At 33.7% G+C, this 71042-nt stretch overlaps 9 protein-coding genes across 12 annotated transcripts; 4 read left to right on the forward strand and 5 right to left on the reverse strand.

The window, feature by feature from the left end:
* Window positions 1-3565: 3565 nt before the first annotated feature.
* On the reverse strand, window positions 3566-5020 carry LOC110689524. Its single transcript, XM_021866305.1, has 2 exons — window positions 4979-5020; window positions 3566-4642 (listed from the first exon to the last, which is right to left on the reverse strand). Exons 1-2 carry the CDS (start codon window positions 5018-5020, stop codon window positions 3566-3568), a joined length of 1119 nt encoding a protein of 372 aa, XP_021721997.1.
* Window positions 5021-5863: 843 nt separating this feature from the next.
* On the forward strand, window positions 5864-6934 carry LOC110689396. The gene has a single exon (XM_021866181.1). It carries the CDS (start codon window positions 6125-6127, stop codon window positions 6596-6598), a length of 474 nt encoding a protein of 157 aa, XP_021721873.1. The 5' UTR covers window positions 5864-6124; the 3' UTR covers window positions 6599-6934.
* Window positions 6935-8374: 1440 nt separating this feature from the next.
* On the reverse strand, window positions 8375-9135 carry LOC110689526 (ATP-dependent DNA helicase PIF1-like). The gene is made up of 2 exons (XM_021866306.1): window positions 8470-9135; window positions 8375-8386 (listed from the first exon to the last, which is right to left on the reverse strand). The coding sequence occupies exons 1-2, from the start codon at window positions 9133-9135 to the stop codon at window positions 8375-8377; spliced, it is 678 nt and encodes a 225-aa protein (XP_021721998.1).
* An 87-nt stretch (window positions 9136-9222) lies between these two features.
* LOC110689527 (ATP-dependent DNA helicase PIF2-like) lies at window positions 9223-10091 on the reverse strand. Its single transcript, XM_021866307.1, has 2 exons — window positions 9770-10091; window positions 9223-9716 (listed from the first exon to the last, which is right to left on the reverse strand). The coding sequence occupies exons 1-2, from the start codon at window positions 10089-10091 to the stop codon at window positions 9223-9225; spliced, it is 816 nt and encodes a 271-aa protein (XP_021721999.1).
* Window positions 10092-13855: 3764 nt separating this feature from the next.
* Window positions 13856-17454, reverse strand: LOC110689397 (peroxisomal membrane protein PMP22-like). The gene is made up of 7 exons (XM_021866182.1): window positions 16967-17454; window positions 16783-16881; window positions 16581-16682; window positions 16404-16479; window positions 15239-15309; window positions 15019-15104; window positions 13856-14288 (listed from the first exon to the last, which is right to left on the reverse strand). The coding sequence occupies exons 1-7, from the start codon at window positions 17036-17038 to the stop codon at window positions 14237-14239; spliced, it is 558 nt and encodes a 185-aa protein (XP_021721874.1). The 5' UTR covers window positions 17039-17454; the 3' UTR covers window positions 13856-14236.
* Window positions 17455-18669: 1215 nt separating this feature from the next.
* Window positions 18670-26575, forward strand: LOC110689398. 4 transcript variants are annotated; one of them, XM_021866183.1, is made up of 4 exons: window positions 18670-18866; window positions 24415-24442; window positions 25677-25773; window positions 25883-26127. In XM_021866183.1, the coding sequence occupies exons 1-4, from the start codon at window positions 18790-18792 to the stop codon at window positions 26044-26046; spliced, it is 366 nt and encodes a 121-aa protein (XP_021721875.1). In that variant the 5' UTR covers window positions 18670-18789; the 3' UTR covers window positions 26047-26127. The 4 variants fall into 4 exon arrangements, 2 of the variants coding, with proteins under 2 accessions (XP_021721875.1, XP_021721876.1); XR_002504904.1 differs by lacking the exon at window positions 25883-26127 and adding an exon at window positions 26134-26575 and having other exon boundaries at window positions 18778-18866; window positions 24415-24534; XM_021866184.1 differs by lacking the exon at window positions 25883-26127 and adding an exon at window positions 26134-26575 and having other exon boundaries at window positions 18786-18866.
* Window positions 26576-30153: 3578 nt separating this feature from the next.
* LOC110689400 lies at window positions 30154-31794 on the forward strand. The gene is made up of 2 exons (XM_021866185.1): window positions 30154-31471; window positions 31662-31794. The coding sequence occupies exons 1-2, from the start codon at window positions 30676-30678 to the stop codon at window positions 31694-31696; spliced, it is 831 nt and encodes a 276-aa protein (XP_021721877.1). The 5' UTR covers window positions 30154-30675; the 3' UTR covers window positions 31697-31794.
* A 7373-nt stretch (window positions 31795-39167) lies between these two features.
* Window positions 39168-50677, forward strand: LOC110689401 (phosphate transporter PHO1-like). The gene is made up of 15 exons (XM_021866187.1): window positions 39168-39647; window positions 41437-41538; window positions 41687-41930; window positions 44931-45273; window positions 45391-45439; window positions 46093-46164; window positions 46547-46676; window positions 47405-47531; window positions 48538-48787; window positions 48928-49032; window positions 49157-49201; window positions 49296-49448; window positions 49640-49924; window positions 50009-50148; window positions 50257-50677. Exons 1-15 carry the CDS (start codon window positions 39393-39395, stop codon window positions 50345-50347), a joined length of 2391 nt encoding a protein of 796 aa, XP_021721879.1. The 5' UTR covers window positions 39168-39392; the 3' UTR covers window positions 50348-50677.
* Window positions 50678-50781: 104 nt separating this feature from the next.
* LOC110689402 (long-chain-alcohol oxidase FAO1-like) lies at window positions 50782-55861 on the reverse strand. Its single transcript, XM_021866188.1, has 3 exons — window positions 54850-55861; window positions 54467-54739; window positions 50782-52798 (listed from the first exon to the last, which is right to left on the reverse strand). Exons 1-3 carry the CDS (start codon window positions 55072-55074, stop codon window positions 51044-51046), a joined length of 2253 nt encoding a protein of 750 aa, XP_021721880.1. The 5' UTR covers window positions 55075-55861; the 3' UTR covers window positions 50782-51043.
* Window positions 55862-71042: the final 15181 nt, after the last annotated feature.

The raw sequence follows: 71042 nt of genomic DNA on the forward strand, positions 1-71042 counted from the left end.
AAATTGAGTCAAACAAGTCTCAAATTACTCCCAAGGAAATATACAAACATAAACAAGCAATTTCATGGCATAAAAGTTGATAAACAAAGAAAATTGAGCATTATAAGTTTCGAATTTTCATGAAATTCGTGAATGAACATGCCAAAAATTCATAAAAACCGGTGTGAGTTGGAGGAAAACTTACATAGATCGGGCATATGGATGAAAAGAGCGGTTGAGAAACGAATGAGCAACGACCAATTGAAGTTTCGACTTCTTTCGAGCAGCGTTCGCAACAAACCAGAGCACGAAATGAACTGAAAACGGGAATTTAAAGTGATTCCCGTGCTGGCGCCAGTCCCTAGGCATTGGCGTCACATTTTGTGCTTGACGCCAGACGCCAATTTCAGCGCATGGCGTTAATGCCATAAGTCTGGCGCTGATTAATTTTCAGCGACGCCAAAGCAGCCAGCCACCTTTTGGGGTTGTGCTAACCTTCTGCAATATATTTTGGGTTCCTTGGTACGCCAGTTAGCCCCTCTAAGCAATTAAACATGATTAGGTAATCGGCTTGATTACATGAAGTGATCGACCTGATGAAAAGATCGTCTCACTAAGCTTAAAGCGCCTAGGCATTGGCTCATTAGCAAAAAGCACCGACATACAGGTTCATTAGCAAAAGGCACCGACATATAGGTTCAAGAGCAAAGAGCGCCGACGTACAGGAATAGCAAAAGGCAAGTTCAGGCGAACTTTTAAAGATCGACGGGCGTGGATCTTTGGTATTTTCCTTTGGGAGATTATCGCATCAAATGAGGATGACTTCAAGAGAAGATGTCTTCGACATCATTCCCTAGCTTGCGGAAAGTTGTCACAAACCATTGAAGGTAATTTCGGGCAAAATTGTCTTCGATCATAGTTCCTGAGGCATAGAAGATGATCATAATGCGGATGAGAATTATTTCAAGAGAAATAATTTTCGATGATATTCCCTTGGACGTGGTATATTATCATTGCGGAGAAGATAGTTTCAGGCGAAGCAATCTTCTAATTTGGAAGCAGTTACAAGGCGTAGCGGTTTTCACATATTCTCTAGCTTGCAGGAGGTCGTCAAAACAACAGCAAAAACAACAGCAACAACAACAATCAGTTACTTTCAGAGACGTGTGCCCGACGGTGCAAAATACGCGTTTCTTAACTCTTTTATTTGTTTAACTAATGCTAGTTTTGCAGGTATTGGCGTTACAAGAGTGATTTAGGATCGCAGAACGTTCTGAATCATTCTCCGTCCCTATCGATACTTTGGCTTTTGTTTTCGAAACATGCGTTTCTCCAAACTCAGTCAAAGTGGGGGCTTCTGTAGACACCCATTTGTGTCTCCCCAAAACCAAACCCGGTGATGAGTACCTTTCACGTCGAATCATAATCGAATGAAACGAAAGTGTGGAAAGGTCTAGTGTTGTGGAAAGTTTTATTTCTTTTCTTTTCTTTTCTCTTCTCTCTGTTTTTGAAAACTTTATTTCTAAGAAAATAGCCAATCCAGTTTGGTTGGTCCATGATATGGGTCCAATAGTGGTGTATTTGGATGGGGCTTGCAAAGACCTTTCCAACGATATATTATAAGCCCAATTCCGATGAATATTGAGGAAGTTATGACCAATTTACTAAACTGGGCCCGGTTTGAGCTTTAAGTACGGCCCAATGATCTAGGGGAGGGCCTAATATGATTTAACATTTCTAATGTAATTAGGAATGGTTTTGGTCTTCTAGAACATTCTAGAAGGTTTTATCATTCTTAATTCAATTAGGATTCTTCAGAGTTTTAATCAAGATCAAATAGCATTTTCGACTGAAATTATATTATTTTATCTTCCAGTACAGTAAAATTATCAGATTTTTGAAAACGCGTTAAAATCCGGTTTAGCGTCCAACCCCAGGCCTTGGCGCCTGGAATCAGGATTGGCGCCAGACGCCAGCCATTGGCGCCTGGCACTAGCCACTGGTCCTGGCGCCAATGAGCCAGGGCTGGCGCCAAGTTAGTTTTTCGATCTTCAGACTCTGTTTTGATAAATTATCTTTTTTGGATGTTTTTCTCTATAAATATCGTATCAAAAACTCCGTTTTCAATCATCAAGAGTCACCAATTCTCTTTATTCTTAAGTTTTCATCAACAATCACTTTATCAATTACCATTCATTAATTCTCTTCAATCATCATCTACATCTATCATTCACCAATTCTTTTTATTCTTAAGTTTTAATAAACTCCGTTTTCATTCATCATCTACAATCATCAATCGTCAACAATTACTTTATGAATCATTAATCTAGCATTCTTTCTAAACTTTGCTCTTTAATACAAAATTCCGCATTCACAAGATCTTGAAACACCTAGCCATATTCGAAGTTGCCTTCGCCCTAGACGTGAAAGGTTTTAATTTCTGAGGGTTTGGTCCCAAATCTCTATTTCAATTATTTAATTTAATTTTTTTGATTATTATTTTTCCTTGAAGTTACTAACGTGTGTATTTTGTAATTAGAAAGAGGTATGAAGCATCCAAGTAAGTACTTTAATGGTTTAATTGATTTATGATGTAGATATCATGCTTAGATTGTTATTTATGATTCCTAGTATCATGTCTAGGGTATCTTTAATATTAAGTATGATAAAGTATGATGCTTCCTATGTTCTTCCTAATATCTATGATTATGATTATCACGATTATTTATAATTATTGATTATTTATTATGTTGCTTGATATGCATATTATTTTATATTGTTATTGCTTGATCACCTTTATTACAGGTTAAAGGGAATTGGTATTTGCAATCACGCTTAATAAGATAATTAATAATCTTGTTAGGTTAATTGTGATTATAATTCAAGTGATCGCCAATAATAGTTTATTTGTGCATTAAATTCAACCAACATAGATAAACAGGTTTAGGGTTAATCCTATTGATTGCATGTTAATTAAAAAGCGCACATGAATACGAGCAGAATAAAGTAGAGCCTTATTATTAGGGCAGGTTCAATCTCTTTTAGGTTGGATTTGTACCTTCATCCTCGGACCCTTATTTGGTTCATGACCTTATGGAGTTGACGATCTCTTGGATCGTTAAGGGGTGTAACCTTCACCTCGTGAACGGTTTACAAGTTCCTTAAAAACTTGTTGGCGACTCTTTTGCTCTATCTTCTTCCCTTTTGGACGCCACCGTACTTTAGTGTATGATCACAGTGGGGTTCAAGCTAGTGGGATTTTTAAAGGCTTGAAATTATTCCCTACAGATGTCTTAGACGATGATGCTCTTGTTTTTTTTTTTGAAGGGACGATGATGCATATTGACATGTTGTATAAAAGAAGTTTGTTGTATTGTGGTCAGAATCAATATAATGCATGACTCATGTACTATGGATTACCTTTCAACTGTGTAGGTAATTAAGACCTACCATTTACTATTTATGACTTTGACTAGGAAACAATAAATCTACACAATCCATTTTAAATTAGAAAAACATTTATTTAAATGAGATTTTTTTTATTTATTTTTTTTGACATCGGACAAAAGACAGAAGAAAAAAAAAACTACAACATAGTACTATTAAAGCGAATAAAAAGGACAGCAGCTTCTCCTGCAATTTGGTGGGCCCGGTGAACACGATTCCTGTCAGCCTTGTAAATCTCGCAATGTTGGAAGGTGGAGCCCAAACACTGTATTTGTTGTACTAGCCAAAGAATCCCAATATCCCCCCGGCCATCGCCTCGTAGGAGGGTCACTAGATTATAAGAATCCGAAAAAAGTCGAGCCGAATGAATGTGACAGTCTGAAGCCCATTGGAGGGCATACAAAAAAGCCAAGGCTTCCGAATGAAGAGCGGAAGTACAAAGTCCAAAATTACTCCCACCAATAATCCTATCATCCAGCGGATTTGCATTATCAACACACCACCCTATTCCTGCATGCCGAGTGTCCTTGTACCAAGCTCCATCAATCTGAAGCTGAACGAAGAGGGTACCTGTACGAGAGATCCCTAAATGGGCCACATGAAACCCAGGCGGGGGCAAACCCTCCTGAATAGTAGAAGACGGGGAAATTGTCGTAGTAGTATCCGTATCCATAAAGACAATATGGGTTTGCAAAATGCTAAAAATGTACAACCCAACTGGCTGTATAACTGGCGTATCAGGATTGAAAACCCTGTTATTCCTGAATAACCACAGAGCCCATAAAGTACCAACGAAGGTACTAATATTGGAACTTGAAATTCCGTCCTGACTAATGAGAAGTCGGATATAATATTGGATCCAATCTGAAATAGAATGGTATCCATGAAGTTGTGAGTGGATGTTCAAACATCCACCCCTCCAAGCTGCTCTTGCAATTCTGCACTCCCGAAACAGATGGTTGAAGTCCTCAGTCTGAGCACCGCAAAGATCACATGACACATCTTGTATCGGAACCCCCTGACGATGAAGTTCAGACTTGATCGCTAAACCATTATGAAGTAACTTCCATAAGAATAGTTTCCATTTCGGCTGTAGAGGAAGGGACCAAAGAGTTTTCCAAAAGGGGTCGGCTGTTTGAGCTGGGAGCTGTTGTATTAGCACTGCATAACCCGTCTTGACCGAATACACGCCGGAGACAGTGGCCGCATCTAAAAACTAGTCAAAACTAAAAAGCATCTAAAAACGAATTGCAAAGCAGGTTTTAAATAAATAAAAAGACCCAAAAAAAAATCAGCTTATTGGTTTGGTTCGGATATTTGGTTCGGGTACCCGTATTTTCGGGTATCCGAATTTACGGGTACCCGAACCTTATCGGAACGGTTTTGGGAATCGGTTTTAGCCTTAACGGTTATCGGGTACCCGAACCAATAACGTTATCGGAACGGGTACCCGTCCCATGCTCTCCCCTAGAGACTAGGATATAAAGGTGTATTTTATTGTTTGGTATGGATTTGGATTAAATTTGAATAACTAATAAAAATACAAAATTACCCTTACTATCCCTTCTTCACTCTTTTCTTCTTTCTTTTTCATTAAGGGTAGAAATGTCTTTTACCCATTAAATTTAATCCCCATCCCTAATACTACCCCCGTTAGTTTTTACTCCGTAATTTGGAGGGATAACTCCATATTTTATCCCCTCCTAATCCTTATCCCTCTAAACAAACAAAAGACTTCTTTAATTCCTCCTCTTCTACCCTATCCTCCCTCTTCTATCCCTCTAACCAAACACTCTCTTACATAATTGAAGATTTTACTCAGCTCCGTCCAAGTACATAACAACTATAAATCAATTTACATATTTAGAGTTAACCTTAACGATTTTTAACTTGCAATTTTACATGTAATATACTAATACTATAGCAAATCACACCTTAAAATTCACTTATTGTAATCCAACAACCCTAATTTGAAAAGCAAACAAATCATATAAGATCCACCCCCCAAAAAAAAAAAAATCAAAGAAAAAGGTGAGTGATTTTAATTGGATATATCTATGATATCCCAAATACAAGACTCGTTTCAAAATCATGTCGTTACCAAATTATCACATTCATATTGGATTGGACCACATCTAATTTGGCCATTTGGGCCTAACTCAAACAACATAACAAGGTCAATTTCGTCCTTTTGTCATCATACAATGGCATTCTCGATATTTCTTGAAACAACAAGGTCATTTAATTACCCCATCTTGTATAAAATACCCCAACCTCTTCCGTGCTCACATTCTTTCTATTCCCCTTCTCCCAATCTTTTCTCCCTTCTCTCTCTTCTTTCTCTCTCCTCCTCCCTCACTCTCTCCCTCCTCCCTCACTCTCTCTTCTTTCTCTCTCCTCCTCCCTCACTCTCTCTCTCCCCCTATTTTCCGGCAACATTTTGTTTTTCTTTTTTAAAAAAAAAATATTTAGTTTTCTTTTTTAAAAAAAAAAAAAAATTAAAATTTATCCTTCTGTTTTTTAAAATCATTGTGAAATTACGGTTTTATCCAAAAAAAACGCCATTTCCCTGATGTAACAAATACACCCCCTATTTTCTTATTTAAAACCACTACCCTCCAAAAAAAATTAAAATAAAAAGGGAAAAATCTTTAGAGGTGAAATTACTCTTATACCCTTGAAATAACGGACGGCGAGGATGAATCACACGAGTCGTAGCGTGGTAACAGCCACACGAAAGCGCAAAGATAGAGGAGAATTAGATAATTCATCCTTTTACAATCACAAGGGTAGTTTCGGAAGTTCACACAAACCGCTTTTAGTGGGTAATAATAATAATAATATTAACCACAACAGTACGACGTCGTCTTCACCAAGAATGGCCGAACCGGGTTCGGGTCCGGGTTCATCGAACCGGCTTTTGGCGGGTTACATGGCCCATGAGTTTCTAACCAAAGGGACCTTATTCGGGCAGAAGTTTGACCCGGCCCGAGCCGAAGCTGTCCCTGTTTCAGCCGCTGAGCCCAAGAGAAAACCGGGTCAAACCGGGTTCGGGTCTGGAGTCAAGCCGAACCGAAGCTATGCTGACGTGGCGCAACTGTTGAAGAGTGATGGGACCCATATTCCTGGAATTGTCAACCCTACGCAACTCGCTCGGTGGATCCAGATGTGACCCGATTGATTGACCCGGACACGTGGAGGGTTTGCATTGGTCTGTCACGCTTTCTAATGACACAGGCAGGTGAGGGAAATTCAAATTAACCCCCTTCTCCATTTTGATAAACTTCAACAACACTAGTTCAGTCAGATCCCGGTCGCCGGAAGATGATGACGTCATTTTCCGGCACTTTTTTTTTTTACCTCTTTCTCCTCTGTTGTTGTTAATATTTATAAGAAACAGAGGCGTAGTTTTTTTTTATTGTTTAATTAAATTATAAGCTTGTTGTTGAATCAATGTTACATTCATCCATTATCTATCTATATAATGTACTAGTTAGTTTTTTTTTTTTTTTTTTGTTATTATTATTATTAATTTTATGTATTACATTTATGGTTTCTCTGTTTTATTTCAGTATTTACCGAATAATTTTGGGTATTTTAATTTATTGATTTGTTTATATAATTAATAAATGATTGGTTAATGCATGTGGAATTTGCATATTTTAATTGTAGAGATGATCGATGGTGAAACAATGCATGGTACATGCATGTGTTATATTATTATGTGGGTGACTACGTTTTTGATAGTGGGAGTAAATCAGCTTATTTTGGTTGTAATTCAATATCGAATGTCATGTACCTACTTGGGTCCGACCCGACTAGATTTAAATTACACTATCAACGTGATCACGATAATATTGGGGCTGTTTGCGATTTTGATTTCATTCACGTCTTCGATTTTACTTGTTATAATGTTGCATGTCAGGAATTAAAGCTAGTGTATAACTGTATAAGTTTGTAGAACGGTGATGATTAGGTTGGAAATTTGGAATATGGAAATGCAATTTGATGACTAACTATAAAAAGAATGGTAATTGGCTATATTTTAGTGATTAAATTGCTAAAGTATAAGTTCATGTTTTATTGGTGTATAATGTGATGATTAGTGATTAACCATGGTGGTTATCGATAGGACTTGGGAAGTTGGGTTTTTGCGATTTCAAGGCATTGTCAATGGTCTCATATATTAGATTTTTTAACGATGATGGTATGATTATGAAGTAAGACTAGAATCAATTGATTGGTATCTTACTATCTTAGCTTAATTTCTACTCTTTCTTAGATAATTTTTAGCTTGATGCATGTCTCAAGTTATGGTTTCTATTACTTTCTAAGGCAAATATAATTATGGAACCTTTGTTTTTATTTTTATTTATTTTTTATATACTTCCTAATTATATGGTTAGGATTTAGGATACTTTGATAGGAGAACAATATTGGATATTTCGATGAGAAGCGTTATATAATTAGAGCATAAATGAGTGGCATAATATTTGTAATTTCTTTGTGGCTCATATATAGGACCATTATAGTGTACCTAGGTTAACCATGCATCCAGATACAAGTGTGCACATCACAAAGAAGTCGTTGGTATGTACGTGATGACATTGTGCACAATACACCACAAGCAATTTAACGTTCATGCCTCATGAGTGCATCACACAAATGTTGCGAAAGTGTGTGAAGGTGTGATGTATCCTTATTCATAACGGTTTAGCTAGTTTGGTTTAGTCATACAAGCTAAAATATGCACGCCATGCGTGCACAATATACCACATACATACATGATATTTTATGAAAATTAAGAGTTGAAATTATTTTCGCATACATATTGTAGATATACTTGGAGATAATGCTGTAATAAAATTACAATATAAAATACATAAAAAAATATCCTTAGCATGAGTTGTTTTTGCTTCCATACACTTTTGATTGACTTTTATCACGCTTAGCTTGCTCCCTGATAAGAAGATAAAGAAGTCATTTCATAGATGTATATTACTTAAATAGTTATGTATGCATGTTTAATATTTACGATTATACCTGATAATTAGGGTTGTGGCATATGAGGCAGGAGGACTTCTTTGTAAACCACGTTTTTTGTAAATACACCACATCTACCTCGAACATCTCCTTTACTAACCAAAACTCTGGTTGTTTCTTGTGAGGTCCCTCTCGATAGTGCAACATATAACTGTCCATGGCTGAAAACATGTTGGGGGAGATATATACCAACATGAGGAATGGTTTGCCCTGCGATTTGTTTATGGTCAAAGCAAAACATAATTTCACAGGAAATTGTTTCCGGATCATTTCAAATGGCAACTTCACATCTTCTGCCGTTTTTACAGGAATACGTGGAATGAACACTCGTGTCCCTTTATGACTTCCGGTCAAAATTTCTGCCTCAATCACATGATCCCTTAACTGACTACATATTAACCTTGTCCCATTACACAACCCACTGCTTGTATCAATATTTCTCAAAAGCATGATTGGAGAGCCAACTTTTAGCTTAAGAATATGTGGTGGCAAACCACCAAAGGATAATGAATTCAAGAACTCCTGTTGATAGAGATTTTGACGATCTTCTGGAACAGTGTCACATGAGTAGTAGGTTTTTTCTTCTCCGACAAACTCTGTAAGTATCTTCTCATTAAGCATGTCAACTTCGTCGTTTGTTGGTGTTATTATAGCTCTTTGTACCATGTATGACACATCACCTACGTGCTCAGTGAGGTTTGGGAATATTTGATGGATAAGATTATCAACTGAAATATTATCACCATTTCCTGCTCATATTGAAGATGGTAACTTTATCATGTCTTCATCAACTGTAGGCTCACATCCATCTCCAACTCTTAAAAGAAAGGCTGCAAATTCAGGATCCTGTATCGATCTCATATTTTGAGTGAGATGGAGTAGCTGAACATGTCTCCATAGTGTTGACCTGACCAAACACGCATCTATAGTTTGAGCCTTTGTTCCTTTTGGTACAACGGGTAAAACTTGTCTAAAATCTCCACCAAACACTACGACTTTGCCGCCAAAGGGAACATCAACCCCTGTTAGATCTCTTAAACTACGATCAATTGCTTCATACGCATGTCGATGAGTCATTGTTGCTTCGTCCCATATAATGACAGCTGCATACTTGACCAATTGCACCTCTACATCTTGTTTACTAAACTTCCAAGTTGACGAAGCATGCAGCGTAACCGGAATACCAAGAGTTTTATGAGCGGTTTTTCCTCGATGCAATAGTGTGGCAGCAATATCTGAGTTGGCTACTGGTAATCCAAATTTCCCTCTAAGCTTGATTGTTGCAAGTATGGCTCGATACCTGTCCCACCTGGACCATCTATAAAGAAAATTCGACCATTCTCTGCATCAATAGCTTCCATTATGATATCAAATGAAGACCGTTGGTCGTCATTAAGATGCTCTGCACAATGCACGTCTTCAGGGGGCACTGGTGCTGATAATTCATCATGTATGGCTCTAGCTACTTGTGCATTTCCATCCAATCGCAAGTTTATTTTAGGTAAGTCGAAGTCATTGACACTCTTTCCTAATTGTTTTAACATGCGATCTATATCATAGAGAACTGAATCACGTACCAGCTCTGGATTTGTTGAAGTTGAATATAAGTAGTCTTCAGCCATGTAATGATAAAATTCATCCCATAAAGATTTAATTTTTAAAAATGTTATTCATGATTCTTAACATTAAATTTAAAACATGCTCAATTGAGATATTACTTTTCTTTCAACATTAAATTTGTAAGTTTTTAATGATTTTTTTACCTAATTAGGCGGATGTGAAGAAGATATCTTCATAAAAACCAGCTAACCATTGTGCAAACGTTACTCTTTAGAATAACCTAAACTCTTAACCTATATCGTACTTTTGGCATACCATCGTATGTTGCTTCCTCCACCATCCACCCTTATTTACCTTCTCAGGAGTCCAATTCAACGAACAAAGTGTTAAGATCATCAATCAAATTAACATATTAAGATCCATATTCATTGTTAACAACAAGGTTTGACGTGTATATAATTATATTATATGATTTTTATTTGATTTATATTATATGATTTTTATTTATACTATAAATAGTTATGTATGATATTATTAAATTCTTCTTATTGTATATTATAAAAATATCACTCGATTTTGTTTCATTATATATAATTATATACTTCGTATCTATTAAAGGTTGAAAATATCCGTTGTCAAGTGCAAAAAGAGAAGCTAGTATTTAATTAAAGTAGGGATATTTGTTGTTATTTTAGCAAACGAAATTTGGTGAGACTCATGCAAGGTTAGGTTGTGAGGTCCTTGTTTAAAATCAAATATGAAGACTAATTTTTTTTTTACTCCGTGTTACATGATACAGCCCATAGTATATAGTTTGGGATAATCTTACTCAAAAGTCTCAAATATAAAACAATATTTTTTTTTTACAAAGTTTCATATGTGGCTGGCCATACGGTGTGGCCAGCCACAATTTTTTTTATTTTTTAAAAATTCTTTCTCTCTCCTCTTTATTCTCTTTCTCTCTCCTCTTTTCTTCTTCTTCAAGCCAGAACATTCATCTCATTTTCTCAGAGAACGTAACACAAATTTCGCAATCGTCATCAATAGTCGTCTTCATAGTTCGTTCGTCGGTTATTCGTTCGTCGGAAGTAGTGGTTTCACTGGGAGGGTAGTGGTGGTTTGGTGACTCCGTCGTCGAAAAACAAGTTCAAAGTTTTTAAGGCCAAATTCGGCCATGAAAACTCTAGATCTGGAATTTTCATGGTCTTTGGCCTTTTTAGCCATATTTGAAGTGATATTCGAAACCATTGTTAACATTTTAAGGTATTTGTTTGATTTGATTTTTTTTTTAATGGTTTGGTTGGATCGGGGTTTGTTTGTGGGTTAGGGGCTAGTGGCAAGGCGTTTAGGTTGGTAGTGGTTCGTTGGTGGTGGTTGTTGGTGGTAGTTTTTTGTTGGTGGTGGGTAAGGGGTTACTAGATCCGGGGTTACTAGGTGGTCCGGTTAGGGGTTACTAGGTCGTCGGTCAGGGGTTACTTGGGGTTACTAGGTCGGGGGTTACTAGGTCGGTTAGGGGTTACTTCGGGTTACTAGGTCGGCGGCCAGGGGTTACTTGGGGTTACTAGGTCGGGGGTTACTAGGTCGGTTAGGGGTTACTTGAGGGTACTAGGTCGGTTAGGGGTTACTAGGGGTTACTAGGTCGGGGGTTACCATGTCGGTTCGGGGTTACTTGGGGTTACTAGGTCGGGGGTTACCAGGTCGGTTAGGGGTTACTAGGTCAGGGGTTACTAGGTCAGTCAGGGTTACTTGGTCAAGGGTTACTAAGTCAGTCAGGGGTTACTTTTGTCTTGGGGTTACTTTGTCTGGGGGTTACTTTGTCATTTGCTGATTTGACAACCTGCTGCATGGTGCGGCCAGGCGCACCAGAAACCCACTTTTTTTTTTTTTTTTTTTTACAACTAAATAATCCGTATAAAACATTTTCTAGAATTATTTATATATGTTTGGTTTTCCGGGTAAGGCGAAGAATCCTATTGAACCATCACAGTTCACAGATTAGTCACACCATTAAATAGATCAACTCTTAAAAGTAGGAGTAGAAAAGAACATAGAATAAGTGAGAAAATTCTACAGAGTATATCATCAAGAATTGTCAATCGTAGTACAAATATGGAAAAAGAATAAATAAAAAACTCTCATGCAAGTGACAAGTTGTTAATGACGTTTTTTGGGAGGATTTATGAATTAAGACGGATGAGAAGTTATTAAGAACACAAGAAGGAATATGTCATCATCCACCTTTGAGTCCTTTGCCAATTTAGGTGTATTGTTAGACTTATTTTCCTCCACTCTGTTAAACTAGGTTTTAGAATAAATGATTGATACATCTATATGCCTCGAGTTTCTAGTGATCAAAGCAAAATTAGCGTGATGTGAAAATGAATTGCATGATATTTGAAAAGAAAATAAAGGTTTGAGAATGAAAACTTAAAAGTTAAATCTTATTATTAAGGGCTTGTTTGATATTGTTTTTTGTTTTCAGTTTTCTGTATTTTTGAAAACAAAAAACCAAAAACAAAAAACAAGAAAAAGGTGTTTCCACTTTTTTGTTGTCAGTTTTCAAATATATCATATTTTAATAAGTTTGTCTAAATTTTGTTTTATTATATGACATATATCATATGAGTTTGAAATCTAAAAAATAAAAAACCACAGCGATGCCAAACGAACCCTAATAAATCTGTTTGGGCCAAGCCCATCATTAACCATTAGAGAGTGCAGATTTACCCCTAATCTGTCCAACTAAGTACAATTTTGCCACCTGAAAGTACATCTATAAATAGCTCTTCAATCGTTAATGAAAGGGATTTTTTTCCTAATTCTCTCTTTGCTCTCTCTCTCTCTATAAGTATACTATCTCTACTTTCTCTCTCTAGAAAGTTCATTTGGTGACTTAAGCGTCGGAGGGGCTTTCTTGAGTCACACTCCTGGGGTAGCTAACCTTCTCTGTTTGGCAGGCCTAGCTCTCGTACATACATGTGCAAGGCGGAGCTCTCAGACATACCTTGGCTAGGTGGAGCCGAAGGACGTTTGGACAATAATTGGACTTAGTTTCTAGGACATCTTAGTACCCTTACCCTAACACCCCGAGGAGTATTTTGTTTCCAAAAACAAAACCTACAAGATACGAAGTATATTATAACCTAAAACTTTAAACTAAATGTTATGCAGCTTGAGCAATACCTCAACGCATTAAACTAGTCTCACCGAAATAACTATAGGCGTATAGCACCTATATGTTTGCTACATATAGGATGACTTTCTTGAAATTACGTGCATAATAGTACACAAAAGTACTATTAAGACAACTTATACTTAAAGTTACATTATACATGCATAATAGCACACATGGATGTACCACTGTAGCATAATAATATACATAAATATACCACTGTAGAAAAACATCAAATGAAAAAGAAATGAAGACCCCAAAACGCCCTCCTATATACATGCTTATAAATAGGTACTATGCACTTATATACACTCGTCTCACGGTGCTAAGAATGTTTTATTTATTTTTTCAATGTGCCCCACTTGAAAGCTACAAACGCTACCATATTTATTTTTTCTTACACAAATTCCACTTCCTACTCGTACAATAGTTTCCTTGTACATGCAAACATGCCCCAATTGTTACACTCTTTCCTTGCTTCTTTAATTTTTGTTTTACTTCACCTAATTGTTAAGACACTTATTGCAATTGAAATCTAAAGATGTGCATTTTTAGCTACAGAATTCAGATCTCACTCATCTCAGCTTTCTCAGGAATACATTTTTACTAGCAGAAAAAAAAAAAAAAAAAAAAAAAAAATCTGAGCCAAAAATAGAATTCAATCAAGACTGAAAAATTACTAAACTTAGAATAATTTGTTTTATGTATGGTAGTTACAAATTACTCAATACAAATACTGTAATTTTTTGGCTCCCCATCAACTCCTGTCCCCACATGGTCTTACAAAGCTCACATCAAGTTTATCCCACATGAATAGGGTAGTTATTTGGAGACAGGCTAACAAAATAGAATTACAAATCATTGCCAATAATACAAGTATAATTAAATGCATGATTCCTGTACTTATTAGCTTCAATAATTCCTGAACTTCTAAACCCCGGAGCTACTACCGTCGATTGGTTTCTAACTTGAGAAACTGATGAGATGACTGTAAGGAAAGGACGAAAGGTAATGAGACTGATCCGTGTGTACTGTCTAGGCCTTCTTGATGGCGGTAGATCTTGCTTTGAGGTTAAGGAAGATTGCCCTGCAGGTAAGCAAATAGTAAAACTATGTGGAATTGTGGATATATAGTCCATTTTAGAAGCGCGGAACCTTTTTATCTGATGGGTGAAATCGAGCTTTAAACATGGGTATGAGCACGCAAAATATAGGAGAAACACAGTGTGATGCATAGTATGCATGAAAATAAATTTTCCAATGGGATTCATAAATCATGTGTGAGAATTTTAAGGCATGTTCAGTAAGACAGTAATACTGATTATTTCAGATTTTGATTTTGGGACTTCAAAATTTGATTACAGAAACCTCTTTGTATAGGTTGCATGATGAACTTAAATTTAGTCCTGCATAAACTAGTCATATTAATTTACTAATTGACAATAGAAAATTGGAAACAATTATTTCAAGTAGACTTTTTTTAATCTAAATCTAAAAAAAACCTTTCAACTTGTAATGATAAAAAATACAGTGCTAATTTCAGGCATCCTCAAACATGTACTGATGTACCCTAAACTTCTTTTATGTATTTATGTTGTAAAGAATAGTGTGCTTACTGCTAAGATATCTTACTCTGCTAGCTAAATCAATCAGAACAAGATCGATACAGACCATATGTCTATGTATCAATCATCCAACTTTTGGGACTCAATTATCTTGAAAGGTTCTCTTATGCAGAACTCTAACAAAAAGGTAAGAAGCTTGTAACAAGGAGAAAATCAAGAAAAGAAAGTCCATAAGATCAAAGAGTAACTAACCAGCAAGAGGCAACAAGGCTGTGAAACAGAACACGAAGTTGCAGAGGCATATATTGATAGTTCACCCAGTTTATAATTGGCCAAAACTGCAAAGGACACAGAATTTATCAGAGCATCACAAATGCAAATCCATATCATCAGCATTTAAGAAGATACCCTAAAAAACTACTATATGATGATAATTTTCGCAAGGATAACTCGTGAAAAGAGCATCAAATACCTTCCAAGAAGTTCGCTGTACAGGAGGGTAGTCATTCTTGATCTTAGTCTTGACCAGTGGCCACGTTCTTCCTGTTAGAAGTAAGTTTTTAGTGAACTCAAATCAGAATTGACATAATGCAACAAAGTTACACACTTTTTCTCAAGTTTATTTGGGTACAGGCTGCATATTCTTTCCTCAAGTTTGTTTGAAAAGGAAGGCACATAGTCATACACAATCCCTGCTGCTCCAGAAAAGCAGTATAATTTTTCTAGCTAAAAATGGAACTGTAATTCAATGAATTGCATGCTGCCATATTCAGGTTTTACTTTCTCTTTTAATTTCTTTTCCTACAGGCACTTTATTGAACATTCTTCCACGAGTGCATACTCTACATAAGAAGAGAGATTTACAAAACACAATTGATTGTTATAGAAGACCTAGCCTCTCTACATGCAGTAGGGAAACTATAGTTGGTAGGATTTCTGCTATTCAAAGACAGAAAAAAATTGCTAATCCTACAACAAAGATGTCTGTAAGATTAAGTGTATAGTCAAATACTCAAATGTAGTTCTTGCTATATATCTTATTTTGCGTAAGAGAATATTGCTATGCATATTCTTAGGAAACAGTTTACAGATTATAGCTTGAAATTAGGCTATATGTTTATTCTGCATGACAGGCATATTAGGCACTTTCATTTTCAAGTCTCCAAATTGACCTTATATTAGATGATTTATAATTAGAAGCCTTTCTTGATCAACTCTTCAATAAGCATATTCTTGGTAATTAAACAAGATATCATAACCCAAAAGTGCAAATCGATTGCAACATACTGTACATAATGGATTAATGGGTTCAAATCATAAGATCCTCAATATGGATCCTTACATAAATAGAATACGGCATCCATATTCCTAGAGCGTCCAAAGCTTGATAAACTAGACTAGGGACCAAATGTATTAGTCGAATGTCATTAATTTCAAGCAACACCAAGAAATTTTCAAGCAAACCAAGACTCCTTAACTCATAAAAACAGTAAGAATCCTCACTCAATAACATTACAGGTAAGTCAATAAGATCTGGCACCATGGTACAGCATAGTGATAATTCTGATAAACCATTATAATAAGCCAGATGAATCCAAGAGGATAGCAATGCTTAATCAGAGAAGAAAATGACAAACCTTCAACCACAAGACCATAATACATCATGAAAAACAAGTTATTCCATGGACTAGCTGTTAATTGTTCCAGTATCACCTTACAAAAAGAAGAAAAGACAAAGCATGTAAAAAGAAAAAGTCAACCCTCAAAACATCAAAATCAAAACCAAGAACAGAATTACAAATGGGTTTTTATACCTTCTTTCCCACAGTTGTGCTTCCTTTCTCTCCTTTAAAAATCTTGTCCATAACTTTGTGCAAAAAATGCCCAAATGGTCCAGAATAGAAGAACCCATATATCTATACTCAGCAAATTCAAAATCAGTAAATTTAATGGTAACAAAAACATGATCTTTGATAACAAAGACAATCAATCAAAAAAATCAAAATGATTACTTACCATAATAAGGAATAATCTCTTAAATTGAAGCTTTTTAATCCCAGAAATTTTCTGGGCAGCAAAATCACTGCACCCAGCAAGAACCCCAGAAGTAATTGCCTAAAATCATCATAAAAAAACAGAAAAACTAAATCAGAATAAAACCCATATTAAAATTACAACAAAAATTGCCAATTTGAATAACCTTAGTTCTAAGGGGGTGGATTTGAAGCTGCAAAAGATACTTCTTCCAAACTTCAGTAACAATATCAGACATGGCTGATCAAATTTGTGCTTCTCAAAGATGCGTACTTTGTGTTTGTAGAAATGCCGCAGAGAATGAAAAGCATGAGAAGAGTGAACAGAGATGGGTTGACCGAATGAAAATGAGAGAGAAGTTTAATGGTAGATTATTCAATGCAACGGTGTTAGGTGGAATCATGACTGAGAGCAGTGATGAGAAGCTCAATTTTTTATGTTTTTGTATTGACCTATTATTATTCAGCAATAACCTGTGTTTTTCCCTCCATAAACTGCACTCTAAGCAACTCCTGCCAAAAATACAATTACTCCCTCAATCCCTTATTATCTCGACTTTGTATTTTAAAATCGCAATATATCCCTACTTGGTATTATTATATGTACCCTAGATTGAAATGAGTAAAACAAAGCTACTTAAATTCTTTCGACAACAATATAGGCATTCTTTTGACAACAAATAGACATTCTTGACTACACATACACGGTTAATTGGTTAAGTCCTAAGCGGGAACATGCATTATACATACATATGACTGATATGAGTGAGGCTCACACGTATGTGTTTAATTACGCTCTTATATTATAGCTTACAAAATAACTACATAAGCACCCTACTCAATGCTAAGCATATTGTATACTTGTACTCCATAACTTTTAGAAAATGCGAAAACCTATCTCAAAGGAGACAACCCTACTTCAAACCTATTAATATTTTCTAGTTCACTATTTTACGATTAAATAAAATTGTACTATTAATTGTTGCTAGTTTAGCAGTTACCATTTACAGTTTCCCCCAATTTTGAGAGGAATATACAATACGGAGTACAGGGGAATGAAAAATTGAGAGAGAAAGAAAGAAAAGGAGGGAAATATGGTGAGAATTTAGTTATTGGCCCCCACATAACATCATACTTCAGTTCAAAGGAAATAGTTGTAGATGATATTGTTAAACTAAGGTCATGTTCACTTCACTTTTAAAAAAAAATATTAAGTAAAAATAATTTCAGTTTAGTAAAAATAAGTTTAGTTCATCTATATCTATACTTAGTATTTAAAAACTATAACCAAAAAATTAAGAAAGACACATGTCCCCATCCATTCTATTACACTTCTCTAACCATAGTGTCACATGTCATCTTACACTATTAATTTTTTATTACACCATTTTTTTAAAATTCTTTCATTAAACTTATACTTCATCTTTCATACACACTTCATCTCTCACCTTTAATTCAACATTTTTTAATTCTCTCTTTAATTTTAGCCCTTCCACCTTCTATTTAAGCCTCTTTTTCGATTAAAGTTCAAAATTTTTAATCATGTTTTCGATTACATATTATACCCTATAATGACTTACTGATATTTCCCCACTTATCTCTCAATACAATTTTTCCGATTACATATTATACCCTATAATGACTTACTGATATTTCCTCACTTATCTCTCAATACAATTTTATATGAATAACCCGTGCATTGTACGGGCCAGAAGACTAGTTAAAATGAATTTAAGTTCAGTAAAAATAATTTCATTTCAATAAAAATAAGTTCAGTTTAGTAAAATTCAGTTTTCTTAAAAAAAAGAATTATAATACAAAATCAGTAAAAATAATTTGAGTTTAGTAAAATTCAGTTTTGTTAAAAGAGAGTTATAATACAAAATCAGTAAAAATAATTCACTTCAGCAAAAATAATTTTGTTTCTGTAAAAATAATTTCAATTGAGCAAATATAAGATTAAGTGAACGGGCCTAATTGTAAAAAAATCATGAAAAAGATAAAACCTATTTTCTCCAAAATGGAAAGACAGCAACAACAACAAGCTCTGCTCATGCTCAGAAACAGGTCAGTTCTTTTGTTCCTTTTTCAAAATTACAAATTTCATTCTGCATAATTACATTATCATATATTGCGATGATTTTAATATTATTTATCTAAGAATTGTAGTTTATTGCAGTGATTTCCGAATATTGATATCATATGTTATAATTTGTTTAATTTTAGGTTTGATTTCAAATGACGGGGAATTTGTATTTCCCCCTTCTATTTCTGATAACCCTAATTTCAATTGGGAAGATAGCTACTTGATGATTGGGCATGAGTTAATATCAGAATTAAATATGATAGCTTTGGTATTTGTTTGCATCGATTATTTATGTTGTTGAGTTTAATATTTGAGTTGGTTGGTCTTTCTTTACAATTATTGGATTTAGGCCCCGTTTGGTTTAACGTAAAACATTTTCAATGGAAAATTAGTTTTCATGGAAAACATATTTTCAAGGAAAAACACAATTACAAATTAGTTTTTCATTGTTTGGTTGCATACAAGAAAAGTCCAAGAAAAAATAAAAAATAAGAGTGGAAATGTACGGATGAATGAGAGGGAAGTAAAAAAAGAGGTAAGGAGGAGAGAGGAAAATGTGGCTTCCCTTGTTTTTTGAAGGAAAATGTTTTCCATCATTAAAGATGAAATTTTCCACCCTTGAAAAATTGTTTTCCACTTCTTAACAAACCAAACAAAGAAAAATGGGAAAAAATGGAAAATTCATTTTCCATGAAAACCTTTTACATCAAATCAAACACGGCCTTAATATTTTAATTTATTCCTGCTTTTGAGTCAATTGTATTATTAATTCTATTATATGAATTCATAGTTTGGAGTTGTTTTCTGCATTTTTGTTGTTAATTTAACAAGCTAGTTACTGTAAGACAAGTTTGTCGGTTAGAATTAGGATGTTGATTTTAGTGTTATTCAATCCATAATTTAGATAAAGGAAGGGTGTGTTGAGCCGAGTTTCTGGTAATTGATGTAACATAAGATTCCCTAAGTACTGTGATTGTTACCTTCAAGATGCTTTGTCGTTTTAATCTCATTGTGTCTTTTGCTTTTCTTTTTACACTCGTGGAGTCGTGGGATTGAATTTAAGGATTCGCGCTATAGTGGCTAACTGGCTATTACTCTATTATTCATAGATTGGGAGGATTTTTTTGGTTAATTTTAATCCTTTCTTTGTTGCGAATATGTATCATGGCGGGTTTATTCTTGTGCATTTGTTACTTTGCTAGCTTAAAGTATGTAGGTTGAATTGGAATTTGTGTAGCATGATTGTCTAGGTTGGAATAGTCTATATTCTTTAAATGACTACTTTTTTGTTTTTAGGATAAAGGCACCATGGTAAGATAGGAAACTTTGATAAGAAATCAAGCAAATTTGACTGGAAAACTAAGGCCATGTTTAGTTTCACCTTATTTTTACTTATTCACATCAGATGAGAAAAAATATTAAATCAAATGAGAAAAAATAATTTCTAACATACTCTATTGTTTTATGTGCGGCTTTTATCGCTTAATATTAATAATTAAGAATTACATAGTTGAAATACACATTATTACGAATTTGACAGGACCTCACTTGATATTTGTTCCTTATAGGTTAGGGTACATATAAGTTCAAAGTTAAGTCAAATAAGACAATATGATCAAGTCACATCAGATCAAATTAGAAATAATAAGCCCAAATCAAATCAAACAAGCAAAAATAAGGCGAGTTTAACATGCCCTAAGTTTACATAGTTAATTTAGGCCTTGTTCAATCTGCTTGATTTTTACTAAATTTAAAGTTTGAAATTATATTTATTGATTAAACTTCTAACTGACCTTTACTTATTAAAAATTGATTATTAGGGCCTAAGTCACACACAAGCTACAGAGTAGATGAGGAGAAGGGTAGATAAGTGTTAGCATGAGAAGAGAAATGGAAAAAGTAGGGATCTCTTTGTCATATACGTAGTAATAGTGTGCAGAGTTGAAGTTTCAGGTGAGTCTAGGCAGCAAGAAAAAGGTTGTCGCCGATTGATTCTTAATCCAATATGCAACGCCTACCTTCTATATTACATTGTAATATACAAGTAGATAAATTAAACAATTTGCAATTAGTTTATTATCATACAAAAAGTCTAAGAACAATTGTTTTAAAATTCTCTCATAAATGGAATTGTTGTGTATTTGTGTGGTAAAGTCTCAATCACATATCAGAAGATCTCTTGGGCCAGAAAATCCTTATTCTTTTATTGTATGATGAAATTATCTAGTTAGTGTAGAAAATTTTAAGATTTTATGCATACAGTAGGTGGTTGAAGTACAAGCTGATTTTGGAGGTGTTTAGAAATATTTAAGATGTTACAGGCTGATGTTTTGATTGAGTTTTTCTCTGGAAGGCAGCACCTCTAGTTTTTCATATAGAAACATATGTATTTTAGATGTTGGTTTATTAAGTACTCAATATTCTTGAGTTATGAATTAAGGTAGGATACTGAGGGCTGAATCTTTTAACCTTAGGCAGCAAAGCTGACCAGATATACGGTGCTTGATTAACATTGAAGGTTGGTTATTTTTCCTTGTAGAATAGTTTGCAAAGGTGTTTTAGTTTATGAACCTTGCTTGTCTGAAGGCTTGATCTAGGTGCTGGAAAGTAGCTCGAGAGCTATACTTTCTTAGTAATTTAGTGGTTTTATCGGATGTATTTATGAGTTTTGCTGTTTAACACCTTTCGTTGGCAATCATTATTTCTTGAAAGAAACTGGATCATGTTTGTGGTCACTGGCTAGAAGCAAAGCATTTTATGCATCCATGTTGAACTTATAAGGTTATCGCTGAACCCCAGCTGTGATTTGTGGGAAGAGTGGAAGACTTGTAGTTTATTGATCCATGATTGGTTTATATGTAAGACAGTTGTAGTGGACTTGTAACTTTCCGTAAATTGTTTAAGTTTGGCCTAATCCATGATACTTTTTGGGTGCCGGTGGACCTTCAGACTACAGGCCCAACAAGTTGACAAGTTATGGCTACTTGGATGCCCAAATTTAGCTGAAAAATTCTAAATAGTAGGTGTTGGACCTAAAAGTCTCATTTACGTTGGGCCTATGCTGATTTTCTTTCACTGGATGCACTTTAATCATCAAATATTTTTTGAATAAACCCAATCCTTCTGAGTATTATACCAGTCTAAAGTAAAAATTTAACTCTGACATTCTTGATGTATCCAGTTTGAGTTTGTCCATGAGCTGCTAGAATGATTGTGGTTCTAAATTTTGTGTATAGATGTGAAGTGTAGTCACATATAGAAATAAGCTCTTACTACTTGCTCTTATATGTGCTTTTCATTGACCTATCAAATGATTACTTTCAGTGACAAATTTCTAGACTAAGCCATCGTGTCGTAACTCTTATGCCAAATTGGTTTATTATGTCTGATGTAACATTTATGGTGTTGGGAAGAGTAAGTTATTTATAAATGTCTAAAATAGCCAACTGCATCCTTTTCTTAATTAAGGGGGCCTAAATCATGGAACTACCTAAGTATTCAACTTCTTTGTTTTATTGTAGACAGTACATGTTACTGCAGTCACTCTTTTGGTTTAATCTTGATTGGCCAGTCGGCCAGTGTCTTGATTGACCCACACAGAAAAGGATCTACAGTAACCAACTTCATTACCACTAATTTCTTTGTTTCCCTGTTACGTGGTTGCTGTGCTGGTAGTGTCTTTGTCAATGTTATCTTAATTTAGTTGCATGATAACAGTTTTCCCATTAGTATTGTAAAACTACATCTTCTAGCTCTCTGCTGTTGCCTGTAGCGGCAATTATTTCCCTCCTCATCACTTTTTGTCTTGCAACTCTTTTTAAAAGGTAATATGGCTCTCTGTGTAGGTGGTACATCTTGAACCACTTAACATTCTTTCAGCTCCCAACCATCTAATTTTCTATGTTTATTTAGTTAGGCTTTGCCAACTTCAACCAATCTATTGTTAAATTACCTAGCAAAAATGGAACTTAAAATACAGAAAAGGTTAAGTAGAAGAGAAGTGCACAAGCACTTGCTTTCCAAACAAAACTCGTGGAAAGGGTCTCATAATTGCTTGATAAATTATTGTTTTTCAAATAGGCCAATTGTTTCTCAAGTAGCAGTTAGGTTGCTTCATTTGTGATGGTGATGCTAATGATAGAACTTTGAGTCCTTATCTCCTTTTATCAATTGTGTAAATTAATATGGTCCTTGGAATTCATGGGTGCACTGAAAGTAACATACTTCACTGTACCCTTGAAGTTCCAGTGGACTATCCCACTTGGAAATTTGAAGCATAGAGCAGAAATTCGAAACCTACATAAAAACATAGAAGAATATGCCAACACCTGGCTGCGGCTTAGTTACCTATAAAGGGTGGCAAGAGATCATTCAAGGTGCTATAACAATTAACTGAATTGTTGTTCCTGAGTTTAGGAATACTTTACAAACTATTCCTTCAAACTTTTGTCTTGTTGCAAATGAAACTATGCTCAGTGACTTACTGTTTACTATTAATTGAATTAAAGTAATAGTTGACTTATCTTGATAACAATTTATATCATAATCAAAGCTACTGGTTGATTTAGAAATATTCTTTATTATGGTATCCTTGCTTCATACTAAGGTGAAATTGACATTGTCATGGTGGGAGGTCAAATAAAGATAGTTTGACATATTGGCCCAAGACCTGGTAATCTTTGTCATATGATGGGAAAAAAAAAAAATTAAAATTGTTTTCTTATTCCCACTATTTGTTCACAACCTAATCCCAACTGTTGCTTAATCTAAGCAAAAAGAGTATGTTATCTCTTGTTTTAACACTTTTTGAACCCTAAAACCAACTAGCTAAATCAGCTTGAATGGGAGAGTTCTGGTGCTCTATTTGACCACAGTAACTTATTAGTTCTAGTTTGCAAGAATTTTGTTTTTGGCAAGATTCGGAAGGACACTATACAGCCAGGAGTATGGGGCATGTCACAGAACCTGAAAATGACAATATACGGAAGTAAGAAATTCAAACATGTGTCTGAGATGGGTCAATGATTGCTTGTGGAGTGTAGGACATGCCTTTTTCTTTAAGTTTTTGTGCTACTTGAATTATGACAGAGGAACTAGTGGCAAAAGCTTTCAAATTATTCCAGAAGGTGAAGAGTTTCTGATACATCCTCAAGCACAAAAGTATCTAAGAGTGAGTGTATAAACTGCAGTTGCTCTCTAAGACCTGTTAGTCCATAATTTGAGACTAATGTTATGAAACGCGGTCTTTATAATATTTAGGCTCTGAAAATATTGAGCTTTTCAAATTGATGTGGCCAGAAATATTTGCACAAGGATAATTATTACATTTACTCCATTGGCTGGACAGATTGCACCTGTGATTCAGTATTGTTATCATTGTTTTGATTCAGGTGGTCAACTTCATTGGTTTTAGCTGTGTAAACTGTAAAATATCTTTTGCTTGATAGTTGTGTTGTGTGGACCTTTTGAATAGATATTTGTAATTTTAATGTTGTGACTGACAGAAGTTTTGGTTATCTGTTTCTGCAGGCGATACTCTGATAGCCTGATACATCAGGTAAAAAAGTCATTTGGATCTCAGGGTATAATACCCCTTTTCATGCTTCAGTATTGTGGTTTTTTGCTATGAATCCTCTTTAACCTTTTATGGTAAGTATCAATTCATTTACTTCTTTTCCATTCTTGTTAGCTCAGATATGTATCTGTTGTCTGAAAAAAGTTTAGTGTGCCTAATTAGTGATTTTCCTTGGAATTCATGTGTGCACTTGGTAGAATCTTAAAATTTTCTGTAGTTGGTCTCTTATTAATGTTATTATTGGATTATTGATGCATACTGTGAGAGTGTGAGTGTAGTGGACAAGGTAATGGTGGGGTCATGATATGAAAAAAAGAATTTAACTTTACACTAATGGCATTTCATTTTATAGGATATGACCTGACCCTTCAAGGTTGAAGCCATTATTACCGTTAATACTGTGCTGATGTGTGCTACAGCTATTGGCATTGTTACTTAAGACGATTTGCTAATGAACTCTCTTTACGTTTTAGGAACATGAACATCTCCTACCTGTTCTATTCTAGATGTATTCTGTAAAAAATTTCATGAAATGTCGTGTATCGCACTGATGGCTAACGGTGTGCTTGTTTGGCACTTGTGCTTTATCTGTTGATTTTAAAGCTCTTGGTCATGCTTTATCGGCGGCCTTGTGAAAGCCTGCCTAATAACTAATTACAAGTATTTAATTATTTAGAATCAGTTAATTAAATAACTAATGTCATATCGGATTTCGTTTATCCAAATAAAGATGTCGAATGAAATTAGTTGAGTACTTAGATGGAACTACCACCAGATTTATTTGCTGAATAGATATACAAATTCTGAATATAATACTAATACCATAGTACTCATTTGATAATGCATTTTATCCACCTCAATGTCCATATTCTAAAATATTGGGCCCGTCAATATCAGTTAATTTATTTGTAATCTCTCTTTTATTTTCTGCATTTTCTATTTGATTACTCTTGACCTTGGTGAAGCATGCTAAAATGCTCACAGGAACTTTTGATGTGTCTGCGCAATGAACTTGTCTACGCGTAATTTCTTAATGACTTAATTAGATTCGTAACCTGAGATCCTTGGGGGTAAAATATACTTGATCACTTGCAGGAAAATGTGAGTTTTTCCTAATATAGGCACTAGTTGCAACTGTTTCTATATATAATTTCTTGATGACATAGATCAGAAAACTTTCTTAACAGAAATTGTGTTTGTTTCCTGAACTATGCAGTATATGCAACTGTATCAGACCCACTACCTGGTGAAAATTTGGAGCAGCCAATCCTGTGGGGTCTTCATGGTCTCGCATTGCAGCTATCGCCTTTTTGGTGAGTCATATTGCAATATAATTAAATGGATTATGGACCACTTAGTGTCTAATTATCTTTCTTAAACTATCTTTGTGGTTTGGATTATGCTAATGGATCGTGGATTAAGATAAAGATACGGCATTCCAGTCATATGAAGAATTACATTATTACCCATTTGCTTCTGTTTCCCCCCCTGGTTTTAACTGGAAAGTTGTTGGAAACACCCCTGTTGCAGAATTGGAATTTTCTGATAGAAAAATAACTGTTGTTTTCAATGGAAAGATGACATAGATAGTAAAAGTGATAGTCAAACAACAATGGAGGATTTATTTTATTTTATTCTATTTTATTTATTTATTTATTTTTAATTAATTTCAGGGGCTGGATTGAATGTATACAACTACAACAAAGCCTTAGTCTCAAAAGATTGGGTTCGGCTACATAAATTGTCATAAGAAACCGCCCGAGAAGAAAAAAAGAGCATATAACAAAATAATTGGCTGAATTGAATGTATATACTTTTATAAGTTTATTTAATTCATGTACAAGTGTAGTGTAATTTTGTACTGAGAGCTGACATTTGGTTAGCTCTTTGTTTCAAGAAGGGTCATATGATCCCTATCAAGTTTTTTGTGGTTAAATCCACTTAAGTCAAAAAGGGCCCATTGAATTGCTTGCAGATTTAGTCTTTAATTACTAGTATTTGTATTATCTACCAGCTTCATGGGGCTGCTTCAACAATTTAATTTGCCATTAATTTCATGTAGTTGTATTAACTTTTGCTCGTTTTATTGTAAATTACACGATCCCTTATCTAATAGACCACATTTGTATTTTTGTAATTTTTTAGAGTCGTGGTTGACAAATTCAAAAAAAATATATAGAATTTTGTCTTGTTGACAAAAGTACATGCTGTAAATGAGAACATAAAAGTAAACTGTATAATCTACTTGCTAATTTGCTATGAATTTCATTACTTGTCTTCTTCATTTCCGGATAGCAATTGCCACCACATTTTCAATGAGATCCGAATTGGGACATTGTAAGTGAAAAATGGAGCAATGTAAAGTTTTATCATGAGAACGTCGGACCAATGCATTTATCACGCCCCAACTTCATATAGCATATGTATCGTGAACAATCCAACAACACAAATTCTTATATGTGGCTGACCACTGTTGCCAACCATTAATTAGGTTACTCCGTTAGAGTAAAAGGAGTTACTTGGTCAGTTTTAAAGAGGTTACTTTGTCAGTGTTATAGGGTTACTCGATCAGTGTTTCATAGGGGTTACTCGTTCAGTGTTATAAGGGTTAAATAATTTGGCAAGATGGTTCATACACTCCTCGACCCTTGAAGAGCAACTTAAATGTGTATATTTCGAGTCATCTATTTCTAATGTACAAGTGTATTAGGTTTTTTTTTTGAGAACTACTACTGTATTAGTTGGTGTAGCACATACATACTATAATTAATTAATTAGTGAAGAATGCATCATACAGCCAAACTATCTTTAGAATAATAGAGAATAAACGATTGGTATCAAATAGTTCTTGGTCCCCTGCCCAAAATCTCATATAATGGAAACCTTATACTACATACACGTTACGCAAATTATGAAACTATACACTAATAAATCACTAGTTAAAATTTTATTAGTGGAGAATAATGTATTTAATGTTTCCTACGTCATGTTCACTAATCAAAAAAGGTGTTGGCTAATATTTGCTCTAAAACACTTGCTTAAACCAAACAATTTATTCCCCACCACATGCCTATCTACCTTTTTAATTGCACTTACATCATTAGATCAACAATGAAATAGAATTATCAAAATCATTTATATTTATTTCTTCCTTGTTTTTTTAAGTAGTTTATATTAGTAAATGGTCTCCCCTTTGTAAAAGATAATATATTAAAAAAAAATGTATTGTAAAATGATCGAACTTTGTATAATGTTTTTGGTGTGTAAAGACTAGAGAGAGCTTCAAAAGGTGAATGATGTAGACTTAATTTGATCATAAGTCTCATGCAAAACCCTAACTGTACGTATTATATAAACTTATAATTGTATGAAGTTGGTTAAGATGAGCTTACATAAGTTCATTTTAGCTTTTGAGTTCAGTTCAATTCAATGCACTTTAATTTTATTCAATTTGTTTTGTTTAATCACTATGTATCATTTAGGTATGTATTTCTTCTATACTCTAAATAATACCACAACCTTAATGATGATAATTGTAGCCCTTATTATAGCACTATTAAAGATTATACTAAACCATAATACTAGCTACTCTTCAATCTTTATATAAGATTCTTGCATGGAAGGTTTTGACCTAATTATTAATAATAATCAAGGTGTGGAAAATACTATATATTACAACTTAGGGTTTATAGTTTGATTGTTGTATGTATCACCTCTTAGATCATCCCTTTTCATTTTATAATATAAATAAGTAATTATTTTATAACCCATTTGCTTAGTGGTGAGCTTATAGTATTATCTATATATTGTGGTACAGTACAATTTACAGATCAAGCAAGTTAATAAGTAATTGTATATTATTAGAAACATTAATGTTCCTCAAAACTAATAAATTAGTATAAAAAAATTGATTTAATTTACAACTCATTTGCACATACTACTGACCTACTGTGTATTGTGGTGAGCAACTCTCATATACTTTTTATCAAAGATTCTGAAAATTCTTTGGTTGGCAAGGGTAAAGCTAGTGTATATTCTGTAAGCTAAGACTCTTGAAAGAATCTTTACACGTGAAAAATTCCCACGACAAATCTAAATACTCTCGTCCCTTTAATTTGACGATGTATTAAAATACCTTAATCGTATTAGCTGTATAATTTTTTTTAATGAATAGATAAATATATTAAGGAAATTTTGCGAATAACTATCATTTAAATAACCACTTCTGAGAACAACTACCATTTAAAATTTTCATTTAAAAAGAATACCACAAAAACACAAAAAGTTTGAGTAGCACTACCACATTTATTGTTTCCGACAAGAATCTCCGTTTTTGGGGCATATTTTATAAAATTTCCCTCAAAAAACCCAAATTAAATGATAATATTGCACTACATTAACCCTTAATTGGATTATAGACTTCAATTGCCCCAAATCCCCTAATTTCGTAAAGCTCTTAATTCAATTTTTTGACCATAAACCCTAATTCTAAGATTTAATTGAGAAATTAAATAAACTATAATGCAAAATTAAAGATAATTGACCTATAATTGTGTTTTACTATCGAAATATCTTGTTTTCTATACCACAATTGATTGAAATTTTATAAACTAGGCTTTCTCAACCGGAAATTCTTCCCGGAAAATAAAACGTGGTAGTGCTACTCAAAGTTTTTTGTGACTTTGTGATAGTTTTTTTAAAAGAAAATTTTAAATGGTAGTTGTTCTCAAAAGTGATCATTTAAAAGGTAGTTGTTGGTAAAATTTCCATATATTAATGACTAAAATTATATACCGTGCACTTAGAATTGATAAAATGACGAGATTATTATGAGCATACACTACATTAAGTAGTTGTTGGCAAAATTTTCATATATTAATGACTAAAATTATATACCGTGCACTTAGAATTGATAAAATGATGAGATTATTATGAGCATACACTACATTAATGATCTAATTTAACCGCGTCCCATAATAGTAATATTGTACATTGCCAAACCTCCTTAGGCATACCTCTATATCCTAATTGTGGGTATGTTTCATGTGCACGTACACCGCAAACACCCTAATCGTGCACAAAACTTATAGGTACATGCGTCATAAATCCACATATATAATATAATAATGTGTAATATGTATAGGATTATAGGGTTTACGTCAAACAATCATCTTGTTAACTCCTAAACGGAGTTTCCTTAGATACTAGTGTGCCATGAAGCTTATGAATTTTATTTTTTATTTTTAATCTTTTTATTCACAAAGAATTAGAGAATAATTTTAACTAGTATATGTATGCCAAAATTAACATACTATAATCAAGGGCCATAATTGGTGTCAAAAATAGATTTCTTTTAACAAATGATGAGTTTGAAGAATGCTTTAGATTAAAGACCTTATCTTTCTCCTTTTTTTTTTTCTTTTTTTGTTTGACGGACTTTTCCTCCCTTTTTATTGCATAATTTAGCTTTTTGGAAACAAGTCAAAATGAGTACTTTGGGAGGTTATAATCAATTTCACTCCAATGAAAGAAAGGTTTTTTTTTTTTTTGAAAAAAAAAAATAAAATTATTGGTGCAAGTCTCCAATTTGCATAAGGACAAAGAATATCCAAGCCATTAGTGTTGATGATTGTATAGTATTCCCCAGGTTGTATATTATTTCCCAAGATAGCATTTACCTAGAAACTATCGTATATATACTCTGCCAAGCAATGAGAATGGCAAGGGATTACTTTCTTACATGGTATCAGGCTAACATCGAATCCTCTGCCTTCCCTCTGTCTCTTCTTCTTCTCTTCTTCTTCTTCCTCCAATCAGCCGCCATGTCCTCTGACCCACCAAAAGCTCCGGCTTTCCATCCCGCTATCGCTGTCAACAATATCAAAAGTCTCATACCTATAACCTTGGAGATGAGCAAAACTCCATTATACTCTTCTTGAGCAGAGCTCTTCAAAGTCCACGTCCGTGCTTACGACCTTATTCACCACATAATCCCACCAGAGGAACCCAACACCACCGCTGATGCCGCAATCTGGGCTCGCCTAGATGCACTTGTCCTTCAATGGATATATGGCACTATCTCTCGTGACCTCCTCACCACCATTCTCGAACCAAACTCCACAGCACAGCAAGCATGGGATCGCTTGCGTGACATTTTCCAGGACAACAAGAGTACACGAGCTGTGCAATTGGAAGGTCAATTTTCAAGCCTTGAGATGAAAAACTTCTCTGACGTCTCTGCCTACTGTCAAAACGTCAAAATGGTGGCCGATCAACTAGAAAACGTTCATGCTCCGGTATCAAATGAACGCCTCGTCCTCACTCTTATTCGAGGCCTCCCAAAATCCTTTGATGGAGTTGCTGCAATTTTACAACAAACCGACCCTCTCCCCTCTTTTCACAAGGCACGTTCTATGCTCGTTCTTGAGGAATCCCGCCTCGCTCACCAAGCAGCCTCCGAATCAATCGCCGCCGGCACAGCCCTACTCACCGCCGGAAGCGAACCTGATACTTACCTTGATGAAGCACACTCTTCTCACGATGCTTCACGCACTCACCATCGCCAAAACAGAGGAAGCAACAACCGCGGCGGTCGCAACCGTGGTGGTGGTGGTCGCGGCAGGGGCCGCCACAACAACAACCACAGCCAGCACCGTGGAGGAACCAACGGTGGCAACCAGCAGCAGCAGGGCTACCGCAATCAACAGTGGCAACCTTGGGGTCCTTGGGCTCCAGGGCCTCAATATCCAAACCCCTGGGCCCAACAGCAGCCACAATGGCCCATTCCCCCTTGCCCATACCCCACCTCATGGCCACGCTCCTCTGGGCCTCGTCAGCAAGGGATTCTCGGCCCACGACCTCAACAACAAGCATTCTCATCCCAAGCACCATCAACAGTCAATTATGCGCCTACCGATATCGATGCCGCATTGCATACTCTCTCCCTCACACCACCGGATGATGGATGGTACATGAACACCGGGGCCACTTCCCACATGACATCTCACCAAGGTACTCTCTCGTCTTATTTTAATTTGAGCACTCAACGCAATATTATTGTTGGTAATGGGCATGGTATTCCTTTTCCCTTAATGATGTTCTTCATGCCCCCAAATTAATCAAAAATCTGATTTCGGTTAGAAAATTCACTAGTGACAATTGGGTTTCTATTGAGTTTGACCCGTTTGGTTTTTCTGTGAAGGACCTTTCGACGGGGACAACTCTTATGCGATGTGATAGCTCCGGCGACCTCTATCCCCTCACCACCGCAATCTCTCAAGCTCCATCAACTTTTGCTGCCCTATCCTCCTCCCTTTGGCATGATAGACTAGGTCACCCCGGCATAAATATTTTGCATTCTCTAAAGGGCAATAATTTTGTGGATTGTAATAAGATTTCTACTGCTAGTATTTGTGCTTCTTGTCCTCTTGGAAAGCATGTCAAACTCCCCTTTTCCCCTTCCCTTTCAAGTACTTGTATGCCATTTGACATTATCCATAGTGACCTTTGGACAACACCTAAAATGAGCTCGGCCGGACATCTTTATTATGTATTATTTTTGGATGATTTTAGTAATTTTTTGTGGACTTTCCCCATATGCAAAAAATCTCAAGTTCACTCCTATTTTCTCCAATTTCATACTTATGCTAAAACTCAATTTGAAAGAGGTGTTAAATGTTTTCAATGTGACAATGGTAAAGAATATGATAATGGCCCATTTCGACTCTTTTGTGAACAAAATGGCATGGTCTTTCACTTCTCTTGTCCTCACACTTCTTCTCAAAATGGTAAGGCGGAAAGAAAAATTCGCACCATCAATAACATGGTTCGTACCCTTCTAGCTCACTCCTCCATGCCTCCCTCCTTTTGGCACCATGCTCTACAAATGGCCACATATTTACACAACATCCTACCATCAAAAACCATTGGTCTCAACTCTCCCACACAAATTCTCTACCAAAAAGATCCATCATACTCACACCTTCGTGTCTTCGGTTGTCTTTGTTACCCTCTTTTCCCCTCTACATCCATCAATAAACTACAACCCTGTTCCACTCCATGTGTCTTTTTAGGGTACCCCGCCAATCATAGAGGATACAAATGCTATGACATGTCCACCAACAAAATCTTCGTCTCCCGTCATGTCCTATTTGATGAGTCTCAATTCCCTTTCTCAAAAGTCCATACTCCAACTGCCACCACCTATGAATTCTTGGACCATGGCATTTCTCCAACATTACTGCAACAATTATGCTCCCAGCCTTCCTCTACGGGCCAGCCCACTCCCACGGCCCAAACCGTGACCCCTCCCACACAAACCCACTATCCCACTACTCCTCCCTCTCCCACACGCCTCCCTTATCCTTCTCCAAATGAAGCCCAGCCCACTTCTCCCATCATTGCCGCCACAATTCCAAACCCACGGCCCACTTACACAAATCAGCCCACACCACAAATAAATCCACCAACTTCTCCTCAAATGGCTACAAGGAGCTCCCACAGGATATTTAAACCAAAGCGTTTATTTAATCTCCATACTTCTATCACACCCTCTCCTCTTCCCCGTAACCCCATTAAAGCACTTGATGACACTAATTGGAAAAATGCCATGCTTGAGGAATACACTGCTCTAATTAAAAATAAGACGTGGGAGTTGGTCCCCCGTCCTCTTGATGCAAATATTATTCCTTGTATGTGGCTTTATCGCCACAAGAAAGATGCTAACGGTGTTTTTGAGAGGCACAAAGCCCGACTTGTTGTTAATGGCAGGAACCAACAGGTTGGAGTTGACTGTGATGAAACTTTTAGTCCGGTGGTCAAACCGGCAACCATTCGCACCGTCCTTAGCATTTCCCTCTCCAAATCATGGTCCATTCATCAAATGGACGTCAAAAATGCATTCTTGAATGGTGATATTGAAGAGACCGTCTACATGCATCAACCACCCGGTTTTCGTGATAAAAATAAACCGGGTCATGTTTGCCTCCTCAACAAGGCCCTCTATGGTCTCAAGCAAGCTCCACGGGCATGGTACCACTGATTTGCTACTTTTGTGTCAATTCTTGGGTTCATTCATAGCAAATCCGACCACTCTCTATTTATCTATAGTCATGGAAAACAGGTTGCATACATCCTTCTCTATGTTGATGACATCATCCTCACAGCTTCCTCCGACACTCTCCGCAAGTCTATAATGGGTAAATTAAATTCGGAGTTTGCAATGAAGGACCTCGGCAATCTCAGCTCCTTTCTTGGTATTTCGGTCACTCACCATTGCACCGGCTTATTTTTATCTCAACAAGCTTATGCTAAAGACAGCATAGCTCGAGCCAATATGTCTTCCTGCAAACCCTCTTCCACCCCGGTCGACACCAAGGCTAAGCTAAGTGCAACTTCCGGTCCACCCACCGAGGACCCAACTCTTTATCGTAGTTTGGCAGGAGCTTTACAATACTTAACCTTCACCCGCCCCGATATTTCCTATGCAGTCCAACAAGTGTGCCTCTTCATGCATGACCCACGCAAGGAACATATGCAAGCCCTTCTCCACATTTTGAGATACATACAAGGCACTTTGCAGCTCGGCCTACACTTGTACCCCTCTTCTCTCTCGGGGCTGCTGTCCTACACCGACGCCGACTGGGGTGGCTGCCCGGATACAAGGCGCTCCACCTCAGGCTATTGCGTCTTCCTTGGCGACAATTTAATCTCGTGGTCAGCAAAACGACAGCCCATATTGTCACGTTCAAGTTCCGAAGCCGAATATCGAGGGGTAGCCAACGTTGTGCCGAGTCTTGCTGGCTCCGTAACCTCCTTCTTGAACTTCGATGCCCCATCAAGAAAGCCACGGTGGTCTATGGTGATAATGTGAGTGCGGTTTATCTCACCGGCAATCCCGTTCAACACCAACGCACTAAACACATTGAAAGGGATATCCACTTCGTTCGTGAAAAAGTAACTCGGGGTCAAGTCCGCGTCTTTCACATTCCCTCTCGTTACCAAGTCGCTGATATTTTCACCAAAGGGCTGCCACAGATTCTATTCGAAGACTTTCGTGATAGCCTCAGCGTTCGATTACCTCCCGCTACGACTATGGGGGTGTATTAGATACAATGTATATTTTAGATACAATGCATACATTATTCCCTATGTTGCTACATTGATGATTGTATAGTTTTCCCCAGGTTGTATATTATTTCCCAAGATAGCATTTACCTAGAAACTATCGTATATATACTCTGCCAAGCAATGAGAATGGCAAGGGATTACTTTCTTACAAGTGTCTTAATAAGATAAATATATAGTGGGATCAATGATTATCAAGAAATGTGAAAATATCTTATGAGACATTTTTACAATAACTTATTAATGTAAAACTAAGGTAATTTTTACTATATTTTAGGAGTGAATTAATTAAAAATAATATAATTTTTTCGAATCATAGTGTCTTGACTTAAATGATGCAACTCACACAAGAATGCCTTGTTCTTACATCTTTACAAAAAAAACTTATTTTTTCCCTCATTAAGTCTTTGATTATTACTGTACATTTATATTGTCCTTTAAGGCTTTATATAACTTTCTTTTATTTCTTACCTTTATCAAATCAATACCAAATTATTGTGCACATACAATGTATCATGCCATTTATCATGCATATATACTTTATTCTATGAGTTTTATATGATTAAGTTAAGCACTTTTCTAAAACAATTACATGGTATTGTTTTTAAGGGACAATTACATGGTATTAGTATCACGTGAGAGATTATATACATTAAATAACAATAAAAATATAGTACCTCTAATAAAGGCTATAGTATGTACATTTTCGCCAAACAAATTTTTTAGTAATCAAATTATTAATTCTTGCAATTATATATATTTTCCATTTGTTGATTAGAGCAATTGTTCTAAAGAGCTTTAAAACCGAGTACATACGAATTAGTCATAACTCGATCATAAAGCATATTGTGACAATATTCGTATGAATTTAGTGGATAAAATTCTTTCTATTATTATATGAGTGACCAAAATAGACTCAATTGATTATATAATAATGTTGATAATTTGGTAAAAGGCAATTACATGTGGCGAGTTGATCATGTGTGGTGAGTACCTTGGTAATATGAAGTAATCCCAAATTGGAGAAAGAGAAAATAAATAAAGTATCACGTCGTAAGATTGAGAAATTAATTACTTTACTTCTACTATCATTAGACCTATTGGTTTTAGCATGGTACATCACCTAATCGATAAGTATAGTAAAATCAAGTACGTATATCTTTGTCAATGTTTTCTCATTTTATGTTTAAACACGGTACGTACGTAATTTATTTTCTAAGTTTCGAATAATCAAAACACCAAACCTACTACCCTTCTATTATTCATAACACCCATAAAGGAGATCGATCGAGCTAGTGCAATGGTGCAACTTGATAAAGAAGAGACATAAGAATGATTAAATAGTTGATGAATTGAACTATACATCTCACAAAGCTTAGACTTAATCTTTGAAATTGCTGTCTCATCCTCCACTTTGTATTGTTTCATAAGAATAATATTCTTTCCTAGGGATATTCTTTCTAAAGATACCAAATTCCTTAGTTATATGCTAAACCATAAATTTGCATAATGTTACACTATACTATGATTGTGTCATGCTCTATCTATCGGGTCCTTATCTCATGATTACAAATCTTATAACAATTTGGCTAATTTACTGTTTTCGTTAGTAGATTAGACAAATGATTATAATGTTCAACTATTATATAATTAAGTAATCCACTGTCATGCATATATAATTATAGTATATCTTTTTTTGAATAGCATATAATCATAGTATCTAATATACTATGTCACGTTTTATAAATCCAATCAATAGTTTGTTATGATACTACATATGTACATGTATGTGTCTATGCGGAATGTTGTGTTGACCTTTACGACTTGTTTGGTAATTGGTATACGATAATGATAACGGGTTAAATGTATGTCACTATGCATGAGAAGTCCATGATATGTATATATAGGGTGATATTAATTAGTGAACATACAATAATGTTTGTTTACAAACTCAAATAGACTCAATTCCTCCTATAGTAAGTTGTGATTTTATATGATTGTTTCATAACTAGATGATCTTACATGCACGCATGTATATGATTGTTTTATAACTTATTTACGTTTTTTATTTGGAATGAAGTTTTTTTTTAAAAAAAATAATTATTGTTTACATAGGATCGGTTTGAAGTTAGTTATTGTACAAGAAATTAATTATATAGAATTAATATTAATTTTAGTACGTGCTCTTTGATTTATAACTATGGTATATATCCAATAATAATTAAACTATATATTCAAGTAATACAATCATTTTATTCATATAGCTAAATGCTTTTTGTTTACGTTAAGGAAACCTTGGGCCGAAAATGATACCTAGTTGGTAGGAGATTTTATCCATAAAATCTTATTTATTTTAAGTAAAGATCCATCGACTAACCTAATGACCTCTTAATTAATCAATTAAGTTTTTCTCAAAATAAAAAAAAAATATAAGGTTAGGCTTTACCTTTATTCTAACATTTTTATAATCTAAATTATCAAGAAAATTGCATGATATCAAAGTGGAGTTAGCTTTCCTTTTTTAACCTTTTAAAAAATAAATTGGCATGATACGCATCTATATTAATATAGTATTATATTATAGAGGGTGGGACAAATAACCTCACAAATGTAACGGATGAAGGCAGCCTCTAATTTTTCTTTTTAGAAGACCAATTATGAATCGATTAATAATTGTAAGATGGATTATCTAACAATGATTGATGCAATTAAAGGTAACACAAATTAATTGTTTTCATTGTTTTTCTATAAAGGGAGTAGCACTAAATGGATATGTATTGGTTTAATATATATTTTTTTAATTAAAACACATTTATCTTGTTTTTAAATATCGGTACAAAAAGTTATAAATTTCCCCCTAAATTTTTAAAGTGAAATGTCATGATCTACTTACAGATCTCTTGGACCAGTAGGGAAGCTCTAATTACTTAAGCTATCCATTACTCTCTCACGAAGTATGTGATAGTTGATAGTGTTTTATAACTTTTTGACAAATTAATCATTCAAATCAATTAAAAACTAAAAGGTTATACTTTGGATATGTTCTGATTTACTGAACGGAACTGATTGGAGCTAAAATAAATTGTTTATGAAAGAAGAAAATTAGGAGCTGAATTAAACTGAAATTAATCCGAAGAGAACACGCCCTTCGTGTATATGGATTTATAAAACCAATGTCAATTGAAAAAACAAAAAAAGCAAAAAAAGTATGTATGAACGAAGATTGGATTCTATTTGATGGATTGAGCCTTACATGGGCCAAAAGGCCTGCAAGTAGAGTTACATAAAAAAGCACGCACGAAACAGCCCAACGAAAATTAAATTAGGCATGTATTTCAACACTTTAAGCCACACTACAAACAAGTAAACAACTCTCACGTTTGACATTTGTTTTACTGAATTACGACCATATTGTCATTCCCACTTTCATGTTGGTGTTCATTTTTTTTATAGTATTTGTTATATATGACATAACACTACGTATAAATCTCCATTCACGAATTTACCTATGATAGACTAAATTTGATCCAAACTCATTTTAATACAATTCCATCATGTAAAATTAAATGTAATGGTGAGATTCAAGACAAATTAAAATCAAATAAAGAAAAAGGGTAAGGATCGGGAATAGCTAAATTGAAGAAATTAGGTCATTTTCGATCTAAGAAGGCAAATAGGGAGAGGGAAAGGGAAAGGCGGGCATTTGGGAATAGGTATCACTAGCTAATTTATGAGATGGTCATTTGTCAAATGGTGTGATAAAACATTGTGGTTAAGCCAATTCACTTAATTTACAGAGTGATTGTATATTTTAACTTTAACTACGGAGTATTTATTTGTTTGGCTAGTACACTTGTTCTAATAAAAAGGAGTCTATTACACCGTTTTTACATTTTAATGTCTTAATACTACACATGCCCACTTGAGTGGAAAACACTACACAAAAATTACATTGCAAAATGATGCAAGGCGGCAACAGCTTCTATATGGGAATGAAATTGGTCTAAGACTTGGATACAACAACAAAATTGTGGAATGTAATGCCTACAATGTGGTGGCTGTTACTAACAAGGAAACAGTTGCCTTTACTCCTTGATCTATTTCTGTTTTATGAAGACATTAGTAAGTCCAAAGCTTTGTTTATTAATAATTTTGGATGTCATCATGTTGCTAAGAGAGCTGAAAACAATGTGGTTCACCTTCTAGCTTGATGGGATCCGGAGTATTAGATCAGATAATGGTTATGAGTCAATCCAGCATAAACCTGACATGACACACAAGAGGTGCAATTTTTTTAGCCCGCTTTAGGCAGACCTTGCTTAAGCATGAGAACACAATAACACGTCACTTGAACCTACACGACACGAAATATTTCCGCCTTAAATTCCCTCAAAGTATCATCGCCTCGACAATAGTTAATTAAAAAAAACTTTCTGATTTAAATTTAGTTTAAATTAATGCCTTATTGTTATTTGCCTTCTCTCTAAAAGTATTCTACATAAATTTTTTAATTTTTTTAATTTTTTTTTAATAAAATCTTTCCAATTTAAGTTTAGTTTAAATTAATAAAAAACCCCCATATGCCAAAAAAAGTACAAGAGTACTAGCCCCACCAAGCACCAACAAACTTTTCTTAAATTTTTCTCCACTCTATATATATAAATAAATCTACTAAAATTCTCTAATGCAATCTTCTTCCTCTTTCCTCCCCTCTCCTCTTCTTTGTTTTCATACAACAAAGAAGAAAGAAAAAACAAAAAAGAGGGGCTAAAATTTCAACCAAAAAAAAAAAAAAGAAAAAAAAAAGATGGTTAAGTTTTCAAAGGAATTGGAGGCACAACTTATACCAGAATGGAAGGATTATTTTGTAAACTATTGGCAGCTAAAAAAACATATCAAGAAAATTAAACTCTCCCTCAAACCAAAACAAGCAGCTCAAGTTTACACTTCCGGCCATTGCTCCAGCTTCGGTCACTCGGTTTTCGATCCCGTTCGTTCCTTCGTCTCCATGCTCTCTAATAAACTCCATGTTGGTAGCTCTTCTTCAACAGGTGATAATGAGGTATACATAACTCATTTTCGAGTTTTCGAAAAAACGTTAACCATACTTACCATATTTTTGGGGTGGTGTGGGAGGGTTAAGGAACACATTAATCTTGATTATTCACGTGGATTTTAAGTGATTAAAGGCTTTAAGTTAGGATTAAAGCATATACTTTTTGATGATTACTTTGAAAAAAAAAACACTTGCTAATGTTTTTCTTGTTCTTAATATTAAAGGACTATTTCATGAAGGTTTTTTTTTTTTCCCTCTTAAGTAACGTTGCAAAATTGAACAATATAATATTAGTAGTCATTTACATCTTTATTTAAACATAAAAAAGAATTTAATGTTTTAATTATTTTTTTACATGGTGGTTATAACCTTCATGGTATGTTACACTATATATATCGATATTTTCTTTTAAGGCATCAAATTAGTCACAGAGCTGGGATAACATAAATTACAAATGGGGGCGAGACAAAATACGTGTTAGCTACAGTTTAAAAGGTCGTTTTTTAGAATTTGGTTTTAGGGCAAAGTTTTTTGAGGTATTCATTTCATTAGTTTTGGACACAATTTTAAAACATAGCTAGGTGGTAATGAATTTTATTTATTTTTACTATGTATTGTTATACTTGAATATCCCGTAATCTCGTGTTAAAAAGGAATATCATTATCATTTTGTGGTGGCCACCCGTATCTAATTTAATTTGTGGCAAGGAGTAAATATGAGTGTTTAACTTTTGTTGCCTAAACTTTTGATTTTAGATGCACAAATAATGATGTATTATTGGTGTAATGGCTTTTTGGTGTGTGGGAAGTGGGGACACATTTTATTAATTAAGTTGATTATATTAATGGCATATTATAATAAACAAGAAAACAATCTTTTCCATTTAAATAACATAAATATTGCGAGTAGAAAGTTATAAAATTTACCCTAAAATTTAATTATTTATATAAAAACTTTGGAGTTTTAATATATTACCGTACATAATTATAATATAAGAAAAATATAATAAAAATGAAATTTTTTGCTTTTATAAGTTTTTTTTATTTTTTTTTTTGGTTGAAAATAACAATTTTTTGTGAATTAGTAGTGTTTGTGTGTAACATAACTAACATCAACATACAATAACATTGATTATAAAATATTTTATATATCAAATCTTAGTTTCATTTGTAGTACCTGATGGAGTTTACTTCTATTTAGAATATTCTTTCAATATGAATGATGTGATGAAAAATATAGAGGTTTTAACATTAATTAACCAATAATTAAAAAGAAATCCTGGCTAGTTCTTGTATAAAAAAAAAAAAAAATACAAAAAAAAAATCCTATGTTTCTAATTAAAAAAAAATGTGAGAGAATAACATCGTCATCTAGAAAAAGCTTTGTAAACATGTTTTCTCCCCGTTCATTGGACATAAAAAGAAAAATAAAATCGGACCCTCTTTTATTTGTATTTATTAAGGTAAAAAATATATGTTATTAAGCACTAGGTAGCTTAAAAATGCATTCCATACCTTTCGGTTTCTCTTTAAATTTTTGTATGTTGATAGCAAGCAAATAGGTCACTTTCTCTTCTTTTTTAGAAGTTGATGTAAAGACCAAAATTTTGTCCCTTTAAATGTTGTCTGTTATGCATGATTATGGGGCCATTTTTATGGTATAATAACCATCATGCACGAAATCATCGTGACGTAAACTACTAAATCATGAAATTATTAAAAGTAAAATTTCCTTTATTTTATTTTAGAATTTAAAAGAGTTACTAGTATAACAAGGTAACTAAAATTTTTACAGGCAGTGAAGAGAACATCTATAGAAGAGGAGGATGATCAAGAAGATCAATTACGCGAAGAAAATGAAACAGAACTTTCTCAACTCTTCTCAGAAGAAGATGAGGTAAAACGATGTAACTCTCCCTATTAGAACACTTATTGTCACGTACATTGTATCGAACTATACCTTATAGTCAAAGGTTTACCATGATCTTAATTTTTTTTTTAAAAAAACCCTAACATAGAGATCGATAAAATTAATGATGATATAGGTGAAGATGTTTTTTGATGTGTTGGATGAGGAATTAGAGAAGGTAAATCGTTTTTACAGTGCTAGGGAAACTGAGTTCCTAGAGAGAGGAGAAGCTCTTCTTAAGCAACTACAAATATTACAAGACCTTAAGCAAATCTTAGAACAACGTCGTCGAAAGAATTTCTCATCACCAAAATCGTCTTTTCATGGAGGATTTATGTCTCGTTCTAATTCTAATTCAACGCGAAATTCGGACACTTCTGGTAAGTTTATGTACAATAATTTTTCATTTATTATGAATGTTATTAACATGATTTTGTTACATAATTACACTTGAATCTTTCTTGTTAGCAAAATTGACATGAATCTTATATTTAATAATAATAAAATAACGTTAAAATAATTATCCTATTGACCACTCTTATATCATGCATGTTAGTATATGTCTTTGTATGTGTGTATATATATATATATATATAATATGCATTATCAAACTTAAATATGAATATGTTTTGATCAAGACCTAACATTAGTTCCATTAACAAATTAAACTTTGCTTACGACACTAATCCAATTTTCCACTAACTTTCCTAAACATGATAACTTTTTTGTGAGATAATACATAAAACTTTTTGAAATTTGGCAACCAAACACAAATAATCCATTCAAATAATTTTACTTGATGGAGAACAAACGTCTTTTCACTATGAAAAGTTATACACAAATCATATTCCGTAATTATATACTAAGTGTACACAAATGTTTACATAGTCATAAGATACATAGGATAGAAATAAATATCGAAATCGTTTACATCACTACCTAATATTATATGTATCTTTTGACACAACAAATAAGTCATAAGATTATAGTAATATATAAGATGACCTTGAGTAGACGTACATGCATCATGCATGAGTACTAAAATTTCAGTGAAGCACGCTTTTATTTTTTGCTTTGAAGTTTACAATTATAGCAGTAATACGAGGTCATATCATTTCTTAGCTTAATAGCTTTCTCATATTTTTGCCTAATTTCTTGTTTCTAATATCTAATATAATACTAATGAGACCCCATTATTTTTTAATACTATTAGATTATAGAGATTAATTGTTCCACATAATTAACATATACAAAATAGATTAAAGTATGGAGTACTAATGCAACTTAGTTTCACTTCTTCAAAATTCAAGCCAATTTTGTAAGGGAAATGTTTAGTACTTGGTAAAAACTTGTATACAATGTACGTGTAGACGTGTAGTATACTTTGATCCGTTTATATTCAGTAACTCTATATCAAATACAATTAATTTCTTCAATTGAATAAATTTGACGCACTTATCAATTATACCCAATACATTTATTATACAAAGTATACAAGATCCATGTAAATAATTACGTGCCAAAACAAACCATTAATTAATATAACACTTTAAAAATTATAGAAGCAACTTCAAAATTAGCGGACTACGGATGGTTTAATTATATTATTGACCCTACATAAAGTAGTGTCCAATATATATTCATATATATAGCTACATATAGTGGGTTGTTAGTTGTTAAATGCTTAAAAACAGTAAGTAATAGTGTGTCTTTTGCCATATGATAAGAAAAAGAAGTTAGTGGGATACGACGACTCTCAATAGCAAAACAAACAAAAATGGCAACTTGAATAGATTAGTGGCAACTATTAATATTAATTACAAGTACGTAGTATGTTATTTGTGGTAGCTAGGTTGGTAGCCGGTTGTTTGTACATGAATTATAATTTAAGAAAAAACGACGGTGCAAAACTCATCATGTAACTATAAATTTGAGGTCACAAATTCAAATATCACCATCTCGGTCTACTAGCAATGATGTTGGTTAAGTAGGAATTTTCTCCTTACAAAGTAAATGTTGTAGATAATTAAATAAGCTTGGTTAGATTATAAGTTCGATTATAATTTAATTAAGTATATATTTATAGTGGCAGACACCTGAGTTACAGTGCCCCTCAAAATGTTACTATATGGTCCAATATAACATGGTTGCTTATGTAATGTAGGACATTATCATTAAATTAATTCATTATCATGGACTTTATAATAGGATCTCCACTATATTCTTTTTAGTCTTCATGTCCTCTGACTTTTTATGTTGACCTTCTACTTTATAATACTATTCCTTATGTTATGCTATTGGTTAGGAACCAAGTGGGTTATTTTCACCAAATTTCTCATGCAATTGTGGCCTCTAATTTAATCTTGCCACATCTATATTTTTAAATTCCATATATCAGTATTGTACTATTATAAGTATTCTGTAATACTTTATATTACCTCCGTCTCTTATTTAGATGTCTATTTAGATTTTTTCACAAAATTTAAGAAAGTTTTAAATTTTATAAAACTAATGATTGGGAGTACTAAAACACATTTTTCCAACAAAAGTTTTAGAAATGAGTGTGTGAGTACTCCTAAATCTACACACCCGAGTGTATGTAAAAAATTATACGATTACATCCTTAAATCTATTTAATTTTAGTTTCGCATTTTTTAGAACTAATCCATTATCCTATTCACATTTCACAAATTCACATTGCAATTTTTTTTTCTTTTTCTTTTCTATAATTGGTTAATAATTACTTTGATTATTTTAAAGAAAGTAAAAAAGTAGTGCATGTCATTCATACAAAGTATGAACCCTAAGAAATCTCTACATTCTCCTAATTTAATTTGACATTTGTTAAGAAAAACACAAACATAATAGCAATCGTGTGGAACTCTAAACAAAAATTCACCTAGATTTTTTAGGGATTAGACACCAACTAATTTAATTGCTCTTCACCCACAAAACAAAAATCAACTGTCTTAATCAAATCTTATTTCTTTTGTTTGTCTCACCACTTTTGATCTCTTTTCTAGTATAATCTAAAGTTTCCACCTTTTTTCCCACTTACCCATCAAATGTTTTCCAATGATCTTTGTTAAAATTGATGTAATAAGTGGTAATTTTTAATTTCTGGGATTTGATTTGGAGGGTTTTTTCTGGGGTTTCGAGTTTTGGAATTGCACACAAGGTGTTTGTATTAATTCCTCAGAGAAGTATCTGAACTTGGATTTAAGGACTGCTTAACTTTGTTGTATTACTTGACGTTGAATTATGAGAAATTTCATATTGATTCTACTAAAATGAATTGATATAGCAGTGATTAGTTAGAAATTCTATACTTTTTTACTGGATTTGATTACTAAAAGAGGATGGAAATCAATAATTTGCAGAAAACCTGTCTGATGCCAATGAGGGTACAGATGCCTCATCACAGACAGATGAGGTAGTAGCAGCTCTTGAAAAGAATGGGTTGAATTTTATTGGGGCGGCTACCCGGTCTAAGACCAAGAAAGGGAAGCCAAAGATGGCCCTAAGGATTGACATTCCGGCCACCACCCCAGCTCGGACAATTTCCGCTGTAACTTCTACATTATGGGAGGATCTAGCCAACAGTACTAGCAAGGACTGCCCTAGGGAGATGATTAACAGGAAGAAAATTCAGTGTGCTGAAAAGATGATCAGAGGGGCTTTTGTGGAACTTTACAGGGGTCTTGGCCTTATAAAAACTTACTGGTATATATATGAAACTTTTGGAGTTTGTTTATGTTTCTCGCTTGATTGCCTTATTTCGATATAGCTGGTGCATATGCAATGATATCCAAATGCTAATTGTGGTCTACCATTTGACAGTACACTGAATTTGGTAGCATTCACGAAGATTCTCAAGAAGTTCGACAAGGTATAACACTGATTTAAATTATTATGGACTTGTCATCTAAGTTCTAACAATCTAAGAATGGTTGGTTGCTTACTCACTTTCATGTGTAAAAAATGATGGATTAATCGTTATCCTATCACCATGCTGGAGTATGTAACAATAACAGCTGCACCCACATAGCTACAATTTACTAGTTACATCAATCATGTGGAAAACAGAAACACTTTAATTCTTCATGCCAACATCCATCATAAAATGGTGTGGAACTTTTAATCAGCATTTTCACCAAAGTAGTTATTGGATTCCTTAATTCGGACAGTATTCTACTTGGGAAGGACACTAAAAATAGATACCCCTCTGCTAAAAAAAAGGTATACTCTCCTTTTCTGTTAGAATGTCAATATGCATACACTGGGGTAAAGAGACATTGTGGTAATATTGGTAAGTGTACTTTCAGAAAGTGCAACTGGTAGCTCAATGGTTCCAAATTGCTTTTAGTTATCCAAATGGACTTTTCTTACAGTTGTTCTTGGAATAAAATCTACGCTAGTGGCTTCGTTAACCTTTTCCCTAGCAAAAGATGCTTGTGTAAATTTGTATGGTGAAATAATTTTCTTATAAAGTAAATTTTGATCAGTTGTGATTAATGTGAGAATTCTCATTTGCTTGAACAGGTAGCGAATCGACAAGCATCTGCTGGTTATCTGAAAACAGTGAAGAGTTCCCATTTCATGAATTCTGACAAGGTGTGGAAATGATTTTTTTTCCCCCTCTATGTGAATCATAAATTGCTTTCTGTAGTTTCTGAAATATTCTAGCGTATTGGTTAATAGCATGTAATGCTTTGAATTGAGTCCCTTAAACGCATCATTTTCCACCAAAATGTAGAGGAAAAGTAGATTGAACTTGGAATCTTTCGTCGTAAAGTTGGATAGTCTGAACATTATGAATATAAGATTACAAGAGCAATAGGCTATAGGAAGGATTCAAGATCTTGTTAGGCAGTGGCTGCTGTAACTTTTGAGAGTTAAACATTTTGTATTGCCAACTTGTTGATTGTAGAATTGAGTTTATGTTAAAAAAAAGTTATCTAATTGAGTTGCTATTTTTCATGGTGGTGTCATAAAGGTGGTTAGACTAATGGATGAAGTGGAGTCCTTATTCATCAAGCACTTTGCCGACAACGACAGGAAAAAGGCTATGAAGTTCTTGCGTCCTCAGCAACAGAAAGACTCCCACATGGTTACTTTTTTTGTTGGTAAGTTTATCTTGTACCTAATGCCCAAGAAAAAAAAATTAACAGTTAATTATATTTGACCTCTTTATTCTTAGATAAAATGTCATTCTTTCATATCACAATACACTCTGCATGTAGATGTTGTTGACAATGCCGCCAATGATATAATTGATTCACAAAGTTTGTTTGCCGCTTGATTAAATTACATGTATGTTTGTAATTAGCATTAATATAACCAATTAGCCTTTAGTTGAATTCAATTTTGACACGTAGTTTTTCTTAAGTGGGTGGTTGTATCACATGATTAATCATTTTCCACTACCATTTTAAATTAAGTTAATAGTATACTTCATATGTGTTTATCAATTATGAAAGAAATTGCAGTTATCTATTACTCCCACAAAGACCCTTCTTTTCTCATTCTTTAAGCTCCATACTAACTGTTTTTTGCTCCACATTAGTTATCAGTTAAGAATACCAATGCACTATTATTTGTTTGATTTGAATACCAATGTGATCTCAAATAACTCTCACTAGTCATAGGCAGATGAACTGAAACTGTTGTGTCAATGATAATGATAATTTGACTAGCATGATAATTTAATACAATTATATGATGAGAAAATTGTCTATAAGATTGAGCAACTTATTACTGAATAGATATCTTTTTGAACCCATGAACCTCAACAATAAGAAAATTTCATGATTTTTAGCTGGTTCATAAACTCTTTTTGGTTTGTTTGGAACAGGGTTGTTTACGGGCTGCTTTGTGACCCTTTTTGTTGTATATGCTATTTTGGCTCATATTTCTGGTATGTTTTCGCCTGGAAGCAAAGATGAGTCTGGTTACATGGAGACCGTTTATCCTATTTTTAGGTAATCATCAAATCTTTTCTTATATTTTTCAAACTCTTATTGCCTTTGCCTTAGCTCCCTTGAGAATTTAATTATTCATAAATCATCAGGTTGTCTTGAATATATTTCTTAAACCTCTATTTATCTATCTCTAATAGTGCGTTGAGTACTTGGAATTGAAACTCTAATTAAAGGTCTGGGATGGTACCTAGAAACTTACTGTTTATTTTAATTTCTTTTGACATTGGAGGCCCAAAGGGCATTGGTGAGACTATCAACCCTGTAGCATATATCATAGGATGTGTCACATAGGTTTTATTGTCCTTGACTGTCCAGAGGGAACTCATGCATAATGTAGGTGAAGTACAGCCCAAGGTCACCTAAGCGAGCTAAGAGATTAATTCTCTGAGCTAGATTCTGGCCTGTCCAACTAAGACAATCTTCTTCTTGTGTGGTTCATAATGACCTAAATCACATGACGTCCTTTTGCCAATCTTAGACTTTTTTGACATATGTTAACTGTGGAAAGCACTTCCAAAGTTCCAAGAACCGCATGTGAGACTTTCACCCAAGACTATGAAGAAAAAAAAAGGGGGTGGGGGGGGGGGGAACCTTTGTAAAGAACATGAAATAAAATGAGAGAAATAAACTTATTTCTGCAAGATCTATACTTATTCAGTCCTGCAATATTTGCAAATTTTGGAAACTGTCACTCACAAAATCATGAATCATAAACTCCAAAAGTTGCAAACATTTTGGGACGAAGAGTGCAAAACTGCAAATATACGCCTCCTATGCCCATTGACAATAGTGTGGCAAAGGACCATGGAATGCCCTAGTGGTGTCAAGCCACTTGGTTGTTACCCTCGGCCCTTGATGGTCCCAAAATTTATTTCTGGAGTCCTCAGGCCCTAAGGGGTACCTTCTGTTGTCTCTTTTTTTTTTTTTTTTTTTTTTGGGGTATTGTTTACACTTTTGAATGATTAATATCCCTCTAAATTATTCTTTCATCAACTTTGTGGTGCAGCACATTTGCTCTGCTGAGCTTACATATGTTCATGTATGGATGCAACTTGCTTATGTGGAAGGCCACTAGGATCAATTATACATTCATATTCGAGTTTTCACCGAAGACAGCTCTCAAGTACAGGGATGCCTTTCTTATATGTACTTCCTTGATGACTGCTGTGGTCAGTGCCCTGGTCATTCACCTCATATTAAGATCTAGTGGTTTTTCTGCACAACAAGTTGACGCCATTCCTAGCATACTTCTCCTGGTTAGTCATTGTTACAAATATTATTTTCCTCCGTCTTCTACTCTTCTCCTACTACAATCATATTATGTGCAATTGTGATGGTGCAGTGACCACATATGGTCAGAGGAAGAATATAATTTTATTTTACCTTGGATTTTCAGATCTTTCTTGTAATCCTAATCTGCCCCTTCAATGCATTTTATCGTTCAACTCGATATAGCTTCCTCAAGGTTATACGTAACATAGTGTTCTCTCCACTGTATAAGGTAATATGTTTAACTAATTTATGCTTGCTTGAGATCTTGCTATATGGCTGTTCTTTGATGTAATGATTTACAAAGTAGGTATATAATTTAAGCTGATCAGTCTGTTTTGGAAATCATGTAACAGGTTTTGATGGTAGATTTTTTCATGGCTGATCAGCTGACTAGCCAGGTACTTCTTGAGAGTGGAACCATGATGTTATCAGCTTAACTATATTATTATCATTGATGAGCCCAAATACTAATCAAATGTGTATTTTTTACAGATTCCGCTGCTTAGGCACATGGAAACCACAGGTTGCTATTTACTTGCTGGCACTTTCAAGACACACCGCTATGATGTATGCAAGAAAGGAACAATGTACAGAGAGCTTGCATATGTCATCTCCTTTGCACCATATTACTGGCGTGCAATGCAGGTACCTAGTTCAATTATTAATGATTTTCTGCTGAACACATCATAAGTGCTTTCCATTCTTGTCCTTCTGCTCTGTGTGATGCAAAGAGCAGTATTTCCTGCTCTAGCACCTCTTGAGTACTCAAGAGTTTAAATAAATTGTTAACCCCCTTTTTTCTGTTTTTGGTGTCTTCCCTTTTCATGACCTTCAAGTGTGCCAGGAGATGGTTTGATGAATCTGACCCTAAGCAGTTAGCTAACTTGGGCAAGTATGTTTCTGCCATGGTCGCTGCTGGTGCTAGGCTAACATATGCCCAGCAACAAGAACCTACGGTTATTAGCACAATTCTAGTCGTGTTGACTTCTGTTGTGGCCACAATATACCAGCTATATTGGGATTATGTGCAAGACTGGGGATTTTTCAATCCCAATTCCAGAAACCAGTGGCTAAGGGATGATCTTGTTCTGAAGAAGAAAAGTATCTACTATATTTCCATTGTAAGTTCACATCTTGCTCTTTCCCCTTCTTTTCTTTTTTACATGTCAAAAAGAAACCAATTCAAATGGTAACTTTCCTTGTAGGTTATCAATTTGGTCCTAAGAGTTGCTTGGGTGGAGAGTGTCATGAGGTTTATAAAAGTTGGAAATATTGAAGCCAAATTTTTAGACTTTTCTTTGGCTTCTCTAGAAGTAATTCGTCGAGGACATTGGAACTTTTATAGGTAAGCCCTTAAAGAGTAGCTTTTCTCACTTGTGACATTTATCTCAGAATTGTAACAGGCTCCTAACCTTTTGTGACTTGGTTTTTCTTATCTTCTTTCAAATAACAGAGTGGAGAATGAGCACCTAAACAATGTGGGCAAGTACAGGGCTGTAAAAGCAGTTCCTCTGCCATTCCGCGAAACAGATTCTGACGGCTAAACTGTCAGCTGAAATCTTGTACAGATATCTCAAGTTCTTCAGTGGTGGAAGAAATGCAATTTTTTGTTTATGTCTTCCACAGAACTTAAAAGAGCTGCGCTGAAGTATCCGTTACAGGTGAAAACCTCTCGCTCATTATGCATCTGAATATATACTCATGCAACCTGCAAAGCCCATTTCTGTACCGAAGGTGCACCATTGAATTCAGTCTCCATAAACTTGGAGATTTTGTTTCAGCAATATATATTGACCTAAATGTATGTTTATTTTTTGTAACAATGACATACGATTTCTTAAATGCAATAAATTTTTGACGCATTTGGCCGAATAGATTTCTGGATAAGTATCATCTGAGTTGATTTTTTTTTTTTTCCTGCTTTTATCTTGTGAACCTGTCACCTATAGGCTATAACATTGGAATATAAGAATGCATATTCCAAGTGTATTCATGATCAGATTGTATGGCTGTCAAATTACACCGGTTCATGATTCTGAGTTAGATTTTGGAACTGCTGTATTGGTGAAAAATAAAACAGTTTATCTATTGCCCAACATATTGATCTAAACTTCAAAGAAAAACCACACAGTTAAAAAGCAAGAGTTTACTCATACCTCCCTACTTCTATTTGAAACAACCTCTCCTAATTTTAAATTTATTAGTAAGTTAGAAATACAGATTACAGATCGAAAACCTATCTAGATGTTAAACTCCCCATTCTTTAGAGATTCGGCAAGCTTCTTTGCAATACAGTAAGCAGTAGATTGTATAGTGATCATAGGATTAACACCAACAGCACTAGGCAGAACACTTCCATCACATACAAACAATCCTTCTGCTTCCCAACTCTCCCCATTCTCATCAACTGCACCTTCATTTTCTCTCCTTCCCATCCTGCAACTTCCCATCTGGTGGGCCGTGCAGTAAACTGCCCAGAAACGAGCTGTCAAAGGCCCTTTGGTAGCAGAAACTGATCCTAAAAATTCTTCTATTTCATCCTCACTCTTTCCTTTACACTCTATTCTCTGCCCATCACTCCTATAAGTCCCAACCTCAACAGCACCAGCTGCAATCAGAATCTTCAAGGCTCTCCGAAGCCCTGCTGTCATATTTTCTCTGTCCTCTGCACTTAACCCATAGCTGATCCTCTGCTCTGACCGGACTTCTCCAGACCCTTTGTCCCTCACCATCACAAACAAATTGGCAGTCCTAGAATACCTTAACATTCTCCTCTTTATATCACTGCCTGACTCCCATGGGCAGAAGAGGGCAGCACAAGCAGCTGGCCCTAGGGCAGGTGTCTCTATCAAGGCCCTCGGCATGGAGTTGGACATTTGATCTGGTGCCACTTGATGTGCAGATGTGATCAGCCCACCTTCATAGCTCTTTCCCTCAAATTGTGAAGTGGGTCCCTCTGGAAAATATCCCCACACCATCAGGGATGGATGGAGGTGGAGGTTCTTTCCAATATGTCTGTTCCTCAGTCCACTTGAGATCAGTAGCGGAGGTGTCAGTAATGACCCACAAGCTGAAATGGTCACTTTGGCTTCAAGCTCAAACTTTCCCGGGATCTTCTCATTAAATGATCTCGCTAAAACTCCAACACATCTTTTCTCTTTCTTGCGGCCATTTTTTGTGAAGAGAAGCGTCTCGGCTTTGCAGCCAGTGATTATCACTGCTCCTAAGTTGACAGCATCAACGAGCCATGTCACATCAGTCCCTTGCTTGTCCGCAGTCCTGCATCCATAGTAGCAGGATCCACAGTAGTGAGCCTCAGAGGAATTCCGTGGGACTTGGTCGACCTTTATGCCTAAATTCTTACACCCTTTTCTCAGGACCTGGTTCTGAAATCCTTCCTTCACACACTCAGTTGTAACACCAAGCCTTTGAGTTACACTCTGCATGGCAAACTTGTACTGTGGACTACCAAACAAGCCTAACCCTTGTTCGTCAGCCCACTCTTTTAAGACAGGGTCTGGAGTGTTCAGGGCAGCAGACCAGTTGACAGCTGTCCCTCCCCCAACAGTAGACCCTGCAAGTAGCATGACAGCCCCATCAGTGGTAGGGATCATTCCTCCTTTCTCCATGAGCTCGTTCATCGTGGGGCCTTCAAGGGAGGAGTAGTCAGGGGCAGAGTAGTAGTTTCCTTTTTCGAGGACCACCACCTTTTGGCCCGCTGCAGCAAGGATTGCAGCTGCCACTCCTCCCCCACAACCAGATCCCACAATGACTACATCACACTTGATCTTGTAGAGGTTATCTTTGGGATCCTCTCTGACATCGAGCCCTTTACTCGTGAGAGATTGCAATAGGGTTAACGGAGTTTCATAGAGGGTCTCGACAATGCCACTTTCTAGAGGCCGCCCTTGGTTGTTTGCTTTGTTATCTGTGGTGGTGGTATCAGGTTTGTAGTCTATTGCCTCCCATACCGCGTTATGAGAGTTATCATCCACCTGTTCATCATGAATAATCAGTATTGCATATTCTGATTTGGTATGCTACATTATAACACAACAAGCAATGTATAGATCTAAAACGATTTCAATTCACCCAAGACTTGCTCTTTACATTTGGACGGTAAAGTTGATAAATGTTGTTCCATCAAGCTAATTAACGTACTATGCAAATAAATTACTTGTACAAATTAGTACTACTTTAAAGAACCAACCAATTATTAGGTTTTCTCTCCTTCCTTACTTTCTACTTCTAATGTCATGCAACAGTTAACTGAATGTAGGTAATAATGACGCACACGCCATCCATGATGCATATTCTCTGAAAGAAAGTCTTTCTTAATAAAACGGAATAACCAAAATTGATACACATAAGTTAGGCTATGTTCAGTTCGGCTTATACAAACAAATTTTGACTTATATAAAAATGATCGGATCAAAACAAACCTTTTCTTTTCCTATACAAATCAAAAGACCTTTTCGCCAAATGACTATTATATCATAATAAATTATTAGCGGTGCTCTAAAAGCTCATTAAATGTTGCAATGAACTTGCTTGACTTATCTATATATAACCATCAAATTTTACAGTAGTAGAAGCTAAAGACAGTTGACCAACTTAGGATTTTTTTTTCTAATGAAAAATTTATCATATCATTTAATTTTCAAACTTCTTTTATTTAATTCCTTACCATAAAATAAAATCGAAAGTAATTGGATGATTAGGTACGTTTCTCGTCCCTTCCCAAAAATCATAGAATACTGTTGGGAATGTGTGATAGAGAATTAAAGGGAAATTTTCAGCTAGATTAGTGATTTTTATTTTGAATTTTTTTTTCCTAATTATTTATTTTGTTTCCTAGCTCATGTATTATTATACTCTTATGGAGGAATTGGACCATGCACGAGAAGAGCCCTGTACGATAAAACAAAGAGAAGGGACAAAAAAATATGGCACTTCCTCAAATAAGTAAATTCCGAGCACTCGAACTTATTATTTGTAAAACTTCATTCCATTCTATGAAGTTTACGGGCCAAACAAAGAAAAATGAGAAAAATAACATCTTTGAAAATGATTATCTTTCGTACCAAATATCTACTCAAAGTCGACCTAAGTAGATTTAATATTATGCCAATCCATGTGTACACTATATTTTCTTGAAACACACAGACAACATAGAGTATAATATTTCTTCCAATCTTCTATCCCGTGCTAATTACCTTTACACTTTTTTCGTTTTTGTCTATCTCAAAATTGTCTATCTCAAAATACTATTTGAACATACTACTTATGGTGTTTCTCTATCTTTTATTTACTTTAATCACGTATATATTCTTGTAACTACATATCATGTAATCTTTTAACAAGTGTACATCTTGAAATTATAAAGATAAAAACAACGTTATATTCATCGTGATATTGATTGACAAACAATACAATTATATATCTAATAACCTATTTACTACAACAAGAGATGGCCAAAATTATAGTAACTAAATCCTTGAGCAACATTCAAAGCTTAATATTTTTTATTTTTGGCGAAATTCAAAGCTTAATATTATATGACATAAATATCTACTATTTGTATATCATTTAAATAAAAGGCAGTCAAATAAACTTATTAGAAGTATATATGCAGAAAAAATAAGAATAGAAAGATTAATTACCAAGGAAAAGCAGAAGTAGAGGCACAATGACTTGAGAAAAAAGAAGACCAATCTAAGTGGACTAAAGAACTTGTGACATGACCAATTCTGTAGAATCTTCTCTCTTCTTTCCGTTGCCAAATGAGAAAACTTTGTTATGTAAGGCCATTCTTTACCAAAACAAAGAGATCCACATAACAAAAGTGTCCCTAATCTTGTTGATAGTAACCATAATACTACCCTTACCAATAACACTGCCTCCGGCAATCCTCTATCTTTCATCACCCCCGCTACCTAAACCACAAGAAAAAAAAAACCCTGATAAGTTTACACTATCAATGTGACTATAAAATAATAGACAGAGAGGAATTAAAGTATGTACGTATATGGTAATTGATCATTACCTCGAAAGGTATGGGTTTTTGAGATCCAGAGGATCGATAGAAGGATTTGATAGAGTTATCGATTGGTTGATTATGATCGAGTTTAGAAGGAGGATCAAGTGGAGGGAAGAGAGCTTCACAAATACTTGTTAAGGAGTCCATTTCTGAGGAAGAAATTATCTGTTCATAGGTTTTATTCTCCCATGATTTTCTTAATCTAGGATGACTTTGGTTTACCTTCTTCATTTTTTTTTTCTTGTGAAAATATTTGTTAGCTATAGTATGTGTTTTGAAATGTGTTTGGTTTGTTTGCTTGTATGCGTGCGTATTTATAGTATTAGAAACTTCATGTAAGATATAACGGTTGCAAATATCAATATTATTGAATATTTTTTTTTAATCATACTAATTAAGTTTAAGCATTGTTGTAATCATATTTATCACAAAATACACTAGTAGAAAAATACAATAAGGCACCCCCATAAAGGCACCGGTTCAGGCCAAACCGGTGCCCTAAACCGGCCCAAATTTGGGCGCCATTTTACACAAATATAAAAGGCACCGGTTCAGACCAAACCGGTGCCAAAAACTAAAAGGGCACCGGTTTGAACCGGTGCCAATTGAACCGCTCCTTAATTTAAAGAAAACCGCTTAAACTTAAAAAAAAAAAAAAAATCAGCCATATTAATACTAAACCCTATTATTCTCGCCGCTTCTCCCCTCCTCTTCTTTCCTACTCTTTCTCTCTCCTCTTCTCATCTCCTCCTTCGCCCTTTCTCATCGATCTTTCTCATCTCCTTCTTCGCCCTTTCTCATCAGTCTTTCTCATCTCCTCCTTCGCCCTTTCTCATCTCCTCCTTCCCTTTCTTCATTCTCCCAAAGCTACCACGAAGACCACCACGACGAGCACACGCAACACCTCCACGGAGAGCACCAAGAACACGTCTCCTCCTCCCTCAATTTCTGGGTTTTTGTTTTCTGATTTTGATTTTTGATTTTTGATTTTTGAATTTTGTTTTTCGATTTTGATTTTCGATTTTTTTCTGGGTTTTTTCGATATCAATTTCAATTTTTTTTTTGTTTTTGTTTTATTTTAATTGATTTCTGGGTTTTTGATTTGTTCGTTTTTGTTTTTATTTTTATGATTTCTAGGTTTTTTTCTGGGTTTTTTTCATTTTTTTTCTGGGATTTTGTTTTTGTTTTTTGATTTTGATTTTTGTTTTTCTTTTTTTTCGATTTCGATTTTTGTGTTTCAATTTTTACTTTCGTTGTCTTATTTTGATTTTGATTTTAGATTTTTTCTAGGTTTTTTCGATTTTAATTTTTTTTTGTTTTTGATTTTATTTTAATTGATTTCTGGGTTTTTTTATTGTTCGATTTTGTTTTTATTTTTATGATTTCTGGGTTTTTTTTCATTTTTTCTGGGATTTTGTTTTTATTTTTTCGATTTTGTTTTGATTTTTTGATTTCTGGATTTTTTTCGATTTTGTTTTTAATTTAATCGATTTTTATTCGATTTTTTTTTTCTGGGTTTTTTTATTTTTTTTCGCAGCTTGTTTTGATTTTTTGATTTCTGGGTTTTTTTCGATTTTTTATGTTTTAATTGGCGCAGGTATACATAATCTAAGAATCAAGAATCAAGAATCAAGAATATGGGGATTTTTAGATTGTGATGTTGTAATTTTTTTTTATTTATATTGTATTTTTTTTTATTTATATGTTGTAATTTTTTTTGATTTATTAGTAATTTTTTTTATTGATCTATGTTGTAAAATTTTATTGATTATATATTAAACAGAATCGTTTATATTGATTCTGATGTTTGATTTATATTTTGTATTTTTATTTAATTTAGTTTATTTAATTTTTAAGCAAAAAAAAAATTGATTTTTGGGGTTTTTGGCACCGGTTAACCGGTGCCAAAAACTTTGAAAAAAATTTAGTGGGCCTTTTTGGCACCGTTTAACCGGTGCCTATTCCACCCTATGACACCGGTTTTGAACCGGTGCCAAAAACTTGATTTTTGGCACCCCTCACATAGGCAGCGGTTCAAACCGGTGCCTTAGACCGGGTTTAAACCGCTGCCAAATGCCTTTTTTCACCTAGTGATAGACTTGACAAAATTGGTCGATAATTAATTGCCTAATAATGCATGTGGGACTTTAAATATCATATCTCATCGCCAAAAAATGAGGACGAGATGTAACTTTTATAAAAGTATCTACTAATAATTTTGTGAAAAAAGGGGTTTGATAGAAAGTACTTAATGGATAAGATAAAGATAATTAATTTCTAAAAATAAAAAATTATCCTAATGTGAAACGTCACACTTATGGATGGATTTAAGGCATGTTCTGATTGACTGAAATGAACTGAATATTTTATTAGAGAAGGGAATTGGGAGCTGAACTGAACTTAACTGAGCTGAACTAAACTTATTAGAGTTGAACTGAAAATAATCGTATCAGAACAAGCCCTTAGTAATGATGGCTTGTTCTGTTCACCAATTTAAAAAAAAAAAAAAAAAAATTAGGTCTTATCAAGTCCAATCAGATATGCATACATTATGACAATAAAATTTAATCAGATCTAATTGGTTAAGTTATTTAGGTGAAAAAAACACACCTTAATGATTTGATCCTCATAAATTGAACCTAGCTCTATGTCGCGTGTGCAATCAACACTCTCATATACCAGGTAAAAAATTAAAAATTAAAAATTAAAAACTCATACATGCATAATGTACACTTTCTTTCTTTCCTTTTCTTTTTTTTTTTTTTTTTTTTTTTTTTTTTTGATTAGTTTATTTACACTTACTAATTTACTATACTGTCAATCTACACTAATTTTTTTTATATATTGAATTAAGTGCTTAAAATTTTCTCGTATAGGACTTTGATTAATTTATGGATGTTAATTATTAGTGATGATTTTCAGGATTAAAATTTGTCTAGTTAATTTGTCAGCAACAATTCAGACATATTCAGGGAAGAGCAGTGAAATTAGTTTGCTATGCTCCGTACTTATACATTGTTTGATTGCTTAGTTTCAGCTTTAGCGTGTTATTCGTGAGCCTATATAACGGGCATTTAATTTGTTGGCATATGTTAGCATTTAATTTGTTGTAATATGTAATTAACACACTTGAATAGCATTGATTTATTTTGTTGCAACACACACACATAGAATACGTGCTTGTGTAATTTATCCGTTTGGGAATATACTAAACCTAGCTATCTATACACCATAACGGTCGTTATAAGGAAACATGCAGATCTATCTGGATGAGTCGGAGTAGAATAGCCGAGAGAGCGCCTGATTTCCTTCCCAATAGATATGTCGTGCATGAATGCTCGAAAAAGAATCCATATAGATACCCTTGACATCCGCCATAAGAAGCTGAAGTTTCCATGGTCAGCTAGCTGATAAAACGACCCTGTAAAATATTAATAACTGTGAGATTATCGCCTTTAATAAAAAAATAAAAAAATAAATATTTTAAAAAAAATTAAAATCTTCAACAAGAAGGAGGCCATTGCTAAGGACAATGTTCCAATAGCTTCTGCAAGGAAGGTCGGACAAGAGCCTAAATTATAAGTTCGGACTTAGGAGTATGTAGTTAGGTACTTTTAACTTAATAGTATGCTCTCCTTGTACGCAAAGATTACCCATATAGGAACCTATCTCCATCATTTTTACTAGGCTTATGTGAATAAGTACTTCTATATAGCTAGAACACTAAATGAGTTAGTTGTTCACATGCATAGCAGAATCCATGATATTATTTAACACAAATTCCGTTGGCTTGTGACCAAGATGAGAGCCAAAGTAGTATGTTTGTGAAAATAGAAACTGGTTTTTTTTGTACATTTTAATTGCAATTTAGTTTTCTTGCTTAAATAAGACATGAATACAACACAAATAATGCTTTTTTCTCACCTAATAATTTATACCTCTTACCCCCACATTATTGAATTTTACATATTTCACAACGCATAGTTATGTACTTGTGTCTTTTATAAGGTTCACTCATTTTCACTATAATTACATTCCTCAAACAAAATTGGTATTAAAGGTTGATGTGAAGATTTACTATTTTAGGAAATTATGAATAAATGCATTTTATGCAACCAACCACTAAAATCTAACATCAATATCTTTTTTTTTTAAGGACATGAATTTATTAATTTGTTGTCCTTAAAATTTATGTTTTAAAAAAAAAAAATTATGTGTTACTTCTATTATATGGAATATCTTAAGTATAAAGAAAAATCTGAAGTTGGAAAGCAATAATTAACCAAAAATAAGGCTAATCAAAGATTTTGAAGGCTAATGGAATGTGCATGAATCTTCTATTGGTTAGGTTAGATGGAATGTTTGTTTTAGTTTCTCTAGGAGGGTGATGTGATCATCAACTAAATTGTGATTAGTTTCTTAATTATGATAATTCTACCTTAACACTTGTCAAAGCACCAATTATTGTATGGTTGAGTCTTCTAGTAAAAGAAGAAATTGCATGCTACATTTGAACAACTCATGCACTATATACGGAAGTTTAGGTGACCAAAGAAGAAATTTTTTTTATTAGGAGACAACTAAACTGTGATTAGTTCCACTCTTATTTGTAGTATGTATGATATTTTTCTTGTATGCTATTGACTGTATGTTTTATTAGTATATTATAAATTAATGAAATTTTGAATTTGCAAAATGTTATTGGGTTAATCTCAATTAATGTATATATATTCCTTTTAAAATATTAGGAGTAATTTCTTCATGTTATATATTAAAATAATTAAATAATAAAACTAGGGTTAAGAGTGTTGATCCCATCTAATTAAAGTCCCTTGTTTGTTGTACACCAAGACCAATTTGATATCAATGAAAAGATGGAAAAAAAAACACAAACTTTCGTATGTGACTGGCCACATTATTGTGTGGTAAACCGTCATGCGGTTACTTGGTCAGTGTCACAGGGTTACTTGGTCAATTTTACAGGGGTTACTTGGTCTGTGTTTCAAGGGTTAATTCGTCAGATTTAAAGGGGTTACTCGATCAGTATTATAAGGATTACTTTGTTCTTTTACAAATAGGCACATGATATGGCCAGCCGCACACTAAACGCATTAAATTAGAAAAAAAAAATCATTAAAAATACAGTTGTGAATTAAATATGTAGTTTATATGTACAAATAATTTTTTTTTTTATTATTTGTTAATGATGTTTAAAATATTTATTCTCTATCCTTTTAATTTCCAATACTACCCAAACAAAATTTCATGAATCTATAACTCTGATTCCCACTTTTAAACCCCAAATTCTCACTCTCGCTTATCAAAAAAGTGCATATCAAATATATTACTCATACTCGTATTAATAAAAATAGAGGTTTTTCAGTGCGGCAAGCCACATGGGGCGACAAGGGGCGATAAGGGTTACTTATATGGTGTTACGTGTATTCTAGGGTTATTTGTATGAGTTACTTGTATTATGAGGTTAATTGCTTGTATGGGTTACTTGTATCGTGGGGTTACTTATATTCTGAGTAACTTCTACAAGAAACTTCGTCATACCAAATCAGTAACACCATACAAGTAACCCTTGACCAAAACCAGTACCACCCATACAAGTAACCCCAGAATATAAGTAACACTTACAACTAACCTCCGGCAAAACCAGTAACATCCATACAAGTAACACCAGAATACAAGTAACCCCTAAAAAAACCAGTAACACCCAACAAGTAACCCCTACCGCACTATGTGGCCAGCCGCATATAAAAATTTGTATAGTAAAAGACGTGTGTTGACTAGGAGTATATATTATGAAAGTCAAAGAGCTTGAAGAGGTTGTTATATATAGCCGGGTGTGCCGTATACTCATGTATATTTTGTACTCATTTTGATGATTATTTTTCATAGAGCAAAAACTAACCTTGTGTTAGTTGGGTGTACAGTACACTGTACACCCGACTATATATAACAAATTCTAAAGAGCTTGTATTGGATTAAGGAGCATATATAAGAATATGATTTAAATATTTACACAAGTACGGGTACACAACAGTCTTTACGTATATATATGGTTCCTTTCAATTTAAGTTTGATTACTGTAAAGCTAGTAAACTAAAGTATACAAAATTTTGTACTAGTACAGTAGTACATATGTTCTACCAACAAGAAGTGATTATACTACGTATTTTACACTATTAACGCTTAACATCTTACTATGATACATATAGATACATAGATACATAGATCGATTTAATCAAGAATTCCGTGGCTGAATATGAGATATGGCATCAGAAGAATTCGACTGTGTGAATTGTGGTAGAGGAGGGACAAAGGACATAACAGTAGGTGTAGCCGGTGTGGGAACCGTGGTAGACAAATATTGTAGAGGGCATAAAATTGATCCAAAAGTATTCGGAGTCTGAGCCTGATCCTGAGCCTGAACTTGAGGGACGGGTTGAATAGGCACACCACCATCACACGGGGGTGTAACCATGTACGTATAGCCAGAGGGTGACATGTGAGAAGGCCACGTACCATATCCGAGTCTAGGGACCATTGTGGGTTGCATCATTATTTGAGGTGCATATAAATTTTGGAGTTGGCTTTGTCCAATTGACCTTGACATCATCTGTTGCTAGATGCAAAATTAACATAGTAAACTTTAGATTTTGTTACAAGTCTAAAAGCTAAATGATTAGAAAGTTAAAGGAAAAAAAGGGGGGGGGGGGGATAATAAGGTAATTGGAAAAATAAAATGCATTTTTTTAATTTTATTTACATCAATTTGAAGCTTCATGGATTTGATGTACTTAATTGTATGGTCCAAAATGGACGCATGATCTCCCTGCATATTAAGCCAAAAAAAACTGATTTTCATCAGTAACATAAACATGTAGGTCATATATGTACTCCGTATATAACATGGAAAAAATTTCTAAGAAAATATTTTCCTTAGCTTTTTTGAAAAAATTTCAGCTAACTAGGATAAAAACTTTATATGAAGTACTAATTTTAAGAAATAGTTGGTTTTGAACTTCTAATTAATGCGCGATCTGATTAATTTGAAATTTCTTAGACATAAATCAGAATTAAGGGTCTGTTTACATTTACTTAATTTCAGTTCAATTCAGCTCCAATCAGTTCAGTTCAGTTCAGTTCAGCTCTTAGGGCCTGTTATCTTACGTTGAAATTCAGTTCAGTTCAGTTCGGTTCAGCTCAGTTCAGTTTAGCTCCTAATTTCCTTATCTTATAAAATATTCAGTTCAATTCAGTTCAGTTCAGCTCAGCTCAACTGAGTTCAGTCAATGAGAACATACCCTTAATTTCCCTCTCTCATAAAGTATTCATTTCAGCTTAGTTCAGTTCAGTTCAGTAAATGTGAACAGACCCTAACACATAGATATATATATAACATGTGAGTTAAGATCGATTGCCCTATATACAGTCTCATGTATTATTTAAATTTAATTTTAGGAATATTAGAATTTATTTGATCTGATACTTTATGTTTGGATGATAAATCATTTGGTTTTGTTTTTGGCCGATTTGGATCATGTTTGAGGCGGGTTTTATCCATCTTCGTGGCTTGATATCATAGTTCATAGGTGGCTATAAAACTGTCTCTATGGGCACATCTGTTGAGTTCTCACAAACGACCCACGAGGTCATTTAGTTGTATTCGGTACTACCTACTACGTCTAATTTTATCGTTGTTTTGTATGTGGTGGTTTATAACTTTATATCATCGATTTGCCAAATTTTACATCTGGAAAGTTCAGAGAAAGCTTGGTATAACTAACTCACGTGATTTTTATGCGATCTCCAAGTAAACTTCTTAACCTTATGAAGTTGGAAACAACAAGCAGTTTACCTTACCATTTACCAACAAGGGCATATATATATACTTGTTTACATTTTTTTTTTTAGGAAAATATATACTTGTTTGCATAAATAAACATTTTTCGAGAACGAAATCGAGCTACTGATTGGACAGTTTAATAGTTAGAAATTTACAGGTATGTATGAATATTATTTAATTTATAATCTAGTGAGAACATCTGAAATTTATATTTTTCTTTATCTTTATAAGTACATGATATAGTACTCTGTATCTTTAATACGAAGTATATAACATGTAATATAATATTCAAAACTTATCCAGTGTGCCTATTAGAGACAAAAATGTATAGTCTAGAATAGTACTATAATTTGTGCGAATACTAATGTATTTACGTGTGTAGTTGAGATCAATGAACTTTATATTCCAAATTTCTAGCTAGCATTCTTTCAATGAATCTTCAAAAATTATTTTATCCTTTTCAATGACTAGCTCCTACATCCGACCCTGCCATGGGAGCATAATCATCATACGATACTCCTTCATTCAATCATCCTCGCGTTGAGGTGAGTATAGAATATAACGATTCAAGCTAGCTAGATTAAAAGAGTATACAGTAAATATATAATCAAGTATTAAAAGTAAGAGTACATTGGATATTTGCAATGTGAACATAAATATTTTGTTTTTTGAAATAGATATGATACAATATTTGTGAAACTTATTTAAAAGACAAGTGGTGCAATTTTTAAAAATTAGATGACGTATTATTTTATTAGTTGAGCATAAAAAATAAGGAAAGAAAGTTGCATTTTTCTTACCTTTGATAAACCACATTGATTGTGCATAAACTCCGGAGGTTGTATTCCTTTTAAATTTCCTTTGACTGCTTTGACTACATTTACATCGACATCCCTGAACTTTTGTTGTCCCTTAATCCATTTATACGCTTAATTAAAATCTATATTAGTACTAAACAAATATAACGAAAATACTTGTATGAACAAGACAAAACTTCTAGCTTGTACGGCTAATCAAACTAAAATAAACTACTGAATATTCTTTAATATGAATATTTTTTAATATCAATGGTAAATCTAGCATTTTATATAATTGTATTCAAATTAAATAAATTATTTATAAATTAACAAATTATATGAACTACATATATTATATTACTGACACATATAATTTTTGGTATTAATAGAATAATCATAACTTTGTATCACTTTTTCTCCTATTAAATAATTCAATGCTAAATAACTTCTTATTTCTTCATCTTTTAAATATTTGTAACAAGAATTTTTTTTTTACAAAAATAAGTGCGGTAAATTGATTTCATTACCTTGAATATGAATCCGCCCCTATTTAATATAATTGGTAATGTAGACATTAAATAGAAAATATTTTTTTTTAAAATATTATAAATTAGGATCCTATAAATTACATAAAATTTAATAGCTAAGATTCTTTTAAAAGTGAATTTTTAAAAATATGAATTGTTACTCTTAGCCATATATAAAATTTAAATTTCAAATATTAAAAAATAATAATAATAAAGTGCAAAAAAAAAAAATCAAAAAGGCCGAAATTTACATAGGTAATAAACAAATGTGACAAATGTAGGGGTGCTTATGAAACGAGACAACTCGCGAGGCAAACTACTCGAGTTTGACTTAGTTAAAACTCGACTCAAGTGAGCTCGTCTCAAAATGTTAATGAGTCGAGTCGTGTAGCTCATTACTCGAATTAAAAGCTCATGAGAAGCTTGAATTCCTTTATATAATATTTGATAAAAATTTAAATATTTTGATTTAAAAAAAACTTTTTTTATATTAATAATTAATAAATAAATAATTATTTATGTACTCGTATTGTCTTACGTATATTTCTCAAATGACAAAATTAAAGAGAATGAAGACATGTTACCTAAATAGAGAATTCTATTGGACGGATCAAATTACAAGCTATTCGAGATTTACTCGGTCAAAGTTCGACTCAATTAAGCTTGACTCGATATGTTCACGAGTCGAGTCGAGCTACCCCAAACTCGAATTCAGTCTCCCGTCATAATTAAGCACCCCCTAGACAAATGTTTAAACCAGATGAAGGTTGCAATATAATCTCACCCTTAGTGGGTCGTTATGCACATATTCATCATCATGATGAGACATGTTAGTACGCTCATCATGATTCAGAGGCTGCTTTCCCTTTGAATGTGGTTTGACTACACCCTTGACTTGTGGTTCCTGAATTCAATGTTCAATCATCAATTATAAATGAATACAAATTTTTGCTAAGAGTCAAATTCCTCTTTCTTATTCCATGCATCCATGTTACAAAGAAATGTTTGTCATAAAGATAGATGTTAGGTGGCTAACATAGTAGGATGTTACTCTGTAATACATAGTTTTTAAAAGCTTTACTATTAACATTATAACGATCTCGCCGCCAAAAAAAAAAAAAAAAAAAAAAAAAAAAAAAAAAAAAACATTATAACGATCTTATTTTGATGTCGTTCAATTTTATTTTAAACATATAATTAATTGGATGTTACACCTATTATAATGAACTAATTGATATAATTTGTCTCATGCTTATCTCTCATTTTGATTTGGTATGTACGTTGATTATGACCTTACGACTGTACTATATATTATGAAATATGAATCGGTGAATGAAATAATTGTTGATTTTTAAGATTGTAATAAAATCAACATGACAAAGTGAGGACATGAAAATTGATCAATATGTTTATTATTATCTTCTCAAAAAAGAAAGTTTGAACATTTGAGAGGAAATAGATGATATATATTTTATTTTTTAAGTAAATAAGATACATGTTTGTATTATTTTTAATAGCATGCGTGATAATATATAATTCTTATAGACGTATACACATATTAATATATTGTTTTATTACTAGTTTATTACTTTCTAATTAATGAGATGACGGATGATACAACTAAATTTTAAGGGAAATTGGCTAAAAAGAGTGAGGTTTGATCTCAAATTTTGGTTAAATTAAACAATAACTACAAAGGGAATTGATGAAAAAGTATACTAGGTAAATGGTTAATTTTCTATGTTGTGTAGCTTTTTGGTAATTTGTTTACCTATGTGTATCTTCTTCAAAAGTGTCAATTGTCAAATTATAGAAATAATAATATTTTTTTTTCAAAACCATGATGTTAATGGAGTACAAACTATTGTTGTCTTGCATATTACTCCGTACATTATTACCTTTGTGATCACATACCACCGCTTATTTATCTTAATCTTTTTTTTTTATTATCCTCAATTTTCACACATAATAATGGTAATTAAGGGTCTGGTTGAAATTCAGCTTAGATCAGCTCAGCTCAATTCAGTTCAGCTCCTAATTTCCTTCTCTTATAAAATATTCATTTCAGTTCAGTTTTGTTCAGCTCAGCTCAGCTCAACTCAGTTCAGCTGAGTTCAGTCAATAAAAACAGGCCCTAAGATGAGAGAAAGAAAAACTTTTATATACACCCAATTTACACTAATATTATTGTACATCGAGCAATATAAGGATAACTTTTGGCTAATTTTAGGGTAACTTTTGGCTAATTTTAGGGTAACTTTTTGTCTCTTTTTGGGTAACTTTAAACATAATACAATTTTTATATAAAAATTTTATAAAAGTAACATTCAATCACTAATAATTGATTTTTAGTCATTAAAAATGTGATTATTTATTAATAAAGCGTAGATAATTTTTATTTGTATGGATTACTTTTATGCATATTGGGGGAAACCTTTCATTTATTTCAGGGGTAACTTTTTATCACTTTAAACTATCTTTATAATGAATGTACAATAATTATTTTACACCCGATTTTTTTAAAAGTTTGTGTCTTGAGGATATTGGATGGAATGGAAAGTGAGATAGAACTTGATTAATTTCTTCTTTGATACAAAATCACAAAAGAAAGTCTTCTGTAATTGCTCGTTTAACAAACAAAATCATTCCGAATTTGATTTAGTATTCCAAATTTGATTTAAGTAAAATGCTAGCCTAAAGCCGTTCTCAACTTGATTAATTAATTTCTTCTTTGATTGCTCGTTTAACAAACAATTAAAAACATTCCGAATTTGATTAAGCATTTCAAATTTAATTAAGTAAAATGCTAGCCAAAAAGAAGTTCTCATCCTATTCCCCTTTTCTCTCTTCCCTTTTCCTAATTAAAACAATCCTAATTAAAAAATCTATTAACAAAAAATATAGCCTTCTAGATCTACACATATGTGTTCAATTAATTGTTTATTGGGCTCCTCTTTCTAAAGTTATCTTTGATCGATTAATAACATAGATTTATAAATTTATATGAGATTGTTCAAGTCTATACACTAAATTACTAAGCGGTTCCCATAAATTAACTTGTTGATGGTTAAAGCTTATTTTAATTAAGAATGATACTAGCTATATAAATTAAAATGAGCCATCTAATAATTAATCACATGATATCCCATATGATTTACCTTATTTTGAAACATGTATAAGAAGCAAGTATAATTACTAACCATAGTTTGATAATAATCATGTGCAACCACATGAATAGGCTTACCTCCAAGTGACAATTGCCGACTTGGGGCGGTGCCGGTGTCGGCGTTGGTGGTGGCGGTGATGTTGCCGGTGCATGGCCAAGAGGAACTTGGGATAAATGTTGAAAAAAAATCATGCAATGAGATAAAATTATCAACCCCTGTGTTTACCTCAAGGGAGCAAGAAGCAAGACTATCATCCATAAATTTTATCAAATTGTTATTGTCATATAATAAATTTGGAGTAATGGAAGATGTGCTACTCATAGGGGTGCTACAAACCAGATGGTTTTTCATGTTTTTACTGAATTTGAATTGGGTTTAATTTTAAGTTATATTTAATGGAAAAACCCTAACCTCTTATTATATGGGTATTCGTTTGCATAACAAGAGAATATAGGTGCATGCACATTAATGTTTTTATGGTTTTTAAACGTAGTGTTGCCACTTGGACGGCCGATTGACAATTTTCGCACTTACATAAGGGGGAAATGACACTTGCACCTTGTGCAATGAAATTTTACTTGGCATTGCATTTAACTACACAAGTTTGTGTCACTTGTGTCACAAAAGAGTCTGAGCACTATAAGTCTAATAAAATCTTATCATCATAAAATCAATCGCTTGTTGTATTTTGACAAAGGATTTCGAAAAAGTCATGCAACATCTATTAAAAGATTTATATTTAATAAATACACGACAATCGAATTAAATCAAATAAAAACATACATACACTAGATCTTTCAACAAGGCAAATCGAACATTTTTCACCCTCATTCATATCGCTATGATTTACTACAGTCTTCTTTAACGAGGGGGTTATCAATTTATTGTTACCGTGAAAAAAAAAACATCGTCTAATTTATCTGATTGTAATCGAAGGATTAATTTTTTTTTTTATCTACACAAATCTTACCGATGAGCTGAGATAACTTTACAACAATTTCTCAAGTAAAAATGCAAATCCTCCCTGCCTCAAAAGAGAGAAGAATAACCTCGTTTTTCAAAAGCGAAAAATTCTCTTAAAGAAAAATAAAAACCCCTTCTTTTGAGGGAAAAATATTCCTCAAAGAAGCAGATTAGTTATTATAAACTTAAAAACAAAGAAAAATTAAGAAAAAATGCACAAGAAACGAAGATTAAAGCTTTCCGCCAATAAGAACATATGGAAGCCCCTCCAAAAGTCAACAGTGAATGCTAGGGTTTTAGCTAGTGAGAGAAGAGAGAGGCTTGGGTTTTTTTTTTTTTTTTTCTCAATACCTTCATAAATTAAGTTTAACTCATTTGTAGATACTCTCTTAATTAACACTACTCTCGGAATTTTAGTATGAAGTCAAATACATAGTATCTTTCTTGGGTAATCAATTTTGATGAGGCATTTGCTCCATGTAGCTAGCTTAGATCAAATTCGAATAATACTTGACTCACTTCTTTAATATAAATTATAGATCTATATAAAATCTCTCATTATTTTATACATAGATCTGTATTAGAGAAGAATTTGACCATATACAAGTTCAACGTGATCTTACCATTCTTACCCTAAAATCAACTATTAAATGGTGGAGCACGCACTATCCTACAAACTTATTTGTTAAACTTTGATCAATCAGTGGTTCCTGCAGGCGCTGGTACGCTGCATTATACAGCCGTTTTGCATGAAAGAACATAATATAGAAAAGTGAAGAATATATAACTATAATGAAAAGAACATACTATGAAAATGTAATGAACATATACCCTTCAGTGAAAAAAACATATTTACACCAAAAAAAAGGTGAAAATAACATATGTTCATGTTCTTTGATTATCTGTATAATGTGTTTTTATTTGTGACATAATGCTCATTGTTTATTGTTAAATGTTCTTTGAATTTTGTCTCCAAATTATAGTGGGTATATATAAATAATGTTCATTACATAATATTATCATGTTCTTTATTAATATTACATATGTTCTTTAGATTAAAAAAAAAACATAAAGCTGGATGTTCTTTACAAAACAGCTATATGTTCTTTATAAAATAGTTGTATGTTATTTATAAAATATATACATGTTCATTCCACATTTTTTATTTGTACCAAGCATGGTACAGTCGCCTGTGCCTTAAAATTTTCAAACTTTTATGTGTGTTACGTTCTTGCACTAAACTTAAGAATGATATAGCTTTTGGCACTTTAACTTTATAAGAGGCTAAGAGCCATGCATGGTGCTATTTTATCAGAGGACTTAGCTAAGTTGAGTGTCATATAATACAAGCAAAGCTTAGCTTTTTTGGTTGTGAACTCGTTATTCGTGTTGTTTCTTGCTTTATTTATCTAAGTGACACCTAATATTATATATAATTTTATTTAGAGAGAATATTCTACTACGTATATATAGTTGTATAATATGCTCTCCATTTTTAAATATTTGCTCCATTATGAACGGAGTTTTAGAAGAAATTAGAAAAAGTAATAAAATATGGAAGAAGTGGGGTAGAACTCGTAGAATATTATTAGGAGAGAGATTAATATGGAGAGCAAAAAAATTATAAAAAGTAAAAATAGTTGAGAGAATTGAAGGAGAGAGATTAATATAAAATTAATAAAATATAATTTATGTTGGGTCCACTAGGTAAAAGAAATGAATTAAATATTGTAAAATCTTTCCAAATAAGGAAATGAAACAAGTATTTAAAAACAGTCGAAAATAAAAAGTAAAACAAGTACTAATATTTAAAAACGGAGGGAGTAATTAAAAACGAAGGGAGTATTAATTACTCCCTTCGTTTTTAAATACTTGCTCCACTTTCCTTTTTCGGCCGTTTTTAAATAATACTTGCTCCATTTCCTTATCTGGAAAGTTTTTACAATATTTAACTAATTTCTCTCACCTAGTGAAACCATCACATATTTTCTCTCCTCCAATCCTCTCCACTACTTTTGCTTTTTACAATTTTTTTATTCTTCCACTTACCACACTACTAGGGGTGAGCAAAAATTCTGGGTACCCGGAATTGGAACCGGTTAGGAATCGGCGGGTCCGGAACCGGGATTGGACCCGGTGGTTCCAATTCCGGGTAATAAACTAAGGACCCGGTTATAACCAATTCCAATCCAATTCTAAACTTTTTGGAACCGGAACCGGTTGAGTACCCGGTTACCTAATATATGCTAAACTAAATAAATTTTAAATAATAAAAATATGTTGAATGTATCTAATTTGTAAATTAAAAAATATTATTAATGCCTAACATAAATACAAATAGCTTAATGCATATATATCCTTCAAAAGAAAAAGCTTAATGCATATATAAATATAAGCAGTGCAGGATCTTGGCCAAAAATAGTAGAGGGGTCGGGATTTAATTATTTTACTTCTTGATCAAAACTAATCACTATGGCCCAGTATTTAATAAGTATATATAGATTATTTAAGTTCATTAACTAATTAATTACAATAATTTATGGGGGCCTGGCCCCGAATGGCCCCGGTGGAAGATCCCCCTCTGAATATAAGTATTAAATGCTAAAAATGAACCAAACTAAAATAAGAATTATAATTTGAATTATATTTTAACAATTACATACATAAGTGGGTACCCGAAACCGGAAACGGTACCGGTGGTTCCAGTACCAATTCCTAGATTTTAGGACCCGGTTGAACCAATTCCAATTCCGGATCCGAATTTTAGGACCCGGTTCCAACCATTTTCAAGTCCGGGTCCTAAAGTTTTGACCGGGTACCCGGTTTGCTCACTCCTACACACTACCTCCATATATTATTATTTTCTTCAATTTCTCCTAAAATTTCG

Source organism: Chenopodium quinoa, unplaced genomic scaffold (assembly GCF_001683475.1).
Source record: "Chenopodium quinoa cultivar QQ74 unplaced genomic scaffold, ASM168347v1, whole genome shotgun sequence".
NCBI lineage: Eukaryota > Viridiplantae > Streptophyta > Magnoliopsida > Caryophyllales > Amaranthaceae > Chenopodium > Chenopodium quinoa.

Coding starts and splice junctions, on each gene's coding strand:
- LOC110689402 (XM_021866188.1), bottom strand. CDS start 55,074: ATGAAGAAGGTAAACCAAAGTCATCCTAGATTAAGAAAATCATGGGAG. Junction 54,740..54,849: donor AAAAACCCATACCTTTCGAG/GTAATGATCAAT, acceptor CTTGTGGTTTAG/GTAGCGGGGGTGATGAAAGA. Junction 52,799..54,466: donor TCTACTTCTGCTTTTCCTTG/GTAATTAATCTT, acceptor CATGATGAACAG/GTGGATGATAACTCTCATAA.
- LOC110689524 (XM_021866305.1), bottom strand. CDS start 5,020: ATGAAAAAGAAAGAAGAAAAGAGTGAAGAAGGGATAGTAAGG. Junction 4,643..4,978: donor GTGAAGAAGGGATAGTAAGG/GTAATTTTGTAT, acceptor AGTTTTGACTAG/TTTTTAGATGCGGCCACTGT.
- LOC110689400 (XM_021866185.1), top strand. CDS start 30,676: ATGAAAAACTTCTCTGACGTCTCTGCCTACTGTCAAAACGTCAAAATG. Junction 31,472..31,661: donor CCACATGACATCTCACCAAG/GTACTCTCTCGT, acceptor TTTTCTGTGAAG/GACCTTTCGACGGGGACAAC.
- LOC110689398 (XM_021866183.1), top strand. CDS start 18,790: ATGAAAAAGATAAAACCTATTTTCTCCAAAATGGAAAGACAGCAACAA. Junction 24,443..25,676: donor CTGATAGCCTGATACATCAG/GTAAAAAAGTCA, acceptor TGAACTATGCAG/TATATGCAACTGTATCAGAC. Junction 25,774..25,882: donor TTGCAGCTATCGCCTTTTTG/GTGAGTCATATT, acceptor TCGTGGATTAAG/ATAAAGATACGGCATTCCAG.
- LOC110689527 (XM_021866307.1), bottom strand. CDS start 10,091: ATGGCTGAAGACTACTTATATTCAACTTCAACAAATCCAGAGCTGGTA. Junction 9,717..9,769: donor AGATGGTCCAGGTGGGACAG/GTATCGAGCCAT, acceptor TTGGATTACCAG/TAGCCAACTCAGATATTGCT.
- LOC110689396 (XM_021866181.1), top strand. CDS start 6,125: ATGAATCACACGAGTCGTAGCGTGGTAACAGCCACACGAAAGCGCAAA.
- LOC110689397 (XM_021866182.1), bottom strand. CDS start 17,038: ATGTCTGATATTGTTACTGAAGTTTGGAAGAAGTATCTTTTGCAGCTT. Junction 15,105..15,238: donor TACAGCGAACTTCTTGGAAG/GTATTTGATGCT, acceptor TGTCCTTTGCAG/TTTTGGCCAATTATAAACTG. Junction 14,289..15,018: donor AGCCTTGTTGCCTCTTGCTG/GTTAGTTACTCT, acceptor GCTTACCTGCAG/GGCAATCTTCCTTAACCTCA.
- LOC110689401 (XM_021866187.1), top strand. CDS start 39,393: ATGGTTAAGTTTTCAAAGGAATTGGAGGCACAACTTATACCAGAATGG. Junction 49,033..49,156: donor TGTTCTCTCCACTGTATAAG/GTAATATGTTTA, acceptor ATCATGTAACAG/GTTTTGATGGTAGATTTTTT. Junction 49,202..49,295: donor CTGATCAGCTGACTAGCCAG/GTACTTCTTGAG, acceptor TATTTTTTACAG/ATTCCGCTGCTTAGGCACAT.
- LOC110689526 (XM_021866306.1), bottom strand. CDS start 9,135: ATGGTACAAAGAGCTATAATAACACCAACAAACGACGAAGTTGACATG.